Source organism: Cryptomeria japonica, chromosome 3, assembly GCF_030272615.1.
Source record: "Cryptomeria japonica chromosome 3, Sugi_1.0, whole genome shotgun sequence".
In the NCBI taxonomy this organism is placed as follows: domain Eukaryota; kingdom Viridiplantae; phylum Streptophyta; class Pinopsida; order Cupressales; family Cupressaceae; genus Cryptomeria; species Cryptomeria japonica.
In genome coordinates this window covers 837,404,799-837,476,887 of record NC_081407.1, presented here as the reverse complement: position 1 = coordinate 837,476,887, position 72,089 = coordinate 837,404,799, and the positions used below count along the sequence as shown (strand labels likewise).

The 72,089-nt window shown below is 34.0% G+C and overlaps 1 protein-coding gene across 1 annotated transcript; it reads right to left on the bottom strand.

Moving 5' to 3' along the window:
• Positions 1 to 17,289: 17,289 nt before the first annotated feature.
• On the bottom strand, positions 17,290 to 32,990 carry LOC131874397 (uncharacterized). Its single transcript, XM_059217750.1, has 4 exons — positions 32,919 to 32,990; positions 17,856 to 18,252; positions 17,451 to 17,503; positions 17,290 to 17,361 (listed from the first exon to the last, which is right to left on the bottom strand). The coding sequence occupies exons 1-4, from the start codon at positions 32,988 to 32,990 to the stop codon at positions 17,290 to 17,292; spliced, it is 594 nt and encodes a 197-aa protein (XP_059073733.1).
• Between the last annotated feature and the right edge of the window lie 39,099 nt (positions 32,991 to 72,089).

Genomic DNA, 72,089 nt, shown 5'->3' with positions numbered 1-72,089 from the left:
ATATTGTAAAATTAAAAATAATATTTAAATAATTTAAAAATATGAAAAAATATTTCTAAATTATTTATTACAATTATAGATTACAAATTACAAATACATATTATTTTATCTCAAATAGATATGTATCCAAAAGGAACTTTAGAAAATAAAAAAATAATATACAAAAATTAAAAAGCACTTAGAATTACTAAATGAATAATAATTTACCTCCAATTAAAAAATGTGACAAAAATATAATATCTAAATGAGATAGAAATGTAAATTCAAATCAAAATTGTGAGTTTACTAGCCATAAAAAAAAATAGTTAAAAGAGAAAAATATTCTTATGCCCTATCAAAATGGTAAAGTCATCCTACAAAACTTTAATTAATTGTAAATAAAAGTGCAAAATAGGGTATATATTGATAATATGACAACATAGACAAATTGGTAGTACAAGATTCACCTCATAACAATGTGATGCAATCAAACAAAGTATTTCAACTTTTCATATTTAGCAAAAGGGACAATGTCAAGAAAGATCTAAAATATTGTCTTTGTGAGATTTTGCCAAGATTAAGAGGCAATGGAAAGCACAAATAAGAGAGAACAAAATAGATGATAGGAATAAACTATATTCTATCAAGAGAAAATACTGGTCAACTGGATCATCAATCGATAAATACAATGAATATGAGCCTTCTTATATAGGCAAGGTTATATGGATATGTGAGTACACAAACATGACATGTGGCTCAATAAGAAACAAGGGTAGGTAGGAAATAGGTGTGGGTAGGTAGGAGAAACAATATAATATTCCACATGAGGTGGATCACCCACTGAATGTCGAGTGTAACAACAAGATAAGATCAACACCATAAAAGGTGAAAATTCTCCTACACACACTATCCCAATGTGGCACAAACACCCAAGTGTACCGAAACTACTATGAAATGCATTTTCTAAGTAAACTTAAGTAAGGTGTAATAATATCCATGATGAATAATTATTTACACCAACACCCCCCTTAAATGCAACTTAGAGGAATGCACTTAAGTCTACAATGCAACTAAGAAATGCAAGATGGTTCCTGGCTACAAGGCCATGTTAGGTACCCATGTACAAATGCAAATGCATGAAAACCAATGCAAGGAAATCTCTCACAAAGCGGGGAAAGAGAGAAACACCCAATGGGAAAAAACCCTCCCCCAAAAGAGAGATAAAAACTAGATACAAAGAACTCTCATAGAAGTATGTGAAGGATAAAACCCCATGTGAGGAAAAAGTCCCCCCCATATGAGAGAAGAAGAAGAGAGACTAGGAAGCCCCCCCTCAATCTGGAATCTGCACCAATGATAGAAGCTCAAAGATGAATGAAGAAACTGCTCCATGAACGTCGAACCACGTTCCTCCCCTTAGGAAGAAACAAAACCAAAGGTGTATCCATGAAGTCTCCCCAACCATGAAGGGAAGATGAAGAAAAAATACTCATGATGAAAGGAATCTCTGAAAACTGCTCAAGTGTCCCCATGTCGATGCTGAAAGGTACCCCCTCCAAAGGTGGTAAACTATGCCACATTGCTGAAAAAGGCACTCCAAGATCTAGTGGAGATGAATGTAGAACAATATCCAAAGACTCATATGTCCCCTCAAAAGATAAAGAGACCTCCTCCAAGTGTTGTACAAAAGTATCCACAATCATGTCAACCTCTAAAGATTGATCATGTAGAGAATGCACAAGAGGATCAGAGTTATCCCTCGCAACAATCAAAGAAGGGTCATCTTCATCAAAGAGAAGATGAATGTCATCAATGGTGTCTCCCAAATCTGCAATGTAGGAGTCCACAAACAAACCTGCAATGTCTGTTAAGTAGGCATCCCAATCAACTGAAGCTGGAAGACATGAAATATCCTGTTGCACTGAATCATAAGAAGGTAAAACTATCGCACTAGCTACATCATCGGGTACAATAGGTGGTGTGATATCAATAGAAGGAGATGAAATACAAGGCTCAAGAATGGGGTCACATGTGAGAATCCCGAAGTTCAAATGCCCAAAGTTCTCCTCAAAATTTGAATCATCAACATAGGAAGAACCAACCTTATCAATAGGACCAAAATCTGAAAAAGAGTACAACCGAGATGCATGATCAACCACCCTAGTTGCAATCATAGCTCCACTCTCCAAGTCTCTAATGATAACTGAATCAAGTGTGAACTCCACAATTTTCCTAGTTGCCCCATGTGTGATTTGATAGATGGAAAGAAGATTATTTGTCAAGTGGGGTACACACAACACATCATTGAAGGAGTTATCCCCATGGCAATAGATCCTTTCCCAATCATATCCTTGTATGTATGATTGCCCATCAAAATTTGCAGCGTGTGGCAAGGCTCAAATGTAGAAAACATAGACTGTGAAGATGCCATATGATGAGAAGCCCCTAAATCTAGAAGCCATCTCCCTGAATCATGACTTGAAGTAGCACAAAGAGCTTGTCCCTTTCCTTTATCTATCCCAAAAGAGTGATCCTTTCCTTTATCCTTGGAAGAAGAAGCCGATGAAGACATTCTATAAGGTAGGTTGATTCTATTCTTCTCAAGAAGATTATACAACTCATCAATATCCTTCTTATAACAATGATGTTCATCATGTCCTAACTTCTTGCAATATCTACAAAAAAGATTGTCCTTATATGATTTCCTCTTAGGTGAGAATGGTGAATCACCTTTTTGTGGAGAGGAAGATTGTGCTCCATCTTGTTGTGGTTTAGACTTAGGTTTCTTTTGATTCTTGCCTTTTCCTTGATTACTTTGATTCCCTTTGTTAGCCACCAAAGCTTGTGACTTTGAAGATTTGAGAATCCCCATCATGGTCAACTTAGATTGCTCAAGTATCAACATCTCCGTGAATGAATCAAATGAGGGAGAAGTGTATAAGGAACCTTGAGCTAACCTATGGGTGTGAAAGCTAGATACAAAGGCTGCATACTCTGAAGGAAGCTTCTCCAACAAGTTATAAACCAATTGAGCATCCTTTTTGTCAATTCCACAATCCTTTAGCTTTGCTCTTAGCTCAGTTGCTTTTATGACATAATCTTGGATTGTATCAAAATCCTTGGGATCCAAAGTTGTGAGTTTATTATCAAGCTTGTAGCCCTTAATCTCATCAACTTGACCATACAATTTCTTAAAAATATCCCAAGCCTTTTTAATTGTTGTATACTTATCAATGTGAAAAATGAGGTCATATGATACATACTTTCTAAGAGTTCCAACTACCATAGAATTCTTAGTAAGCCATTCAATTTGAGAATTAGGATTAGCCTTAGGATCAGGTGGTGCTGTTATAGTTTCATTTACATAATGAATGAGTCCTTTTTCCATTAGTTTACTCCATGCCTTAATCTTCCATGATGCATAATTATGAGGAGTTAAAAGTAGAAATTTAGGAGAACCCATAGCACCAAAATGAAAAAACACAAGATAGAGAGAGGCACAATCACACAAGACACCCCCCCAAAATACTCAATCAAAAAATCCCCCCAAAATGGTGATTTTGGCACTTTATACTTAGTTCGTATACAATGGGCCACTTGCAAAACAAGGCAAAGTGGACTTCTGATTTCAATTTACAACTTCTCAAAATGAGATCTAAGAGACTTCAACAAATACCGCTAGTGATCTAAACTGAGATCCAAGCAAAATGCAAGTACCAAATACGCCAAAAATGGCCAAATACTAGAAGTATAATTTCTACTTAAAATCACTGCAAACAGATGGCATATTATGAAAGTAGATTAAAAAATATGCACTTCAAAAAAAAATGGCACCCGAAAAGGAGTCCATATGGGCCCAAATGAAGCCTCCAAAGTTGTAAAAATTGGGATTTTGTGATTTCTGAAAACCCTGTATCCGAAAATCAGAAAACTTCTACACCACTATACAGATCATGAAATTCTACCCCACAACAAAAAAAATTTCTCGAAAAAACGAGTCCGAATGAGTGAGATATCGCTATTTGAAAAATGCCTGCAAAATTATAATTTCTGGAAAATTTCTGCCACAGCGTTAAACTTCAAATGCCTCTAGATTTGGCCTTTGAAGTCCGATTTGGATTAAACAAAAGGCAAAACTAACTTTATTGGACCTCCTCAATCCAATGGTAACCTCAAATTTGACCCATCAAGCTTCAATAAAAACCTGCAATAGAAAGATCCAAAATGCAAACCCCAAATAGCATCAAATTTCTCTCAATTAGCAAATCAATGACACTCTAATGGCTCTAATACCATGTGAGACATGGACCAGCTCTGATACCATGTGATATTTTGCCAAGATCAAGAGGCAATGGAAAGCACAAATAAGAGAGAACAAAATAGATGATAGGAATAAACTGTATTCTATCAAGAGAAAATACTAATCAACTAGATCATCAATCGATACATACAATGAATATGAGCCTTCTTATATAGGAAAGGCTATATGGATATGTGAGCACACAAATATGACATGTGGCTCAATAAGAAACAAGGGTAGGTAGGAAATAGGTGTGGGTAGGTAGGAGAAACAATATAATATTCCACATGAGGTGGGTCACCCACTGAATGTGGAGTGTAACAACAAGATAAGATCAACACCATAAAAGGTGAAAATTCTCCTACACACACTATCCCAATGTGGCACAAACACCCAAGTGTCTCATACCCAAACTACTATGAAATGCATTTCCTAAGTAAACTTAAGTAAGGTGTAATAATATCCATGATGAATAATTATTTACACCAACACCCCCCCTTAAGTGCAACTTAGGGGAATGCACTTAAGTCTACAATGCAACTAAGCAATGCAAGTGGATCCCTGAAATTATGTAATCAATGTAATAAACATAAGAACTCAATTTTTAGAGAGTGACATGGATGTCAATATAATAATTGTAAATTTTCAATTTTAAAAAAACATTATTTTTATTAATGTTGAAAATTATAAGTGATAATTATTCTTACCAAAATTATGTCAAATAGATTCAAATTAATTTAAAATTTAGTATAACAATTTGATACAAAAATACTTAAGTTTTTATGAAACAACAAAGATATATCTAAATTAGTTATACTAATATTATAAAATTAAAAATAATATTTAAATAATTTAAAAACATGAAAAAATATTTCTAAATTATTTATTACAATTAAAGATTACAAATTACAAATAAATATTATTTTATCTCAAATAGATATTATATTATTTTATCTCAAATAGATATTATTCTTACCAAAATTATGTCAAATAGATTCAAATTAATTTAAAATTTTGTATAACAATTTGATACAAAAATACTTAAGTTTTTATGAAACAACAAAGATATATCTAAATTAGTTATCAGTTAAAAATCATTGTTAAATAATTTAAAAACATGAAAAAATATTTCTAATATTACAATTATAGATTACAAATTACAAATATATATTATTTTATCTCAAATAAATATGTATCCAAAAGAAACTTTAGAAAATTTAAAAATGATATACACAAATTAAAAACACTTAGAATTACTAAATGTTTAATAATTTAACTCCAATTAAAAAATGTGACAACAATATAATATCTAAATGGGATAGAAATGTAAATTGAAATCAAAACTGTGAGTTTACTGCCCATAACAAAAAAAAAATAGTTAAAAGAGAAAAATATCTTATGCCCTATCAAAATAGTAAAGGCATTCTACAAAACTTTAATTAAATTGTAAATAAAAGTGCAAAATAGGGTATATATTGATAGTATGACAACATAGACAAATTAGTGGCACAAGATTCACCTCATAACAATGTGATACCATCAAACAAAGTATTTCAACTTTTCATATTTAGAAACAGGGATAATATGAGGAAACATGTATATATTAATTAAGATCTAAAATATTGTCTTATTTGTTTCTAAAGATGTAAAGAAATTTGATTAAAAACCTAAAAAACTTACAATCTGTTTCAAAAGAATTAAAATTTAGATATTTTTTTTAATTTTGTTTGTGGAAAAATAAGTATCACACATCATGCTATAGATTTAAAAGATAATAATTATCAAATTAACATGATATCAATGAATGTTATTAGCCAATGACTTGTAATTTGACCTCTAATATTTTTCCCATCTTTCTTGTCTTCTTCCTTGCTAATTGTCGACTCCTCCTAAGAAACATTATAACAAAAAAAGCTAAAACAAGAATAAAATTAGCGCCAAAAGAAAGTGAAATTGAAAGGAAATGACTTTAAGTACTTCCTCCTTTGAATATAGATTGTGGCAACTCAAAATCAGCCATGTAAATGAAGACACACTCACTATTTGATGCATCATGAATATTGAACGAATCACCAAACCACATTCCACAATTGGGGATTGTAGAATTAGTGAGGATGAAGAGATGGATTGAGTAGATGGGCTATGAAGTTGATACACAAATTTTAGATGCTTATGCAAAGATGTTGATTGATGAACCTGTTGATGAAGCTGAGAAACCCTGTGGTACTACTAAGAAGAAGACAAAAGAGGTTGAAACAGAGTTCAACCGGAAGAAGAGAGAGAAGCAGGAAGGAAAGGCAAGTAAGTTTGTAGTAAAGGTTTCACAAGACATCAAATCATTGATTGATGTTGTCCTACAGAGAGGAAGAAAGAGAAAGGAACTAGAAGTATTCATTGAGGCCTATTGGAGGAGAATGTGCATATGAAGATGACACACCTCTAGCTTTCAAAAGGGTAATAAGGAAGAAAAATAAAGAAACCAAGGTAGAGGCTAAAAATAAACCGGTTAGGAAAGTTACATTCAAGTTACCGGCACAAAACAAAGCACCAAAAGTAACACCTTCAGTCCCATCCGGTACTGGAAGGAGAAAGAAGAAGGATGACTTTGATCTAGAAATTGAATCTGGTAATGTATATATCATTCCACCAAAGACTTGTGCAAGGTTAGTTAATGAGATTACTAAGGATGGTATGTTAAATAATATACAATTTTATTATAAACATTTAGAGGATGATGAACAAAGAGAGGTGGAGGAAGAAGTATTGTTATATTTGGATATTTATAAGAAAGCCTTGATAGAAATTGAAAACCAAATACTAGCAGAATTGTATGATATGTTAGATGCTAGGAGACTATCAGCAATACAAGAGGAAAAGAATATAAATATACAAGAGTTGTTATATGTTTGTGTTTCTATTGCTCTAAAGGAGATGGATAGGACACTTGAGGTAGCAGATAGGAAAATGTTTAACAACAAACATAGAATAATTAGTCTTATGTTAGGAAGAGTAAATGAGATAAAAGGAGACCAACAAGGCATGGGTTAAGTTATTTGAAGAGAACCATGGTTTTTTAACTTCACCGGAATAAAAAATAGATACTGCAAACATCTCGGTTGAAGGAACATGAAAGAGTATTTTGGGTACTTCACCCTCAATTTTGAAAAACATTAAGATAATGGAAATTAAGCCTCCGGTAGATACAAATGCATATACAAATGTTGAGATACCGATAGATATAGAAATCACAAAGGTTGATAATGTATAGGATACTAATGTTGAGGGCAACAGTCCTCCGGATACAGATGCATAGGTTGAGGTTACAGTCCCTAGGGAGGAACCGACGATTACTGAGACTGCACCAAGTGGCAAAGCCACTGGTGCAAGTGAGGAAGCTATAAAGGTTAAAACATCAGAGGAGAAGAAAGGGGAATCCAACAGGGAATGGGTAGTGAGTCCATCATTGTTGTCAATTGACACCTCATAGGTTGAAAAGAAAAACATAACTGAGATGAGCTCTACTGAACTCTTGATGATGGTTGCACAAAAAATGATGAAGGTGGGATCTATGGATAAAGGGATTATTGATCAGTCTATCACCTTTTTGCATAGACTAGTCTCAAAGTGCAAGCTTGACAGAGAAGCTAGCCCATCTAGCAAGCTTAAGACAATTACAGAGCACATTTCAAAGGGTTTTCAATCCTTGCAGTAGATTTCAAACCGGAAAGCTCTAGAGAGGTTCACACAGGCAAAAAGATCTACATTTGATCAAGTGATTGAGTCTGAGAGGAAGAAGATTGATGAAAATTTTGAAATTGATAGAGAATTCTTTAAAGAAGTGTATAAATATTTACAAAGTATAATGTAACACAGATGTTCTTAAATTTAATTTGGATAAGAAGATTAATAAATCTCGGGAGAAAATTCCAAGTATAGCCAATTATTTTGATGGATTGACTTCATTAACTACATCCATTGATGGTCAAATTTTGGTTTTGGAAGCCCAAATTTCTATTGTTGAGAAAGAAAAAGATAAAATCATAAGAAGAGCCAGAATTCTTAGAGGTTTGGTGAGTCCCCAGTTGGATTCACTCAGTCTACATAAGGAGTGTATAGATATGGTTGGTAAGCCCACACTGACAGAGTTAAATGAGAAAGAGTAATTTGCCCATATGCTAAATGGACTTGTATCTATTTTGGGCACTTTAAAATTTAGTTGGGATAATTATCTTAAGCTATTGGAGAAGGCATATCAGGATATTTTCAAATATATTAAGATCTAGTAAGGTATTTTTCGGATATTCATTGTACAACCTTTTCATTCTTTGTCCCGGTTTTGGATTTTTGGTATTCTTTTTAGAATTTTTTATGGCATTGATGTCAAAGGGGGAATGATATAGATATGAAAAAGAAAAAGAGAGTTGTATACATTAGGGGGAGATATGGAACTATGGAAGTATGGAGTATTTTGTATTGATGAATATTCAGCTCAGGGGGAGCAGGTTCAGGATGAAACCAACAGATGAAACCTTGACCATTTTTCACAAGACTTTTGCCATCAATGCCAAAGGGGGAGAGTTTTGTCAATTGACACTCAATTGGTTGGTTTCACTATGTTGTCATTGATGGAAACATGGTATCTTGTTTCGGCTTCATGTTTTTGTTCAGCTGTGTATCGGCACGCACTTCGTGTAGACACTTCATCGACACCGGCACCGACAAGATGGAAGGATTGCTTTGGTTACTGACAATGTAGGCCGACATGGTTTAGAATCAGGTTATTGGTATTGGAGGTTGACATATTTTGGATCTGACATCGACAATTGCTTTTGATATTTATGTATTTATGTTATCTAGCCGACATGTATATTGACATTGTAATTATCTTTGTAAGCCGAGATAAGGAATGATAAATTGTATAGGGTATATGGGTTAGTTGGATTATATCATTTTGATATATGTAGATGATGATAAGGATGCTAATATGGATGGATAACCGATGCAAAATATATGAGAGAGATTATGTATGAAAGGATATTTTGTAAAGGTTTATTTCGGTAAAGGGTTTAGGGTTTTAGACTGGAACAAATAGAGCTTAATTGAAACTATATTTTGGGATAGAAGATCCTATCCTAGCAATTCACTCATTTCTCTAGATTGTACTCTGGATTTATATGTAGTCAATGAGGCTCCTTTTGTGATTGAGTAGTGTGCTCTAGGCTATAAGCCTTCCAGCCTTCCTCCAAGTGCAAGCCCCTATATTTTCTAATATCTCTTCATATGGCCAGTGGATTGATATTGTGGGTCATAAATCCCACTGTGGTTTTTCCTCTTTGAGGTTTTCCATGTATAATGTGATACTATCACACAAAGTATTTGTACTTTTCATATTTAGAAAAAGGGATAATGTGAAGAAACATGTATATATATTATTTAAGATAAAATTTTGTGCTATTTGATTTGAAAAATGTTAATCAATTAGGTTATGTGGATGAATCAAACATTGAAATATGTTGAGCTAATTTATGATGAGCCTATTCCTATCATGTGTCATAATGCCAGTGCTAAATTTTTTTCAAAGAATCTAATAATGCATTTAAGGACCAGACACATTTTTATTCGACGTCACTTATTAAGGGAGAAAGTTGTAGAAAGGGAAGTCAAATTTGAGTATGTAACTACTAGGGATCACATTGTAGAGATATTAACTAAAGCTCTCTCAAAGGAAACCTTTGAATATATCAAACAAAAGCTAGGGGTTATTTCCCTTCCATCTTCCAGTTAAGATGTATGAAAGGATGCATCTATCTAGCGGAAGAATTTAAACATATATCCCTCTCTCTGAATTATACTAGTTGTTGAACTTAGAGGAAGTATAGGATAGTTCATATTAAAAGAGAAGTAGTGTAGAAGAATCTAAGATTAGAATAAATTGAATATATGTACTCTTTATCTTTGATGTCAAAGGAGGAGAGATACTATGGAAGAGATACTAATGAAAGGGGAAAATAACTTTGCATTATGTTTTGTTGACATCAATAAAAAAAGGAAAGAGAGATATTGATAAAAGGGGAGAAAAATAAAAACATGGAAACAGAGAAAATTGCATTATGTAGTGTTTCTAGCATTGACAAAAGGGGATATTTTTAGCAACATGTGTTGTCATTGATGTCAACATAAACTTTGATAATGTATGCTGTCCTTGATTTTTATGGTCATTGATGATATGATGATTGGTTCAGCAGAACATTATTGTAATTGTTAAGGAAGTGATTGATGGTAGTCATGTCAGTTAATGATTGGTGTTGTAATGGTTTAGGAATTATTTGTTTGTAATAGTGGTTTGACTAACACATGTGACTATATGTATGGTTGAGTTAATTATTGAAGATGTGATTATGATATTGTCATAATTTTCTTGTATGAAGAGGTTGATCATGAGAGCAATAGATGGATAGTGATTGTAGATGTTTTGTGGATGTCCACCTCCTTGGTGTTTGATATCCAAATTGAGTTGAGTATATTGATACTACTGGTAGTACTAACGATCGTAATGGTATGTTGATTTTCAAATATTAACATGAGGATTAGATGCATGCAAATAGAATGATGATGATGTATTAAATAAGAGTGTATTATTTTTGGGATAGTTTAGTCTATAGAAGCCTATTGGAGTAAGTTGATATAATAAGTATGTATTGATATGGTCCTAGAATAATGCTTTAGATTCCTAAGCATTTGTAGATATGGTCTCATGGATTTGGATATAATGTTTATATTCTATGCACATTGCCCTCCTATATTTTTAGGTCCTTGGTGTTCTATCTAATGTGGTTAGTAATTATTGGCTAACATTTTGGTTCTCTGCCAAAACTGGTCCTTGAAATGCTCCATATTTATCTTTATTAAAATGTATAGAGTTGTGTCTTGGAATACATATTTTCAATGATTTTTTTGTGTCTCAATTTAATTATCAAATGGTTTTGTGTTCAGCTAGTATTGATATTGTGCTCTATGTTTGACTCGCTTTTTGGAATAAAGAATTTTGTATCAGTTATGTTGTGCAAGAATGATTTTGGTATTAAGAAGTGAAGGAAGGATTTAAAAAATATTTCTATATGTTCATTGAACATTTTGGTGTGCTCTGCATAATGCTATAAGGCCTATTCATTGATGTATGGCGATAGAAATATGTTTTTCAAGGTAATTGTTTCAATTTCCTGACTAGTGTTATTCCTTGGGGTGTGGTGAATCCTTGGATGTATTCACTTCTTTATAATTTTTTATTGCATTGATTTTGGTCCTACCTTCATGTGTGGGGATGCACATTGGATTTTTTCATCTAGAAGATATATTTTAAGACAACTTGTGGCGTGTTGTTTGGTGTATCTACATATTACATTTTTTCTTATCTTGGGTGGATAACTGATATCATTTTAATTATTCCAACCTACATGGAGAGAAGTGTTTAAATATTTTAGGTCCTCTCCATCTCTTGGATTGGACCACTTTCACCGCAGTTGTGTTTGGGTGGCCAATTCGATAGGATCTATTCTTGTTTTTTGTTATAGTATATCCAATTGATGATTGTGATGAAGATAGTATGTATAAAAGATCAAATTGATGTTGAAGCTGTGTGAGCGTGAGTGTGTGGGAATGTAGATATGTGTGTGTATTAATTTGTGTGTTGTGCCTACATGATTATATAATTTCTAGAAGTTAGTTGTGACAAGTTTAGTGTGTGGTGATTATTGTGGAGTGGGTTTCTTGAGATAGAGTTTCAAGGATAACTTCATGTTTTGTAGATTGTCAAAGAGATTATTTTTGAATGCATACTTCTTGTTAATTCATATATTCATTGTATCCTACTTTGGAGAATTGATCTTGATAATTTAAGATTTGTATCTTTTGCTACTAATATGTGTTGTAGCTTACAAGTCCTTTAGGTAGTAATGTGCTTTATTGGAATTAAGCCTAAAACTATATTGTAATAATTTCATATCTTGTGAGTTAACTCTCACAACGCTTTTTTCCTATTTAGCTTTTCCACATAAATCCAGTATTCTTTTGTGCATGTTGTTTCATCGTTATATATTTCATTTTTACTAATAAGAATAAAGGCTAAAGAGTTTCTGGAAAAACTAATAAAGTTTAAGTGTTATTTTTGGACTAATTCACCCCCCCTCTCAATCCTAAGGTGTGTTTAACAATTCAAAATAATGTAAGGAGTCATAAAACATAGAAGAACACAAACCTCTCCCATAGAGAAAATCACCTAGGACATCAGTAAGAAACCCATCTTGCACAACTCTTACCAAATAAAATACAAGTCAGATGAGACCAATACTCCAAGAAAACACAAGTGACCCAACCATAAAAGCCCTTTCCACAAGAATAAGCACTGCATCATAAAAAATACTCAACTCAAGTCTTACTAAATCTCCAATCCATCTATAAAAAAGACCAAAAGAAACCTCCACAACCCCATATAGAGGTAGTGGAGAAAAAATAGGGAATGAAGGGCCAAAGGCCCCCACCCATCAAACCCAACAAGGAATTGAAAAAATGGAGCAAAGGTAGCCAACCCAAAAACAAAGGGAGCTTTTATAACATAAGAATTCATAGAAGAAACATATCCAAAACCATGAGATTTGTAGGTGCCCAACACCAAAATGAAAAGCAGAGAATGTTGAACCCTAAGAAAGGAGAAGATGCCAAATGACACATCTAGCAAAGTACCCACTGAGGCTAGAGAGACCGAAGGAAACAACACCAAAAAATTAGACTCCATGCAAATTGAAATCTTTCTTCTCAACAAAGAAAAAACATGAACATAAACCAGACCAAATAAGATGACCCACCTAAACCATGTTTTAGAAATAGCTGAGGAGTCAACACAAAAGAGAAACCCACAAAAAATAAGAGGTCCCTAAGAAATGGCAAGAACACCATTCTCAGTGTTATCCTTAGTGCAAAAACCAACACTTGCCACAAAATAAAGGATGACCAAAAGCCATGTTTAAGATGAGATTGTCTCTACATCAACCAATTACCTTAGTAACACTCTCTCCCTCAAAAAAGTGGAGATAAACAGTAAAGGAAGAAGGAAAGCTCTTAGCCATGACCTTGCTAGAACCAAAAAGGAAACACCCACAAAATAGAAGTAAGAACTACCTGTGGCATCGACAAGACCATATTTGTTTTCACCCAAGCCACCATTTTCCTCTCAAAGCCCTTGCTAAGCCTCCATTCAAAACCTTAGCTCCTCCCCCCTTCACTCCACACACCATTTGGAAGAATGATTGTTTATCTTATGAAATGATCTTTGTTGCTAATGTTTGAATTTGATGTAAAAAAATACAAGTCTTCAAACTTTTACTATAAAAAAGTTAATGAAAAATTAATATTTTTATTTTTATTGTTTAAAATAAAAATAATTATAATAATTTTGTCTTTGGTTAAAATTTAATATTACTTTCTAAACACGATTAGATATTGTGGAGTAATTAGGATTTAATTTGCATAATTATAGAAAGAAGTAATTGGAAACAACTTACCAAAATAATCTAATTAAATTAACAAACAATGTTGAGCATAAGCAACATTTTAACACAAATATGAGTTGATGAATATGTAGACCCATGTAATAAATTAAAGCTTGTAACACAAATATGAGTTGATGAATATGTAGACCCATGTAATAATTTAAAGCTCTCAACTTTTTGTAAGGAGAAGAAGATGAGTATCAGTTTAACAAGTGTCACATAGTGGCAAGTATGAGATTGTATTACAAATAGTAAGATATATTATAATATTCTATATATTTCTAAGAGTTGTAAAACATTTAGATTAAATTAAAATTTTAAATTTGTTTAATAAATTATTTAATTAAATTTATAATTAATTTAGAGATAAGATTAGGGTTAAGTTATGGTTATCTTTAAAATTGGTGTTAGGTAAGTCTTAGGTTAAATTTTTTAAATTATTTGAAACATAATGTTATTATTTATATAAATTCCCTTCTCTAGCTAACTCATTTTGATGTTGAATCATAAAATATGATCACTAAAAATTGATAAAATAATTAAATTAAAACAATCTAAAATTTGATCACTAAATTGAAATAAAATCATCAAGAAACTTTAAAGGAATTTAAGACTACTATTTATGATTAAATTTACTATTCTAGGATAAAGCTTGGGGTAAGGATTAGGGTTGATAATTGAATCCTAATTTACCATAATTTTTTAATAGTAATTATAATTAAAAAAATATACCTAACCATAATTAAACAATAGCCCTAGCTTACCCCTAAAATTATAATAGTAATTTCTTGAAGCTTATTTCACCTTATTCACCTCTTTTCACTTAAAAATTTATTAATTAAATAATAAACCTAACTTAACCCTAAATTATAATCATAATATCTAAATTATGTAAAATTATTAATCAATTATTTATTTTAATTATTATATTATATTAATATTATCACCGAAACTTTGTATATATTTATTAATATAATATTTTTATTTATTATTTAATTATTATAAAAATTAAAACTATATTTTTAATTTATTGCATAAAATTAAAATAAGATTCTTAATTTATATATTTTTATATAAATCTTCAAAAGATTTAAATGTAAATTCTAAATAATTTGTTAAATAGTTTTCTTAGATAGTTCAAGTTAAATATTTGTTTGGTGGATGTGTAAAATAAATTTATTAAGAAAATTTAAACATACTAATACCTAAAAACTTACCTAAAAAAAATCATGGAAATAGTGGATCCCTGAAATTATGTAATCAATGTAATAAACATAAGAACTCAATTTTAGCGAGTGACATGGATGTCAATATAATAATTATAAACTTTCAATTTTTAAAAAACATTGTTTTTATTAATGTTGAAAATTATAAGTGATAATTATTCTTACCAAAACTATGTCAAATAGATTCAAATTAATTTAAAATTTAGTATAACAATTTGATACAAAAATACTTAAGGTTTTATGAAACAACGAAGATATATCTAAATTAGTTATACTAATATTATAAAATTAAAAATAATATTTAAATAATTTAAAAACATGAAAAAATATTTCTAAATTATTTATTACAATTAAAAATTACAAATTACAAATACATATTATTTTATCTCAAATAGATATGTATCCAAAAGGAACTTTAGAAAATAAAGAAATGATATAAAAAAATTAAAAAACACTTAGAATTACTAAATATTTAATAATTTACCTCCAATTAAAAAATGTGACAAAAATATAATATCTAAATGAGATAGAAATGTAAATTCAAATCAAAACTGTGAGTTTACTGGCCATAAAAAAAAAAAAAAAAGTTAAAAGAGAAAAATATTCTTATGCCCTATCAAAATAGTAAAGGCATTCTACAAAACTTTAATTTATTGTAAATAAAAGTGCAAAATAGGGTATATATTGATAGTATAACAACATTGACAAATTAGTGGCACAAGATTCACCTCATAACATTGTGATACCATCAAACAAAGTATTTCAACTTTTCATATTTAGCAAAAGGGATAATATGAGGAAACATGTATATTTTAATTAAGATCTAAAATATTGTCTTATTTGTTTCAAAAGATGTAAAGAAATTTGATTAAAAACCTAAAAAACTTACAATCTGTTTCAAAAGAATTAAAATTTAGAATTTGAACTCTAATATTTTTCCCATCTTTCTTTGTCTTCTTCCTTAGCTAATTGTCGACTCCCCCTCTGAAGAAACATTATAACAAAAAAAGTCAAAACAAGAATAAAATTAGAACCAAAAGAAAGTGAAATTGAAAGGAAATGACTTTAGGTACTTCCTCCTTTGAATATAGATTGTGGCAACTCAAAATCAGCCATGCAAATGAAGACACACTCACTATTTGATGCATCATGAATATTGAACGAATCACCAAACGACATTCCACAATTCGGGATTGTAGAATTAGTGAGGTTGAAGGTTGTCTCCTCTCTAAAGGAAGGACTACTACGAATGTATTTGCCTAACAAATATTCATTTGAATAAAAAATAAAGGGAAATATTTCATAGGAAAAAATAAGATGAATTGGAACATTTTTTTGACACAATGGAAAGTCATGAATTGCAATGGTTAGTTTCACTACCGATAAATATTAAGATAAAAGAAAATTCAAATTTTATTGTCTTTATTTACGGTTATACCTAATTCTATTAAATAACTATTTACTAAAATTATTTAAATATTGATATAATTATCATTTTATATAAGCTTTATATAGAAGATAAAAAAATAATATTAAATTTACTCTATAGTTTTTCTCCTATAAAGAGAAATTATTGATTAAATATTTTAAATAAGATATTTAAAAAATAAAATTATTTGATGCTACTAAAATTGAACATCATTCTTGAAGTTTAATTGAACAGAATTTTTTTTTTTTAACTGTAATACATACCCAAACAAAAAAAAGGTCAACGACAGAGTAATGAATGTAACCTTAAAAGATAGCTATTTCCCAAAACCCTTGAAAGATAGCTATTTGTCCCCTTTCGTTTATCCAACAGTAACCTTAATCTCGATAACTTCAAATTCCCACAGAAATAACAAGAAAACTTACGTCTTACAATTTCTCCATTTCAATTTCAAGGCAATTAAAACCGATTTTAGAGTACTCTATTTTTTATGCATCAGATATGAAAAATGGGGTTGTTCACTACATGAGGAATAGAAAGCTAAACAGAAGTTCCGTTTGTATTACTTGGCGCATACGCTAAACAGTATATGCTAATCACATACAAAGCAATCAGGAATAAGATGCTTTCTCCTGACACCGAGTAAGTCCGAAATTTTGTAGAACAAAACCTAATTCCTTACTGGAGATCAATGGCATTTTTTAGACCATCATAGCAAAATAAGCCATTGAAAACTACAGAGTAGCAGCTCCTGGCCTATAATAAACCTTATTCATATGAATTTACAAAGGATGAGGGTTGTTTCCTAGCCTATAATAAACGGCCTCTATCAGGATGCAGAGGAAAAAGTTCCAAAGTTCTCTGCGCTTCTTCTTCTTCTCCCTGGACATAAGTGGACAAAGTTATAAGTTAGTAATGCAATGAGTTTCTTATCAAATAAGAAAAATTGTTAAAGGAATCCAGTTACTTACCTCTACATTAACCCTGTTTTCCAACTGGTTTGATTGTGCAGAGCAATCAGAATCTGAAAAACATATTTCTATATCAATAGAATGATTTGGAAAGGAAATCTTACCAATAATACATAGACTTACCAATAATACATAGAGCTACAAAAATAAATCTAAGCAAACTTTATTAGGTATAAAATTTAAAGCTAGAGGATTCTTCAGACTGATTACCCTAGCCTGGGCCTAGCTTTTATGCTAAACAGTAAACAGTCTTATCAAATTCATGGGCTGATAAGATAATTTATGTATTCTATTCAGTGATCTATCTTAGATAAATGAGAACTAACACAGAGATTATTTACTTGCAAACCCCAATTCCAGATTTAAAAACAATACTTTTGATTACCAGACATGGATTATCTAAACCTTGTATATAACTTCTGTATATAACTTCTGTAACAATATATAAAAGTATATCAGTAAGAAGATCACATTCATATGGCTTCTGATTGTTGTTTTCTGCGTTTCTCTCGAGTACCTTCATTGCGAAACCAATAATATACATTTTTGGCTTCCGCTTTCCCATAAAGCTGTGTAGATGAGAGGTAATTTCATCTATCTGGGCTTCACACGGTGGTTTTCTTGTTCCAGAAGCCCACATAGACTCTAATATCTGCTTTTGCTCCAAGCTTGGCTTCCATTTTCTGCTTTCCACCACACTTGAATATTGAAGTAGCTCCCTTTGCCTTGTACTCTCCTCTACACTCAATGGAAGAATTACCCTGGGCACTACAGCAAAGAATGGACGACCGTCATTGTAATGCTGTAAAAGGGGAAAAAAATACTCAAAATTGAAAGAATAATTTACTGACCTTCAGACTTTCCCCGATCCATTGAGAGCTTTCCACTGGAATAACTCTGCAACAGAAAATTTATCTATGGGGTCCTAGATAACAAACCTTCACCTTCTAAGCCGTTCAAACAAGTGAACCCTATACTATAGATGAAAAGGCGTTGGAGAAATTGGACATGGTCAGATGAAATAAATAGACAGACGGTCGCATGGAACTTCTACGAGGATGATTAACCGACCCCCAAAAAAAGTGTTTTTTATCAGTCCATTTTTTCTAAATTCAAATAGATAACCTCCATCGTGTGAGAGGACATATTTGTAGGTATCTAGACAAATTTGTGACCATGGATTTGTGACTCATATCCATCCTAGTAATTTATAGGAACATGTCATGCAAATTTGTACAGAGTCATTTTCCTTTCATTTGACTAAAAGTTTGATGACTAACTAATAAATACCTTAGGTTTTTTTTTTTTTTTTAGCTGATTTGTCAAGATAGTACACTTTGATTGTGTTTAATATCAGATTATGTTCTAAACTAGGATACTATTTCTATTTGCATGAATGCAAACTTGATGTCACCTTCAACCTTAATTGGTTTCAATAAGTTGTTGGGCCCTAGGTCCTCTTCTACATAGGTCAACTCTGACTCCACCAAGGAAAACACCTTACCGGTTGACCTAAATCCCCCCAAAGCGAAAGGAAAAAATGTCACCTTTCCTCAACTTCCTAAGGATTCCCTTATCTCAGTTTTGGAAGATGACTCTAATTCACAAAGCTCTTTCTGCCTCAACTTCTAGAGCTCCCCAAATCTTCATGGCTCTTTGTGCACTTTCCTCCAAGAGATTGCCATACCCTTCCTCTCATAATGAGAAAGCCTCAGATGAATACCTAGATTTGTTGCTTATTCTCCCTCCAAACCAGCTCTAGTGAATCCTTTTCATTCAACTTTGAGATAAATTAGAGGAGATTTGTAAAGCACGTAACCTCCTAACTAAGATTTCAAAATTGAAAACATCCTAGTTGTGTATGACTAAGAAGAAACTCATCTCCTTGAAACCATCATTTTAAAAAACATTCTAGATTGTCTAAATGATTCTATGAATGAGGATATCTAGGATGGAGTGATGAATATAATGACAACTTCTGAAAACTAGGAGAGGGTATATAAAGAAGTTCAAAATATTAGATATCTATGGAACAAAGGAAAAAATTGGAATATGAGGTCAACTAGTTGAAGGATTATAAATAGAAATTATTTGAAAACACAAGAATTTATTATGTATTGTAAGGAATCTATTAAGAACACAACCACTACAATCCATGTTTTCCAATAAGCTAGAAAAGGGAAAACAAAATTGAATGTTTCAAGAAGCTAACTTTTAGCCTAATCATAGATGTCATCAATCTAGTTCAAAAATGCATTTAGCTACTCGAAGGACAAACCCTAATCTAATCCTCCCTAATTTATTGTGTTTGGTTCAAATATATTTCCAAGGGAGGTGACTTTTGAAGAAAAGTGATGCAAGAGCATCTCGGGAAGCCACAGATTGGACCTAAAGGTGGAAGCATGTGAAGCTTTTCTAAATATTCTAGAGCTTGTGGAGCATTTCACATGGTGAATATAAAGAAGCACAACAAAAAATGGGTTCATACCCATCTGCATCCAGTCTAGGCCTCTTTAAGCATCTACAACTAACATAGTTTCATTTTACTATTTTCTTTGTAATAAGCCCTTGGCAGCCTATGAACCTACATGTGGGGCTAATGGGTAGACTATGATTATCATCTGATGATCTCTAAAAATGTAAGTATTTTACATTAATCAATTAAACCGTTTCTTGTGTCTCACATTATATTCTCTACTAGATGTTTTTGGTGTTTCATTTGGCTACAAGGCTAGACAGTCCATTCTAGAACCTCCAACCCTAATTGCATCAATGGGTACTAGATAAAAATTCAAATCCTTCAGAGGTACAAATTCAAAAGTCCACTGGTATGGATATACTAGAGGTAGGCTGTAGGTGTTGCCAATCGATCACTTCAATTGAAGGCAATTCCAACTCTAAACCAAATCACTAAATTGAGGCTATCACACCTAGTTTAGGGGAAAGTTTCCACCAAGAACGATGACAGTGATGGCTAGTGTTATGAGAAGAGTGGAAGAGACAATGAACATAATGAGAGGCATGAATAATGGACTATATACCATGGAAGAATATAAAAGAAAGGGTATAAGCCCAAGACTAAGGAGGAAAGTGATGATGAGGAGCCAATGGTACAAGGTCAAGATGAAGATAGCCAAGAATAAGAAGAGTTGGATTACATCAAAATTATGAAGCTAATAATTAGGATAATAAAGAGGGCAAGGATTGAGATCCCTAGCTATTCTAGAACCTTGAACCCATGGAATTTTATTGATTGGATATATGATATGGATGAGGAATTTGAATTTGAGGAGATTGAATGTTTGAGCAAGTTAGCTATGCTAAAACTAAGTTGAAGGGGCATGTTTTTATTTGGTTGAAGGAAGTACTACTATAAAGGAAGCAGAGAAAGGAGTTGATCATAAAGTAGGAGAGGATGGTTGTGAAATTGAAAGGACAATTCATACCCATGGATTATGAGTTAGAACTACTAAAGAAGCTTCAAAACATTCAACAAAGGAGAGAATACCATAAAGGAATATACTGAGGAGTTCCACAAGATGATCATTACGATTGGATATACTGACGCTAAGAGATAGAAGGTGGTTTGATAAATTAAGGGCCTTAGAGCCAACATTTAAGAGGTATTAAACCTAGTTCAGATGACTGCCATGGAGGAAGCCTAACAATTTGCACTAAAGGTCAAAGAAAAGATATCTAGGAGAGTAGAAAGGATGTCAAAAATAAAAAACCAAAGAGATATAGAGAGATGAACACAACACCGTAAGAAGAGACCTTATACCAAGAAAAGCATAGGAAGGGGCCCTTTTTGGGAGAATGAACAAAGGCCCAAAGAAAAATCATACCATGACTAAAGGGAAGGAGAGGACTATTTCCATGATAATGGGTGCTAGAGGACTAAGAAGAGATTTGAGTAGGGATCATTTTGGGGAAGCTATTTTTAGTGGAGGTAAATTGGACATCATGCCTTTGAATGTAATCAAGAAAGCACTAGGAAACCAAGAGATTTCAGAGCCATAAATATTTACACTGAGGAAGAATGGGATAGATGATTTGGATCCATAATATAATTGGAAATGAAGAATCATGAGTCATGAGGAGTGCCCTATTGTAGAAGGAATTCAAAGATGAACCAACACAAAGGAGAAGTTTTTTCTAGACAAGATGTAAGTTGAGATGCAAGTGTTGTAAGGTTATTATCGATAGAGATAATATCAAACATTTGGTCTCAAACGAGATGGAAAAGAAGATTAAACAAAATAGGATTGAGAACCCAACTCTATAGAAGATTAATTACATGTAGAATGATCATAAAATTATTATGAGTGATCAATTCCTTGTTAGTCTTCACATTAGTTCCTACAAAGATGAAGTGTCATGTGATATCATGCAAATTGATGCTTACCATTTGTTACTAGGGAGACATTGGTAGTATGATAGAATGGTCATACATGATGCAATAAATAATGCCTACAAAATAACTAGGAATGTGAATAAGAATATCGTAATTCCATTGGAAGAAGAGCTAAAAGAAATAGTATGTGAAAATACAACAATCTATTTCGTGGATTGGAGGAAGTTCTTGGATAGATTAAATCATGAGAATACCTCTTTTCCATTTATTACAAGAAAATGTAACAACAAAAATATTGTGAAACATCATCAAAAGAGCGGTGGGAATATCACAAGATAAGGTTCTATATAGGTTTCTCAAAGAGTACCAAGACCTTATACCCAATAATATTCTAAAGGGATTGTTGCCAGTTCAAAGTATCAACCATCACACTGACTTTATATTATAGGCAAGGTTTCCTAATAAAGCAGCACACTAGATGACACAATATGAGGATGCATAAGTGAGTAGACAAATACATGATTTGTTAGAGAAAGGATTGATCTGGAAAATCTTGAGCTCATGCATAATACCTATTGTCTAACTAGAAAAGAAACATGGAGAGTGGAGGATGTGTACTTACCCAAGAGCCATAAAAAAGATCACCATTAAGTATTGGTTCCCTTTGCCAAGAAAGGATGACATAATTAAGTAATTGAAAGGTGCAAAGTACTTCACAAATATTGATCTTAAGAGTGGATATCGTTACATTAGGATCTAGGATGGTGCTGAGTGGAAGACTACATTCGAGAGCAATAAAGGATTGTATAAGTGGTTGGTCATTCCTTTTGGACTCATTAATACATCAAGTGCATTCATATGCCTAATGAATTAAGTACTCAAGGATTTTAAACATAATCTTCTCTTTTTTTTATATCGATGACATTCTAATTTTTAGGAAGACAAAGGAAGAGCATATCTGACACATCAAACAAGTGTTTGAGGGAAGAAAAGCTATTGATGAGCATCAATAAAAGAAATTTCATGAAGATAGAACTAGTTTATTTAGGACTTTTTATCTTTCTAGAGGGATTGAAAATTAGGAATTTAGAGAAGGAGAGAGAAATTGTGGAATGGCCTATATTGATGAACATTTGAGGGGTACAATATTTTCATGGTTTAGCCAAATTTTACTAGAAGTTAATTAAAACTTTTACCACTATTTTCTCACCAATGACAAAGATAGTGAGGGGAGAACAAGAGGTATTCAAGTGAACATTTAGGATATAGAGAAGATTTAAATTACTGGAGAAAAAGGTGATGGAGCACCTGGTACTAGACTTACCAGATTTCAACAAGGTATTTTAGGTGGATTATGATGCTAGTGGTAATGCTATTAGAGTAATCCCCTTAGCAAAGAAGGGAGGAAAATTACTTATTCTAGTGAGAAGTTGAATGATTCCCAAAGAAGTGTAATGGTGAAAAATTAGGGTTTCTACCCCCAAAAGGATGAAAACCACTAGTTTTGTGGCTTAATGACCATTAAATTTAAAAGAGGGTTGAATACAATAGATTCAGTCACAAACTAGAAATGATAAGGACTGAAAAAACTGATTGGATTCAAGGGGTGGATTTATTTGCCCTCTTATCTGAGTTGAGTTGTTTAAATTAGGGTAAAATGTTGATAATGAAGATAAAAAAACATAAAGAGTGACATATATATGTAGGACTAAGACACACACTTGGATCTAACAATTATAAGAAAATTCCATTTTGATCCTCGAAAGAGCTCCAAAATGTCAAGACCATAGCAAAATTAAGCCTAGTCCTCCAAACTTTTCACTTTCCTCTCAACAAATAATGTTGATTCTGAAGATCGCAACTCTGTACCTATTTCCTACACATAGAGAGAAAGTGGAATAGGTTTGGAATAGGCATTTGTGTTGGCATTATAACAGACAAGAAGAAGGTTGGCATTCCAATTACAATGAGAGATTGTTGGCATTTCAATAACGATATTGAGAAGGTTGTTGATGACTATGGATATAACTGATTAAGGATGATTACTGTCTTAATATTATTATTTTGTCATTAATGTCAAGAAATTGATTTTCTAATTCAGTATGATGTTGCCATATCTTAAGAAGTATGATATGATGAGTATAAAGATGTTGGTAAAAGACACAGAAAGAATATGATGAATAAGGGGATAAGTTATTCAATGGGCAACTATTACCAAGTTAGACAATAATGAGATCATGATGTTTAGATTGTTTTGATATCCTACATATGCTATTGTTTGAAAGGTTAATACTATACTATGTTACCGAGCAAAGAACCTAGTCGGTAAACCCTAAGGAACCTAGTCGGTAAACCCTAAGGTTATCACTCTCGGTTAATGAAGGCAGAATGTCTACTGAGTGAAGTTTAGTATTTACTGAGTTACAACCGAGCTATAACAGAATACATTAAATGTTTACATGTGATATTTAATGAAGGAAGCTGATGAGCTGGAGTGGATTAAATGATTGGTAAGCCGTGTATGAAGATTGGTAAAGAATCTATGGTAAAGAAAGATTGGCAGGAAGATCTACAGCTCAGATTGAACCGCAATACCCTAACACAAGTTCCAAGGTGAAAATGCAAGTTCCAAGGTGGGGTAAAACATTTTCAGATCGAAGGATACACTGAACCTGGACAAGATTGAATATCTAATGGCTATGATTGATCATGGGAAATGTGATCAAGGAGATTAAGTGGTTGGAAGATTGTTTATAAATAGGAAATTATTGATAAACAATGCATGTGGGTAAGTGTATGCACAGGGATGCTACATAGTGATTACCAAGCACATAAGCTTGAAGACCTATTTTGATAACAGAGTATAGAGCCCAGCAGAGGGACAAGATAAGTCCTATGAATTGATTGTATTGAGCAAATAAGAATCTACTTCAACATTTTTAGATGTGAAGTTGCAGACATATTTTTATTACTGTTATTTTGAGAAGTAGCAGAAAATCTCTTAACCGAGTGGACTTAACAGTCTTATTTGTAAAATCCTCTAGCAAGGTGACATTCTTATTGAGTGCTTGAAATCCTTTAACAAGGTCACTTCTAACAAGGTGAAGATCCTAACAGATCTAAGGGAAATCCCTTAACCGGGTCACATCTAGCAATGTGTTTGTAATCTTTAACAGGATTTGCTTTTAATCGAGCATAATCTAGAAGAGTATATTTCTTAGTGGGTCCGAAATCCCATAGTGGTTTTTCCCTATTTGGGTTTCCATGTTAAATCTAGTGTTATATGTTTGTGATCTTATCTATTTATGGGTCTACATGCATTACTATTTTTTCTGATAAGGTTACCGAAGTTGAATCTGTTATTTTTATTGAAGATTAAGTTTGAATGATTCACCCCCCCTAGCTCTCATATTGTTAGCTTGGCATCTGTACTAATCATATTTAGTATTAGAACTATCAATTGGTATCGAAGCTTTGGACTCTGGAAGAAAAGGTTAAAGGTACTTGAGTTAAAGATCCAAAAGATGTATAAGAGGGATGCACTGAAGTTGAATAAGTCAAGTTTCTCTACATGGTAGAAAAGGATGAAGCTACATCTATCAGGAAATGGAGAATATGTTGTCTATTATCTGGAGAATGATTTCATCACACCGAGCACCTATCCATTGACAATGGAACAGATAAAGGCAAAGCAAGAACATATTCAAGCAATGATTGAAATAACAACTGCATTGACCAACTCAAAGTTTAATGATCTAGAAGGATGTACTGATGCAAAGGCAATGTGGACAAAGCTCATATTTGTGTATGGTGGAGATGAACATGTTCAAAGAGAAAAAGTGGATAGTCTAAGAGGACAACTTGAATCTATGAGGATGAATGAAGGTGAGAACATAACCCAGTATAGTACAAGACTAAAGGAGATTGTAAATCAAATCAAAGGAGCAGGAGGAACTATTGAAGAAAAGGATGTAACAAGTAAGATGCTGAGAACCCTTCTACCTGCCTATGCAATCCGAGTCTCTACAATCAATGAATTGAGGTTTGTACCCAATATGCCAGTTTCTTTAGATGCTACTATTGGTAAGATACATGCATTTGAGTTAAGTAACTTTGATAACAGTGGGTCATCAGTAAATAAAGTTGAATCTGCATTCAATTCTTTCAATATTGATGAAACTGATGATAACAATGATAGAAAGTATAAGTACTCTGAAGGGAATCACAGTGGAGCAAGTGAAAGATTTCGCAAAAACATGGAGGAGGTACACAAACTGTATGAGGAAATCAGAAAGCAAGAAGAGTTTGAAGCACTATTAGCCAGAAGGCTACCGAGAGGAAAAGGTAAGTATAAAGGAAAGCTACCTTTAAAATGTTTCAATTGTGATAAGATAGGACATATGGCCTCTAACTATCCTGACAAAGAATCTAGTGAAAAGAGAAATTACCGAGATGACAGACAAAAAGATAATCATTACAGAGGACACCGAGACTTTAGGAGAAGAGATAAAAAGACATGCCTAATAGATGATGAGGAATCTAATGATGATACATCAGATGAAACTGATACAGAGGAAGTTGTTTATGTGGCTATCAAAGATGGATCAGATGAAGAAAGGTATGAAGAAAAAGCTTTAATATCTCATATAAATAATAATGATTCTTGGATCATAGATAGTGGTTTCTCACATCACATGATAGGTGATAAACACAAGTTTATTAAATTAGATGATTATGATGGAGGCTATGTAAGATTTGGTAATGATGCACCATGTCTAGTAAGAGGTAAAGGATCCATAACACTTCTTGACAATGCAAAATGTAATGATGTTTATTGGGCTGAAGGTTTGAAATACAATTTGTTGAGTGTAGCATAGCTAAACAACACAGGTTACTGAATAGAGTTTGAAAAATGAATTGTCAAAGTTCATGACAAGCATGGAAAGTTAGCTGCTACCGGGACACAAACAAGAGGTAATACATTTCATCTTGACTCAACTTGGAATAAATGTTTATATGCAAGGATAGATGATACCTGGTTATGGCATAAAAGGTTTTGTCATGTTAATTTTGATAATCTGATCAAATTAAGTAAGAAGCACCGAGTAAGAGGTCTACCGAGTCTTGAAAAACCTGAGAATGCTATGTGCTGAGGATGCCAGATGGGTAAGATGACAAGATCAAGCTTTATAAGTAAGTCCTACACTTCTAAGGGAATTTTAGATCTTGTGCATACTGATCTTTGTGGTCCTATGAAAGTTCAGAGTTATTATGGTGATAAATATTTCATATTATTTGTGGATGATTACTCAAGGATGATGTCAGTAATGTTTTTAAAAGAAAAATCAGAAGCTTTTCAAATGTTTAAATGGTACAAGGCTAGAGTTGAAAATGAAACAGGAAGACAATTGAAATGTCTCAGATTAGATAGAGGAGGAGAGTTTACCTCTGATGAGTTCAACTTATTTTGCAGTGATCATGGTATAAAAAGACAAATCTCTGCACCGAGAACTCCACAACAGAATGGGATAGCTGAGAGAAGGAACAGATCTATTGTGAATTGTGCCAGAACCTTGATGATTGAAAAGAAAGTTCCACAAACATTTTGGAGAGAAGTAATAAGCACAGCAGGTTACATCCTGAACCAAGTACAACGGAAGAAAGGAACTTTGAAGACACCTTATGAAATCTGGTATGACAAGAAACCTAATGTAAGTTATTTTAAAATATTTGGGAGTAGATGCTATGTTCACAAAGATGATAGAAATGGTAAGTTTGATCAGAAAAGTGAAGAAGGAACATTTCTAGGTTATTCTTCTAGAAGCAAAGCATTTAAATGTCTGATCAAATCATCTAACAAAATAGTAGAAAGTGCAAATGTGAAAATTGATGAATTTGTAGAAAGAAATGATGAAGGAAACTCCAAAGAACAAGAAGATTATGAAGGATTTGTCTATGTTCAATCGAGAAGTCCTACCGAGAAGACTGCTAAAGAAAATGAAGAGAATATCCAGTTACCAAGTGATGAAGAAGATCATACAGAGCCTATCGAGCTTGTATTAGCCAAGTATGTCAGAAGGAATCATGCACCAAGTCAGATTATAGAAGATAAGAATGATCCAATGATGACAAGGAACAAACTGAGATAGAACACATGTCTAATATCTGAATTTGAACTGAGAATAGTGAAAGAGGCATTTAATAGTAAAGATTGGATAAATGCTATGACAAAAGAGATTGATCAAATCAAGAAGAATGACACATGGACACTGGTCCTAAGACTGAAGGACAAAAATGTAATCGGTACAAAGTGGATCTTCAGAAACAAGCTAAATGAAAAAGGTGAGGTCATTCGAAATAAAGGAAGACTAGTTTGCAAAGGTTATTCCCAAGAAGAAGGGATTGATTATGGTGAGACTTTTGCACCTGTGGCAAGACTTGAAGGAGTAAGAACATTGTTGGCATATGTTGCTTACAAGAATTTCAAGGTATATCAAATGGATGTCAAATCTGCATTTCTGAATGGTATATTAGAAGAAGAAGTTTTCATTGAAAAACCTAAAGGATTTGTTAAAGGAGAAAATAATGATCAGGTATGTAAATTGAACAAAGCTTTATATGGTCTAAAACAAGCACCTAGAGCATGGTATGAGAGATTGCACTCATATTTGATCAAAATTGGTTTTATAAGAACAAGTGAAAACAACAATATGTACATGAAGAATGATGAAAATGGAATACTGATCTCAACCATATTTGTTGATGATATTATCTTTAGTGGAAATGACTCTCTATGCAAGAACTTTGGAAATAAAATGAGTAAATAATTTGAGATGTCATTAATCAGGGAGATAAAATATTTTATAGGTCTACAGATACTGCAAATGAAATATAAGATTTTCGTTACCCAATCTAAGTACATAAAAGAAATCTTGAAGAAATTTGGAATGGAGGATTCAAAACCAGTAAGTACTTCTATGACTACCAACTATAAACTATCAAAGAATGATGAATCTGCATCTATTGATGAGACACTTTACCGATCTATGATTGGAAAGTTGTAGTATGTTGTTCACAGTAGGCCAGATATAGCACATGCAGTAGGTATTGTTGCAAGATTTTCTGCAGATCCTAAGGAAACACACATGACGGAAATCAAAAGAATTTTCAGATACTTAAAAGGCACTGAAGATTATGGCTTAGTATATCGGAAAGGAAATGTTTTTGATTTAAAAGTTTATACTGACGTTGATTGGGCAGGCAACATTGATGATAGGAAAAGCACAAGTGGAGGAGCTTTCTTTTTAGGAGAAAGACTAGTGAGTTGGCTTAGCAAGAAACAAGGATGTGTTTCTCAGTCAATAGCAGAAGCTGAATATGTTGCTGTAGCACTAAATTGCACCAATATAGCATGGATCAAACAACTGTTGGAAGGTATAAATGAGCAAGTTACCGAGCCAGTAACTATATTCTATGATAACACTAGTGCCATTAACATTTCAAAGAATCCTGTTATGCACTCTAAGACAAAGCACATCTCTATCAAATAACATTATCTTAGAGAAGAAGTTCAAGGGAAGAAAGTGGTTTTGGAGTATGTTAGCACAAAGGAACAAATTGCAGACATCTTCACCAAGCCACTGCCAAAGGACACTTTTGAGATTCTCAGAAGTTAGTTAGGGGTCCTACCCCTATCTTCCATTCACTGACCGAGTTCAATGAAAGCATCAATTCGATGACTCTACAGAATATCTTTTAGGAGTTTATGCTGATTTACACACTTTAGGAGATTTTCTAAAGGTGTGCAGGAAACAATAAATAGCAAACAGGAATTGAAGTCAAAATGCTCTGACCGAGACTAAATTGATACATAACAGCATGGAATTCACTTCTCAGAGGAAGAAATTATGTTTTTTAGTTCTTTTCATTTTTGGCATTGTTGTCAAAGGGGGAGAAGACTAATGTATGGGGAAGAAGTCTATTGACCGAAGGAGAAGACTACATTTCAGAACCGGGAGAAGACTAATGACAGAGGGAGAGAGCATTTTAGAATTTCACAGTAATCTGAATCCGAATCAATCAAGTCAAATCAATTGGTTTTGCCATGAATGCCAAAGGGGGAGATTGTTGGTAGTATAACAGACAAGAAGGTTGGCATTCCAATTACAATGAGAGGTTGTTGGCATTTCAATAAGGTTATTGAGAAGGTTGTTGATGACTATGGATATAAGTGATTAAGGATGATTACTGTCTTAATATTATTATTTTGTCATTGATGTCAAGAAATTGATTTTCTAATTCAGTATGATGTTGCCATATCTTAAGAAGTATGATTTGATGAGTATAAAGATGTCGGTAAAAGACACAGAAAGAATATGATGAATAAGGGGATAAGTTATTCAATGGGCAACTATTACCGAGTTAGACAATGATGAGATCATGATGTTTAGATTGTTTTGATATCCTACATATGCTATTGTTTGAAAGGTTAATACTATACTATGTTACCAGGCAAAGAACCTAGTCGGTAAACCCTAAGGAACCTAGTCGGTAAACCCCAAGGAACCTAGTCGGTAAACCCTATGGTTATCGCTATCGGTTAATGAAGGCAGAATGGCTACCGAGTGAAGTTTGGTATTTACTAAGTTACAACTGAGCTATAACATAATGCATTAAATGTTTACATGTGATATTTAATGAAGGAAGCTAATGAGCTGGAGTAGATTAAATGATTGGTAAGCCATGTATGAAGATTGTTAAAGAATCTATGGTAAAGAAAGATCGGTAGGAAGATCTATAGCTCAAATTGAACCGCAATACCCTAACACAAGTTCCAAGGTGGGGTAAAACATTTTCAGATCGAAGGATGCATTGAACCTAGACAAGATTGAAGATCTGATAGCTATGACTGATCATGGGAAATGTGATCAAGGAGATTAAGCGGTTGGAAGATTGTTTATAAATAGGAAACTGTTGAGAAACAATGCATGTGGGCATGTGTATGCATAGGAATGCTACATAGTGATTACCGAGCATAGAAGCTTGAAGACCTGTTTTGATAACAGAGTATAGAGCCCTGCAGAAGGACAAGATAAGTCCTATGAATTGATTGTATTGAGCAAATAAGAATCTGCTTCAACATTTTTAGATGTGAAGTTGCAGATATACTTTTATTACTATTATTTTGAGAAGTAGCAGAAAATCTCTTAACCGAGTGGACTTAACAGTCTTATTTGTAAAATCCTCTAGCAAGGTGACATTCCTATTGAGTGTTTGAAATCCTTTAACAAGGTCACTTCTAACAAGGCGAAGATCCTAATGGATCTGAGGGAAATCCCTTAACCGGGTCACATCTAGCAATGTGTTTTTAATCTTTAACAGGATTTTCTTTTAACTGAGCATACTCTAGAAGAGTATATTTCTTAGTGGGTCCAAAATCCCACAGTGGTTTTTCCCAATTTGGATTTCCACATTAAATCTGGTGTTATATGTTTGTAATCTTATCTATTTATGGGTCTGCATGCATTATTGTTTTTTCTAATAAGGTTATCGAGGTTGAATCTGTTGTTTTTATTGAATATTAAGTTTGAATGATTCACGCCCCCCCTCTCATATTGTTAGCTTGGCATTTGTACTAATCATATTTAGTATCAGAACTATCAGTTTGCCTAATTCAAACCCTGGTTTTAGAATTAACCATGAAATAGACATTAAAAAATAATTGATTTGTTGTAATTGAATATTGTCCTTTTGAGGGAGATGCTAAATAAGGGCTAAAAACCAAATGATATACCTCCTTGTCAATTTTTCTTTGTCTCCACACGGGATTAGGCTTTCATAAAGTTTTTGACAAAATGGGATGTGAATGTCCACTTCAATGCTTTAATATTTACTTTGTTGCTGCTCCATGGCCTGAAGGAAGAATGATTACTTGCTTAATTTCTTGAATGCCTGAATGAATAATTGATTTTATGTGTGTATAATGTATACTTTCTTATCAAAATGAGAGAGGAAATCCTCCTTTTATACTTGCTTGTCGAAAAAATTGCTAATTTTCTGACATGAGCCATGACGGAGATAAGTTTCTTGCTCAGATTTCAAAAGGAAAAAAGGGTTTTAAGAGGGACCCAATTATGAAGGACCAAAGCATGTCACTCTAGTCCTACCCCAATTTAGGGCTAGGACAAGGTGCCTAGTGTATGCAAAAATGTTGGTGTAAATAATTATTCATCTTGGATATTATTACACTATACTTAAGTTTGCTTAGGAAATGCATTTCATAGTAGTTTGAGTATGAGAAACTTGGGTGTTTGTGCCACATTGGGATAGTGTGTGTAGGAGAATTTCCACCTTTTATGGTGTGATCTTATTAATACTCTATCATATCCACTTATTGTGGAGTGATAATTCCAACTTCGGTGGGTGATCCACCTCATGTGGAATATTTTATTGTTTCTCTACCTACCTCACCTATTTCCTACCTACCCTTGTTTCTTATTGAGCCACATGTCATTTTTATGTGCTCACATATCCATATAGCCTTGCCTATATATAAGAAGGCTCATATTCATTGTATGAACAACTGTTGATCATTTATCTATTGATGAGAATACAGTTTACTCTTGTCCTATATTTTGTCTCTCTATTTTGTACATTTTATTGAGCTCTTGATCTTGGAAAAATCTCACATGGTATTGAAGCCATTAGAGCATCATTGATTCATCCTTCAGAGGCATTTTTGTGATGTCAAGAGGCGAATTTGATCAACAACATGTTTTGGAGGCGTCCTAGACCAGATCCAACCTCGCCATTGCATTTGGGTGGCCATTTCCATGAAATTTAACTATAAGGTTGACCTATTTTGTCTGCCCTGTGACCCACCATATTGCAGGTCCTGCGACTCACTTTCAGCCCCTGCCAGCACGTGCTTCACCATGTCACCTGCTCTGCTGCTAACCCATACACTAACCGAGCCCAACGTGGTCTACTAGCGACCTATACTCACCAATCTGCACCCTATTGCATGCTACGTTGACCACCTCAGCGACTGCACCTACTGGCTCCCTCTGTCGATCGAGCCCAACCCCTATGACTCCTCCTGGCACCTACACCACCGTACCCTGCACGCCGGCATTTATCTCCAGTCGAGCCTCAACAACTGGCACCCGGTCCCTCTCGTAGGCCATGCTGTAGCTCTGGCTTCTATGTGGACCCCATCGGCATCAGAAACCTTCGTCATTGCTCTAGGAAAGACTGTGACACGTGGCACCCTTTGGTTTGGGAAACTTTAACACCTTGGCAGACCCACTCAATGCACAGTTGGCATCCACCCAATTTCCCAGTCATTGTACGACATACACATTAATTGCCACCTTGTTTGCCACCTCATTGAATGTACACTTCCCAGTGACTGCCACATTAGCAGGTCCGTATGACCAGTCAATTGACACGTCATCTTTTTCAGTGAGTCACATATCGCCACGCCAGCAAGTCTGTATAGTATGGACGCCTAATCAGTAAGGGAGGCAAAGTTTTGGTGATGACAATATGATCATCAAATTTGGATGCACAATATTCTGACATGATCATTTTTTAAAAAAATTTGCAAGCCCCTCTCATTGAGCTTTTTGATTTTGTAGTACAACTTCAAATGGCCATATCTTGCTCATTTTTGCTCAGTTTTTGGTGTAATTTTTTTTGAAATGGTCTAGAATTTTGTGTACTTTTTTGTGGTGGTATTATTTTATGATTTTGATAGACAAAAGTTTCAGAGATCTCATTTTTTGCTGATTGTACATGTCCAATCCTCATTGCTTTAACTTCTAGGACTTCGTTTGGGCTCATGTGAACTCCTTTTCACGTGCCATTTTTTTTTTAGTGCATTATTTTTTGTCTACTATCATAATATGCTATCAGTTTGTAGAAATTCTGGGTATAAATTATACTTTCAAAATTTGGTCTCTTTTGGCCAATTTGGCACTTGTATTGCATAGATCTATCTTGCTAGTCTTTTTCTTTGTAGTTCTCAGCGTACTAGGGCAGTTGTAAAACAAAATCAGAAGTACACCTTTCCATTCTTTAAAAGTGGCCTATTGTACATGCACTACATATAAAGTGCCAAAATCATCATTTTTGGGGGGTACTTTGATTGATTCAAATTGGGGGGGTGTCTCTTGTACTTTTGTGCTCTTGTGTTCCTTCCTTTTTTTCTTATATAGGTTCTTATAAGTTTCCTCTCTCAATGCCTCATAATTATGGTACTTGGAAAATTGATGTATGGAGTAAACTTATGGAAAAAGGACTAACTCATTATATTGATGGAACTATTGTTGCTCCCGCTGATCCTAAGGCTGATCCTATTGGTCACTTGGATTAGCTCAATAAAAGTATCATGGCAATTGGTACCTTAAGAAAGTATGTATCAAAGGATCTCATTTTTCATATTGAGAAATGTACACTAATCAAGGATGCTTGACAAAAGTTTCAAGACTTGTATGGTCAAGTTGATGAAATTAGAGGATATCAGATTGGTAGTGATCTCACTATGTTAGATCCCAATAAATTTGATACTATACAAGATTATGTCACTAAGGCAAAAGAGTTAAGGGAACAACTCACGGATTGTGGCATTGATAAGAAGGATACTCAATTGATCTTCAATTTGATGGGAAAGCTTCCACCAGAATATGCAGCATTTGTTTCTAGTTTTTAAACCCATAAGATGACAATGGATTCAAGCTACACAATGCCTACATTTGATGCTTTCGCCAAAATGTTGATGATGCAACAAACTAAGTTGATAAGCATGGGCATTCTTAAGACTTCTAAGTCTCAAGCATTAGTGGCAAATCAAGGAAACAAAGGAAATCAAGGAAAGGGAAATTCAAACAAGAAGAAATGGCAATCAAATCCTAAGGACAAAGCATCACCTTCTCCACAACAAGGAGATTCATCCTCTTCCAAGAGGGACAATTCACCTGAGAGGAAGAGACCTACTTGTGCCTATTGTAAAAAGTTTGGTCATGAGGAGTGTCATTGCCATTCTAAGGAGATTGATGAGCACAAACACATCCTCAAAAAGCATAACATTGATTTACCTAATGTCTACAAGAAGGATGATTCATCAACTTCCACTTCCACACATTCAAAAGGAAAAGGGAAAGCATTCATGGCTTCTACAAGTGGGAAGACTCACTCTTTTGGGACAAGAACATGAAAAGCTCTTTGTGCTATGTCCAATCATGATTTAGGGAGATGGCTTCTAGATTCAGGGGCTTCTCATCATATGGTATCTTTGCAATCTATGTTCTCTTCATTTGAGCCTTGCACCATGCCACAAATTTTGATGGGCAATCATACATACATGGATGTGATTCAGAAAGGATCTATTGTCATTGGGGATAACTCCTTCAATGATGTGTTGTGTGTACCCCACTTGACAAACAATCTTCTTTCCATCTATCAACTCACACATGGCACAACTAAGAGAATTGTGGAGTTCACACCTAAGTCAGTTTTCATTAGAGACTTGGAGACTAGAGATATCATTGCGACTGGGGTGGTTGATCATGCATCTCGGTTATACTCCTTTTCAAATTTTGTTGATGATAATGATTTCACATATTATGAATCTTCACATGATGATCACACTTCTTGTGATGGCTCATATTTTGAGGAGAACTTTGGGTACTTGAACTTGGGAATTCTCACATGTGACCCCATTCTTGAGCCTTATGTTTCATCTCCTCCTATTGATATCACATCACCTAGTACACCTGATGATGTGGATAGTGTGAATGTTTTTCCTTCTTGTGATTCAGTGCAACAGGATATTTCATGTCTTCTAGCTTCAGATTCCTGGGATGATTACTTGACAGACATTGTAAGTTTGTTTGTGTAATCCTACATTGCAGATTTGGGAGATAATTGATGATATTCATCTTCTCTTTGATGAAGATTATCCTTCTACGATTGTGGATACAAATGATGATCATTGTTTCAAGGTTTACATGATTGTGAATACAAATGTACAACATTTTGAGGAGGTCTCTTTATCCTTAGAGGAGACATGTGAGTCTTTGGGACTTGTTCTACTTTCTTCTCCACTAGATCTTGGAGTGCCTTTTTCAACAGTGTGGGGCAGTTTACTACCTTTGGAGGGGGTATCTTTCAGCATTGACATGGAGACACTTGAGCAGTTTTCAGAGATTCCTTTCATCATAAGTTTTTTTCATACATCCTCCCTTCACGATTGGGGATACTTCATGGACCCACCTTTGGTTTTGTTTCTTCCTAAGGGGAGGAATGTTGTTCAATGTTCTTGGAGTAGTTTCTTCATTCATTCTCAAGCTTGTATCATTTGTGCAAACTCTACATTGAGGGGGGGCATCCTAGCTTCTCCTCTTCTCTCCTATAGGGGGGACTTTTTTGTCACATGGGTTTTGTATTCCTCACATGCAACTATGAGAGTTCTCTTGTATAGCTTTCATCTCTCTCTTGAGGGAGGGTTTTTTCCCATTGGGTTTTTCTATCTTTCCCCGCTTTGTGAGAGATTTCATTGCATTGGTTTGATGCATTTGCATTTGTACATGGGTACCTAACATGACCTAGTAGCTGGGACCCATCTTGCATTACTTAGTTGCATTGTAGACTTAAGTGCAATCCCCTAAGTTGCACTTAAGGGGGGATGTTGTTGTAAATAATTATCCATCTTGGATATTATTACACTATACTTAATTTTACTTAGGAAATGCATTTCATAGTAGTTTGGGTATGAGACACTTGGGTGTTTGTACCACATTGGGATAGTGTGTGTAGGAGAATTTCCACCTTTTATGGTGTGATCTTGTTACTACTCTATCATATCCACTTATTATGGAGTGATAATTTTACCTTCGGTGGGTGATCCACCTCATGTGAAATATTTTATTGTTTCACCTACCTACCTCACCTATTTCCTACCTACCCTTGTTTCTTATTGAGCCACATGTCAGTTTGTGTGCTCACCTATCCATATAGCTTTGCCTATATATAAGCAGGCTCGTATTCATTGTATGAATAACTATTGATCATTTATCTATTGATGAGAATATAGTTTATACTTGTCCTATATTTTGTCTCTCTATTTTGTACATTTCATTGAGCTCTTGATCTTGGCAAAATCTCACAAAAATTAAAAAATTCAGTCATACTTGAGTGATATGAGCATAATTGGATCCCAATTAAGCCTAGGGGTGCAAATGCTAAGGCAGGTACCCAAATGCGGTCAAAATTGTATAAGGGTGTAATTTTACGATGCTACATTCAGCCCCCACTTTAGTAGGTGTATGAATAAAGTACAAGTACAAGGTTTCCAATTGAAAAAATTTCACAAAGTCACCAAGAAGGAAAGATACACCAAGACCCTAGTGGACTTTAGGATCTAACAACTTCAATAACAAGATAAAAAGGACATCCTGAGAGAAAATGAAAGAGAGAACCATGACTACAAACTAGAAAGGTTCTCTTAGTTTGACTCATGAAAAGAAAAATACCAAAATTATAGAGAAAAAGACTAAGTTCACTAAGTAACTTAAGTATAAGGATATGCAAAAGAGAGGGATCATTGAGTGCAGTGTTGAAGTAGTCACCAGTGAGGAGGGGCCTCAAAGAGATCATTTTAGATTGATCAGCAAGAGTAAACACAAAGAAACACAAAGATATGATGGAGGCAATGCAGAACAAATTGTATTATAACATGAAAATTTATTATAGCCAACCAGTAACAACTAGGTTATAGCATAAGTGGCTCTCGGGCCTACTAGAACATGCTCAAATATAGAATAGGTCACAATCGGGACCTTGAATGTTAAGATCTATCTTCTACACTTAGTCTAGCTACTTAATTATTTGATTTATTACATTATAATACACAGTTACAATTATATATATGATCCAAAGGATCCGGTCAGCCAAAAAAATGATCAAAACCCAAAGAACAAGACCTATTGTGTAAAATCAACAAGGTCAGCCTCCACCAAGAGATTCCTCTAGAAAAACCAAGGGATGAAATGTAGATCATGAGAAAATGTTGACAACACGCCAAGGAACATTAGAATCAACACCCAAGGCTCCGCAAGATTCAAAAGGGGTTCCGGTAGATCACAAAATAGGTTTAGGGAACTGGTAACAAGAAACTATCCATCAGTAACCAGAAACTATCAAGGAAGCTGATAGCGATAACTTGCTTGAAAAAGATCCAAATGTGAGGTGGTTTGGAAATAAGAAAGATGATCAATTCTTCAAGTGTAATCCAACTCCATAGGATCTGGTGAGCCAAAACCAGTACACATAGAAAGAAAAGCTGAAACTGCAAATAGAAAGAAAAAGAAAAAGGAAAATGTTTTTGGTTGATGCAAGATTGCTATGAACTGGGGATGCTCCTGCATCAAGTGTATGCCCCCATGTTAAATAAATTACGCATGTCGTATGAGGATCAATTTCTTTAAGGTAGGATACACCAAAAAAGACAAGCACATTATCATAATAATATGCCCCCAACAAAGGAAAAATGAAATGATAATGATCAAAGGACATAAAACAGGGAGTGGTTTTTCTTATCTCTGGAATTAGTATGCTTTTTATGATAAATAATATATATCTTGTATATATATAGATATAAATATAGTAATCTCCCAATGAAAGAAAAACCACCATGGAATAAGTGCACAAATGTCTTTTGAGTCAACATAGGAGAGACCAAAACAAATCTCAATGCTTTGCATCATCTTCATGTAGACAACACTAGGGACAACAAATAGAAGAATTAAGAGAATAAATAGGAGAGAGAGAGAGAGAGAGAGAGAGAGAGAGAGAGAGAGAACCTATGAAACAAATGAATCTAATCATGAAAATCATTTGCCTCCCAACCTCGGTCGTCACTATTTTGGCAAGGTGGATGACATGCAAGAGGAGCCACGTTAAGCATTGTAGATGGAGCTATCACAAGTTCCTAAAAAGGACCATGCTCTAATGATGAGTCACTCTGTCTGTTACTCGGAGGTAGGATTAATGATTTTGAAATTTGTTTAGATAAATCATTGACAAAATTAATATATTCATATTCATCATCTGAATTATTAGGAGCAACATTTTCATCATGAACAACATTCTCACCTATTTCATCACCAAGATTAACAAACATATGAGCTCTAATAGGAATATAACTTGAACCATCATTTGTCTTAATCATTTTACATCTTTGAGATTTAGGTTGAACCTCTTGGTTATAAGAAAATTGATAAAATGTTATTATGTCAATAGTTGGTGTCTTTAAAGAAGAAAATATTTGAGAAGCAAGTTCACGAGCCCTAGCACAAGATCTCCATTGGTGTTATCTCACACAATGGTTTCATTTAGTTTTAGTTGATGATTGTGAATGTTTATGTTCAACTGGCATAAAATTCATTTCCTCTTTTAAGGAAGGATGTCGAGGAGAAGGTTTCTTAGGCTGAATAATATGAAAAGCCACACACTCCCCTTTGTAAGATATAGGAGGCATAACCACACCATATAAAGGAATAATAGAAGTTGTTTGAAGGAGACTAGGTCCATCATGAGGAGGAGGAATAGGTCTATCCTTAAGAGGGATAATATGTTTATCTCATGCAGAGAGTGTTGTAGCTAATCCTATTCACCTTCTTGGTTTAATTGTCTATTCAACCCTCTAACTCTGCAAGCCCATAAAATGGTACTTCATTGTGATTTTTCTATCTATAAATCCAAGGTCTGATCCACTTTTGCTTTCCTCTAAGGTATAGCCACTAATCTTTTAAAATGTAACTACCTTTTGAGGATTCCACCTCAATCTCTAACTCCACTCCTAAGGTTCCAATACCCTCTGCAAAGGATCACAAAACACCAATTTGTTCTATGTGTTCAAAATGCATTTACATAATTTCTTTGATGTCTTTTAGGGGTTTGAGAACCTTCAAAACCATTGCCAAGCTTCCTTAACCTCTCTTGGTCTCTACCAATTCCAATTAGACCTAATCCAATTTGCCCTCCTATATGGATTTTCAGGGCTTAGTTTAAAACCTTACCACACAAGGACACAAAAAAATTGTATATTTGAGTACCCTTTTCATATTTTCATACAATATTGAAGAATTTCATCTAGGTTCTCTGTACACATATGAGAACCAAAATTGTCCTATTTTCAAGGGTTACAGGCCTACCGAGTGACTCACAAATTTGTTCTTGAAAAGGTTCACCAGCCAAAACATCTACCAAAGATATTTATGGATTCTTAAAGGGAAATAAAAGGGATTTCCAACCATGTGTCATTTTGTCTTCTACCAATCCACTTGTGCTTTGAAACCACACATCTTCTGCTATCCTAACTCACCAACTTCTAGTTGCGAGTCTAGGGCATCATTGCACAATCAACACAAAGGCCTACAAAACCAAAACACCTACTCTAAACATATGTACAGACCCTAACCTATCATTCCACATGATTACAAGTGGTCCCATCATTGGATGGTCAGGTTAGAGACATTTTTCCCTTAAACCCTACTTTGCAAGGGTTTTGCACCTAGTCACAGAGTATGGATTAGATCATTGCAACTAAACATAGTTGGACTTGCTAATCTACCTTGCTAGAAATAACATTCAACAAAATCTCATGCCCTACAGTGATATTCCTGTGACAAGTCCATACTGGACCCTATAATGCAATGAAACAAAGGAAAACCTGTCAAAACGGTAAAAATGCAAGATTTCTTCTTGCAACAAAAACTTTCTTTTGCATTCCAGATCCTCTAACCCATACAATGAAGTTTTGTTTGGCTTATATGTCCATGATTTAGTTCGTTGAACCAAATTTTCAATGCCAACATCCAAAAATGCAACTTTTGCAAAATGTTACAAAATGTTGCTCAACAACTTTTAAATTTTTTGTCACTTAGGATACAACTTTTCACTCTAGTGCAATCTAAGCATCCCAAAGGCCCTCTAAGCATCCTAAAAGACTTAAATATAATACATTAGACCCCTATTCCATGATGACTCTAATTTAGAGTGCTACACCTGTGATCAACATCAACATTACAACTTCCTAGACTTAAGAACATCCTGAAACATATCAAATCTTGGACAACTTAGCCATCGCTCCACTGAGTCTCAAATGTTTGGTCCATTATTCCAACCTGAAAGATAACACAAAAAAATAAAACAAAACCAAAATTGCTTGCTTGGAGTGATGTGTGCTCTGCACCATACTCCCCTAGGACAAAGAACTCAAGTCCCTTGAGTTAAGAGGTCTGCAAACTCCACTCTATGATGAAGTATATTTGATTCTGACATCCACATAGCATCTGATTCAGGTAAGCCTACCCACTTTACAAGATAATGCTTGTAAACTCCTTTCATTGTCCTCTTTATCACCTTGGTATCCAAGATACTTTCCAACTTTACCAGTTGGCAAGGTGGCAAGCCTCTTACCCAATCTTCATTAGCATGTGGTAAAGTGTCTAACTGATTTGTTTGTGATTCTCCCTTGTATGGATAGAGATCACATACATTAAAAATAGGAGAAATACCCAAGGTGAGAGGGAGTTCAACTTCATATGCGTTTTGTCCATATTTGTGCACCACATTTAGAGGTCCAATATTCTTCATCAATAGATTGGTAGGGTTCCGTTTTGGAAGTCTCTCCTTCCTTAGGTATGCTAGGACCAAATATCCAACCTTAAAATACACATTCCTCCTTGTTTTATCAACATTCATCTTATATTGCTCAGATTTTTTTTGTAAGCTCTGCCTTACCTTATCATGCACTTCTTTGATACCTTCTACAAAATTCTCACCTTGTGCACTCTTAGGTTCCATAGAACTGAGATCTCTGAGCTGTAGTATGCCCCTAGGATGAAATCCATACACTATCTCAAAGGGATTTTTACCTGTGCTTCAGTTAAGTGAGTCATTGTATGCATATTCTGCCTGACTAAGTACCAAATCCCAAGTCTGCCCATGTTGTTTGGGGAGGCATCTTAGTAGATTACCCAATTATCTATTGACTACCTCTATCTATCCATCTGATTGAGGATGATAGGTAGATGAAAATCGTAATCTTGTGCCCAACTTTCTCCAAAGTGTCCTCCAAAAGCGGCTTAGAAACTTCACATCTCTATCACTAACTATGTTGATTGGAAGACCATGAATTCTGACTATCTTTTTGAAGAAGAGGCCTGCAATATAGGCGGCATCATTGGTTCTCTTGCAAGGTATAAAATGTGCCATTTTGATGAATCTATCTACTACTACATACACACTATAAAATCCCCTTGGAGTTCTTGGCAAGCCTAAGACAAAACACATACTCAAACATTCCCAAAGCCTCAAAGGTATGACCATAGGTTGGTATAGACTTGCATTAATTGATGAACCCTTTGCTGATTGATAGGTTTCACATTGTTCTACAAACCTTCTCACTTTTGATTGCAACTTGGGCCAATGGTAAAACATACTAACCTACTCCAAAGTTTTATCTATGCCAAAATGACCTCCTAGACCTCCTTGATGCTTCTCTTGGATAATGTTTTGTCTCATAGAACATTGGGGAATGCAAAGAAGATTTCCTTTGAATAGAAAACCCTCTCCTATCATATATTCTGAGTAAGAGACATGTGAAGTGTTAGAAAAATCAATACAAACAACATATATCTTTGCAAAATCCTTATCATCCTTGTAGAGGTCTTTTAATTCATTCAATCCCACACTTTGCAATTGTATCTCCTGCATGGTCATGACTCTTCTAATTAATTCATCAGATACCTTATTTGCAGTTCCCTTCTTGTGCTTGATTGTGAAGGTATAGGATTGTAGGTATTTCACCCACTTTGGGTGTCTTTGATTCAACTTCTCTTTCCCATTAAGGAAACTAAGGGCATGGTTGTTAGTGACAACTACAAACTCTTTGGGCAGCAAGTAATGATGCCACTTCTTCAATGCTTGCACCATGGAATCAACTCCAAATCATATGTGGAATATCTTTGGTTAGCTTCATTCAATTTCTATGAGAAGAATGCTATTGGATGACCTTGTTGGCTTAAAACTGCCCCTATTGCCCTTTGGCTAGCATCACATTCTACTACAAACAACTGACTGAAATCAAGCAATCTAAGGGCTGGCAACTTAGCTATCTTAGATTTCAACAATGTAAACCCCTTGTTGGCTTCCTCTATCCACTTAAAATGACATTAATCCCTATTTTCATGGTGTTGAGTATAGGAGCACAAAAATGGTTAAAGTTTCTCACAAACTTCCTATAGAAAGATGCCATTCCATGAAAAATCCCAACATCACTTATGCCCCTAGGTATAGGACAATTTATTATTGCTTCTACTTTACTTGGATCCATCTTTAAAAAACCTTGTGAAATAACATAACCAAGGTAAACTAAAGCTGTTTTCAAGAACTCACATTTTTCAAGGTTGATTTTGAGTTGAGCCTCCTTCAAATTCTTCAAGGCCATCTCCACATGCTTAAGGTGTTCCTCCTTAGACTTGCTAAAGACCAAAATGTCATCAAGATACTCTATAACAAGTTTACCAATAAAATCAACTAACACTTCATTCATGAGCCTTTGAAAGGTACTAGGGTGCATTGGTGACACCAAATGGAATCACCAACCACTCATATAGGTCTCCATTGGTTCTAAAGGTTGTCTTCCATTCATCACTAGGTATGATTCTTATCTGATGATAACTAGACTTCAAGTCCACCTTTGTAAAGTAGCTTGCTCCACCTAGATTTTCCAATAGGTCCTCAATCCTTGGCATGGGAAACTGGTACCTTATAGTGGTCTTATTGATTTCTCTTGAGTCAGTGCACATCCTCCATTTTCCTCCTTTTATAGGCACTTATACAGTAGGAAAAATAGATGGACTCAAACTCTTCTTAATAAACCCCTTGTCGAAGAGTTCTTACACTTGTTTGGTGATCTCTTCATTTTGACTAGGTGTCATTTTATAAGAAGCTTTGATACACAAATTTACCCCTAGTATCAAATCTATTCGATGATTTACATCTCTCATTGGAGGCAAAGAATCAAGCATATCATCTCCTATAACTTCTACATATTGTTCTAGTAAACCTTGCACCTCTTGAGGCACTTCAGTCATTGGATCTTCCTTTGCTTCATCTTTAGGCTTTATCATTGTAGTATAGCCCTGATTACCTTGTTGTTTCAATAATTTGAGGAACTCTTTACCACTTAGCAACATAATACTTGATCCTACTTTTTTTTCCTCTTTTGGATCAGGTAATCTTTTCAGTTTGAGTTTATCCACCATTTCAAATGAGACAATATTCTCTATGGAACCTGAATCCACAATCACCTTACAAATTTTCCCATGGGACTTAAAAGTGGTCCTAAATAAACTTTTCCTCTATGTTGGCTCTTGAGCTTGGGGTGTCTTAAGCGTTTTTATTCTCATCATTAAGTTTTCTCCATCTATCACTGGCCCTGCCTTACTAATTGGAGAGGTTTCACTTTGAGTATCCTCCTCTTGCACTAACTAAGTCCTTCTTTCACCCATGTATGAGATTTTTCAACTTGAGGCTTTTCCCGGGCACCTACTCATGGTATGTCCAACTTGATTGGAGTGATAACACCTACCGGTGAAGACCATATTTCCTCTTCCTAAGTTTTCAAACCTGGTCCTAAAATTGTTCCTTCTTCTAAAGGATCCTCTTTGGGAGTCCCCACTTCCTTCTTGGTTTTGAGGTTCTTCATTTCTTGAAGCATTCTACTCTCTACCAAAGGTTCTGCTACCTCTAAAGTTTTTACCACCCCCATGTTTCTAATTTTTCTCACTTCTTCTTCTGATCTTTTCCTCTACCCTTAATGGAAACTGAAGACACATGAACAGTGTCTCGTGTGAGGATTCTTATTTCATCTTGTATGTTTTTCCTAAGTCCATTCATGTACCTGGCCAGTTTCTCCACTTCATTCTCTTGCTTCCTAGACCTCAAACTTAATTTGTGGAATTCCTCAATGTATGCATTGACATCTAGTTCCCTTTGTTTCAAATTTTGTAGTCTCTTATGGATTTCAACTTCATAATCCCCTGGTAGGAATTGATCCTTAAGCCTTATCTTCATATGCTCCCATGAAGTTATCTTTTTCTTGCCTACTTGTGCCCTTTCTTCTTGCATCATGTTCCACCAAACCAATGTTTATCCCCTCAATCTTGACTTGGCCACATTTACTCTTTTCTCCTTTGCTAGCTCCTTATAATCAAAATGATTATTTAATGCCTCTATCCAATCTAGTAGCTCATCTCCATTGAGGTTTCCTCCATATGTGGGTAATCCATCCAAGTTATCTTTGGGGATGGATTTGACTGCATCCAAGAATAGGTTTTGGTCTTGGGGAATTTCTACTGCTAACTGGTCCTCTTCATCTTCCACTTCTTCATCTGTCTCATCTCCCCATTCTGTCTTAACCTTTCCCTTCTCCTTTTTCACATCGCTGGTTCCTTTACTTCCTTCCTGATCCTTCAATCCTTCTATCATCTCTGTCACCATCTGTCAGATGGATTCTAGAGTGATTGCCTTTGGAGGTATTGAACTTGCTGTTGATTCCACATAGTCTAACATACAACAATGTTTCAAAGGGTGGCTCTGATACCACTCTAATGCAGAGAGTCTTGGACCTAATCCTATTCACCTTCTTTCTTTACTTATCTACTCAACCCTCTAACTCCTCAAGCCCATCCAATGGCACTTGATTGGATTTTTTCTATATAGACCTCCAAGGTCTGATCCACTTTGTCTTATCTCCAAGGTATAGCCACTGATCTTTGACAATATAACTACCTTTTGAGGATTCCACCTCAATCTCTAAGTCCACTCTGAAGGCTCCAATACCCTCTGCAAAGGATCACAAAACACCAATTTTTTCTATGTGTTCAAAATGCATTTACATAATGTATTTGATGTCTTTTAGGGATTTGAGCACCTTCAAACCCATTGCCAAGCTTTCTTAACCTCTCTTGGTCTCTACTGGTTCCAAATAGGCCTAATCCAATTAGCCCTCCCATACCGGTTTTGAGGGCTTAGTTTAAAAACATTCCACACAAGGCCACAAACAAATTGCAGATTCGAGTACCCTTTTCAGAGTTTCATACAATATTTCAAATAATTGCATCAGCGTTCTCTGTACACATATGGGAACCAAAACTGTCATATTTTCAAGGTTTCTAGGCCTACCAGGTGACTCACAAATTTGTTCTTGAAAAGGTTCACCAGTCAAAACATCTGCCAAATCTATTTAGGGATTCTTCAAGGGAACTCAAAGGGATTTCCAAACATATGTCATTTTGTCTTCTACCAATCAACTTGTGCTTTGAAACCGAACATCTTTTGTTGTCCTAACTCACCAACTCCTAGTTGTGAGTCTAAGGCATCATTGCACAATCAACACAAAGGCCTGCAAAACCAAAATGTCTGCTCTAAACATATGTGTAGAGCCCAACCTAGCATTACACATGATTATAACTAGTTCCATCATTGGATGCTCTGGTTAGAGCCATTTTGCCCTTAAACCCTACTTTGCAAGGGTTTTGCACCTAGTCATAGAGTATGGATTAGATCTCTGCAACTAAACACAATCAGACTTGCTAATCTACCCTGTTGTAAACAACATTCAACAAACTCTCATTCCCTACAATGAGATTCCTCTGAAAAGTCTGCACTGGACCATACAATGGAATGAAACAAAGGAAAAATTGTCAAAACGGTAAAAAGACAAGATTTCATCTTGCAACAAAAACTTGCTTTTGCATTCCAAATCCTCTAACCCATACAATGAAGTTTTTTTGGCTTATATTCCCATGATTTAGTTGGTTGAACCAGCTTTTCAACACCAACATCTAAAAATGCAACTTTTACATTTTTTGTCACTTAGGATGCAACTTTGCACTCTAGTGCATTGCAAGGCTCCCAAAGGCCCTCTAAGGATCCTAAAAGACTTAAATACAATACATTAGACCCCATTACATGATGACTCTGATTTAGAGTACTACACCTATGATCAACATCAACATTACAACTTCCTAGACTTGAGAACATCCTGAAACATATCGAAGCTTGGACAACTCAACCATGGCTCCACTAAGTCTCAAATGGTTGGTCCATTATTCCAACCTAAATGACAACACAAAAAATTAAAACAAAACTAAAATTGCTTGCTTGGAGTGATGTGTGCTTTGTACTTTTATCCTTAAGAGGAAAATTAGATTTATCCATATGAGGAAGTGGGAGAGTATTTTTAGGAGAAGGAATATGGTCATTTCTTGGAGGAAGACTAAGTGTTGGATTTCAAGGTTTACTCAAGGATAAAATCATGTCATTTTTCCATTTTTGATAGGATTTAAAGAGAGCACCACTTCTAGGTTGAAGAAGTTGGAATTGTTTAGACCAAAAATAGTCAAGACATACATCTCCATTCCTCACCGTAGGTTGATACTACTATTATATGGAGCCTAATCAAACTTGGAGGTTAAAATTTCCCTACTTATATCAGTGCAGTTTCCCCCATTATTTTTCAACGAGGGTTTGGGGTCAGCGCCACGTGAGGCCAAAATGACTTATTATTTTATAAAGGAGTCGGGTGTTATTTTTCTATTGGTTCACATTTTGTAACCCTAATTTTGTAACTGACATAAGTCTTGATAAAAACAATAAGGGTTAAGGTTTTTTGTAGAGAATTTCGTAGCATTTTTGTGGTGGTATTGAGTTCCAAGGGGATTGTTGTTTGTAATCAATTTTGATTTACTGAATAATAATATTGGATTCTCTGTTTGGTGGATGTAGACTGAGATTGGGTGAACCACGTTAAAAATTGTCTTCTCTTTGTTATTTTTTTTGTGTTTTTCATTCCTATGTTAAATATTTATCTTCATATAATTGATATTTTCTACATGCAATTTCTAATAGATACGTGCTATGGTTAACAATGATAATTTTATCATCATGACAAAATTTCAAACACTTATGGGCAGTCGAAGCAATCACTTTCATGGAAGAGAGCCAAGAGTATCCCAACTTCACACGGAATTGATTAAATGTAGGAATGATAGCAAAGACAACATCTATCCCAACTTCACATGAAATTGATTGGATGTAGGAATGATAGAAAATACAACATCTAAGCACTTAGTGCTAACCTCAATAGGAAGTGTGATAGAACCAATAGAAGGAGAAAAGAAGCCATCAAATGTTGGTGAGAAAAGTTGCTTGATTGCTGAGATTGGTGAAAGTTGGTTGTGGCATAGGAGATATGCCTAAGATTGTGAAGCTTACTAATGCAGTATATAAGGAATAACAGATGGAAAGAAAAAACAAAAATCATTTCAGACTAAGTTTTATTCATCTAATGGATTGCTAGATCTTTTTCATACGGACTTATGTGGTCCTACTATAGTGAGAAGCATGGACGGAGACAAATATTTCATGTTGTTTATTGATGACTATTCTAGGATGATGTGTGTTACCTTTCTGAGGAAGAAATCTGAAGTGTTGGAGAAATTGAATTTAGTTAAAGCTAGAGTGGAGACTGAGAGAGGATTGAAGTTGAAGTGCCTAAGATTTGACAGAGGAGGAGAATTTACATCAGGAGAGTTTGACACATTTTGTGAGAGAAATTGAGTTAGAAGACCGTTATCTACTCCCAAAACCCCTCTGTAGAATGGAGTTGTTGAAAGAAAGAATAAAACTATCTTGGATGCTGCAAGGACTATGTTGATTGAAGGAAATGTTACACATAGATTTCAGAGAGAAGTTGTTATCACTATTGTTTACACATTCAACCGGGTACATATTAAAGGTCATTTCGGTAAGATTCCTTATGAGCTATGGTTTGGTCATGTTGCTACAGTTAGATATTTTAGAGTTTTTAGAAGTAAATGTTATATCAAGAGAGATGAGGATATAGGAAAGTTTGATGCAATATGTGATGAAGGAATCTTCTTGGGATATTCTACTAAGGTCAAGGCCTACCGGTGCTATAATAAGAGTTTGAACAAGATGGTTGAAAGTGAAAATGTGAAGGGAGATGAAGGTCTTGGAAAGAAGATCATAGCATGTGGATATGGTGATGATGAAGATATTGTTCCTAAGTTTGTGTAGACTGAGATTTTGAAGCAGATTGATCTAGTGGAGACAGTTAATCTGGGTATTGCTACTACCAGTGGAGAAGTACAAGAGCCTAAGAATCAAAAAAATCAGAAGACTCTGAGGTATGTAAAATTGAATGAGCCATAAAATCAGATGATTGGTGATAAAGGTGTGATGACTAGGAGAAGGATTACTTCTGAAGAGATATGTTTGATTTCAAAGATTGAACCTAAGCATGTAGCAGAAGCATATAAGAATGAAAATTGGATAAAAGCGTAGGAAGAAGACCTAAATTAGATTGAAAGGAACAACACTTGGGAGCTTGTTCTGAGACCTAAAGACAAGAACATGATTGGTACTAAATGGGTATTCTAGAATAAACTAAATGAAGCCAGTGAACTTGTCAGAAACAAAGCAACATTGGTATGTAAAGGGTGTTCTCAGATGGAAGGTATTAACTATGAAGAAAAAAATTCTCCTGTAGCTAGAATTGAAGATGTTAGATTGTTTCTTTCATATGTTGCCTACAAGAGCTTTAAGGTATATCAAATGGATGTCAAGTCAGCCTTTTTGAATGATGATCTTGAAGAGGAAGTCTACATGGAGCAACTAGATGGATTTTTGTTATCAGATGAAGGAGATATGGTATGCAAGTTGAAGAAAGCTCTATATGGACTGAAGTAATCCCCTAGACCTTGGTATGCTAGATTGGATAAGTATTTGGAGAAATTGGGATTTTGTAAAGGTAGTATTGATTGTAATTTACATTATAAGGTTGAGAATGATAACATTTTGATTGTTGAAGTCTTTGGTGATGATATCATTTTTGGCAGTGATGATGATTTGAGTATGAAGTTTGCTGATGATATGAAAATGGAATTTGAGATGTCTATGATAGGTGACATGAAATTATTCTTAGGATTGCAGATTACTCAAACTAGTATATGTATTTTATATTTCTAAATATAAATATGTAAATGAATTATTGAAAAAGTTTGGGTTAGCTAATTCTAAGCCTATTGGAACTCCTATGGTGACTAGATGCAAACTATTTAAGAATGATGAATCTGAGAAAGTTAATCAAAGTTTGTATAGATCTATGATTGGTGGATTACTATACTTAACTTATACTAGATCGGATATTATGCATGATGTTTATCTTTGTGCTACATTTCAAGAAGATCCTAAAGAGACTCATGTTACCATTGTGAAGAGGATTTTTAGATACTTCAAGGGGACTGCTAACTATGGCTTATGGTATTTGAAGGATGATAATTTCCTGCTATATGGCTATACTGATGTTGATTGGGCTAGTGATGTTGATGACCAGAAGAGTACTATCGGTGGAGCATTCTTTTTGGGAAAGAAGTTGATTTCATGGTCCAGTAAGAAACAAGATGTTGTATCTTTTTCTACTACTGAAGCTGAATACATTGCAGCTACTAGTAATTGTACTCAGGTAAATTGGATGAAGTAGATGTTGAAGGATATTAGAGTGATTTATGATGATCCTACTATTATATAGTGTGACAATTCAAGTGCTATTAATATTTCAAAGAATCCAATTTTGCATTCTAAAACAAAGCATGTGTCTATAAAGTATCATTTCTAGAGGGAGAAAGTTAGTGATGAGGAAGTCAGATTGGAATATGTTTTTACAAAGGATCAAATTGCTAATATTTTCACTAAGACTTTTCCTATAGATACATTTATTTATGTAAGAGACAAGATAGGGGTCTCTGCCCGTCCTATTAAAAACTAGATGCATGGAGTTGCATCAATTGGTGAATTTTAGAGCATTATCTTTTCATCCGGATTAATGAGTTGGTGTTGCTACTCAGCTAGAGTAGCTAGTGTGTGATTCAGTTATTTAGTGATTAGTTTATCTGGTATAGAGGAGAGAGCATAATTTGTATTCTATCTTTGGCATTGTTTTCAAAGGGGGAGAGAGTCATGTGAAAAACTACTTTATCTTTGGAGCTTTGTTTGGACGATCTTAGGGGTACTTTTTTGTTTTCTTTGCATTGATTATTTTTCACAGTCCTTTGTTGCCAGCAATGCCAAAGGGAGAGATTGTTGAATATTGCTACTGCTAGGATATGTTCTTATCATTGATGTCAATATATTCCTATGTTACTAAGATCTATTTGGTGTTCTGGTGATTGCATTGTATTGATTTGGATTCCTTGAGGATTTTTGGTTCAATAATGAAGTATCTCCAGTATCTCGCTTCATTCCTTTTAGTGATCTGGAAGTTTACTTGATCATATTGTTTGATCCGATTTGTAGTTTAGTCTTTCAATTTTGTGGTTGGCAAAGTTTGGTATTTGATATGGTGAGCTCCAGTATGATCATATCTTTGGTTGAGGATTTGGGAGAATGATTTGTATTCTCATGCATATCTTCAGTTCAGATGGTTCGTGATTTGATTCTCTGCAAGCTATCTTTCTAGTCTAAATTGTTGTCATTGAGTTTTCTTTTGAGTTAGTGTGTTGATCGATGAAGATTTGAATAAGTGGTGTTGGTGTAGCTATTGTAGATGGTTCTAATATTCTTGTTGGCATTACTTAATCATGTTCTATTTGTCTTGATGGTTTGCATTGATCTTTGGGCACACTCTTGGTGATTTTGCTAATCTGGTGATATTCTTTGTGGTATGTGGTATTCTTCATGGTTATAGCGTGTTGCGGTTGATCTTGGTGAGATTTACAGTGGTGATGTGTCTTTGGAGATTTGATTTAGGTCCATGCTATGTCATATATGTGATTATATTGGTCTAGAGATTGATTTATGTATCGTAGGATGTAATTGTGTAATTGAGAGTTGAGGGTTTGACTGACCTTATAGTCAAGGTTAATGAATTGTATAAATAGGTAATATAGTCATGTAATTTGTGTGTCAATGGTGTGTTTGCATTATCAGAGAGTGGTGTATGTTTGCATAAGTGAATTTATCCTTTGGTGTGGTGTATTGAGTAGAGATGGTTGCATGGCAAACATATGTGCTTAACTAGAACTGCCATCAGGCATTAGCAGATGCTATATTTGTAGTTCATGTAATCAAGATTGTGGTCTGATCATTATTGTAAGGTAGTGAACCTTCCCTGAGGGTTGGAGCCTTCTGGGTCATCTTATTTTGAGCAGTGAGCTCTAGGAAGTGTTCTGAATGCATGTGCATTCCCCATTGTAATATTTACACAAAATACTATAGAGTATCATCTTCCTATGGGTAGGTTCCCACTGTTGTTTTTCCCTTAACTGGATTTTCCAAGTCAAAATCTTGTTGTTATGTTTATCTTTATTCTTTCTGTTGTTGTTTGGATCAAATATTGTGCTTAAATTGTAATCTGACAAAAATTGATTCACCCCCACCTTTCAGTTTTCCTTCCTTGTTGCTACTAACAAATTGGATGAAGATAAATAGACCGAAGATGATGTATTGAATAAGAATGCATTTATTTTGGGACAATATGGTCTCTATAAGCCTAAAAAAAGTCAATATTAAAAGTATGTATTGATGTGTTCCTAGAAGAATGCTTGGCATTCCTCCACATTTGCAAATATGATCTTGTGGATTAGGATATAATTTTTAGACTTTGTGCACATTGCACTCCTATATTTTTATGTCCTTGATGTTCTAGTTGATGTGGTTAGTAATTATTGGCTAACACTTTGGTTCTTTGTCAATAGTGGTCTAGGAAATGCTCCCTATTTCTTTGCATTATTGTTTGTGGTGTTGTGGCTTGGAGGACATGTTATCAATGGTTACTATGTGTCTGAATTCATTTATCATATGGTGTTGTGGTTTGAAAGTAATCATATTATGTTGTGTGTTTGACTAACTTTCTGGTATAAAGAGTTACTTGTGTTGTGCTAGAATGATCTTGGTATGAAGAAGTGAAGGAAGCATTTTAGAACTATTTCTAGATGTTCATTGAGCATATTGGTGTATTATACATAATTCCATAAGTTGTATTTGATGATGCATGTGATTCAAATATCATTTTCAAGGTTATTATTTTTGTTTGTTGATTGGTTTTATTCCTTAGGGTGTGGGTTATCTTGGATGTATCCACTTCTTTATAAAAAAAAATTGCATTGATTTTGGGTCCTATATTGGTGTGTGGAGATGCACATTGGATTTGTTCATCTAGAAGATATGGTTTGGGATACCTTGTGGCATTTTGTTTGGCGTATCTACATATTACCTTTCTTTTTACCTTTGGCGGATAATAGATAGCATTTTAATTGTTCCTACATACTTGGAGAGATGTGTTAAGATTTTTTAGGTCCTCTGCATCTCCTGGATTGGACCGCTTTCACCATAGTTGTGTTTTGGTGGTTCATTTGATAGGACCTATTCTTGTTATTTGTTCTAGTACATCCAATTGATAATTGTGATGAAGATAGTATATATAAGATCAAATTAATGTTGAATTTGTGTTAGAGTGAGCATGTGGGCATGTCGATATGTGTTTGGATCAATTTATGTGCAATGCCTACATGATTATATCATTTCTAGAAGTTAGTTGTGACAAAGTCAATTTGTGGTGATTGTTGTGGAGTTGGTGGCTTGAGATAGAACATCAAGAAAACTTCATGTTTGGAGATTTTTGAAGAGAGTATTGTTGAAGGTATACTTGTTATTGATTCATATATTCATTCTATCCTACTTTGGAGAAGTGATCTTCATAATGCGAGCTTTGTATCTTTCCCCAAGGCTATGTGTTGTAGCTTAGAATTCTTTTAGGTAGTAATGTGATTTCTTGGCAGCGAGCCTAAAACTATATTGTCATCATTTCATATATTGTGAGTTGACTCTCACTATACCTTTTCCTGTTTATGTTTTCCACGTAAATCTAGTATTCTTTTGTGCATGTTGTTTCATTGTTATATGTTTCATTTATTTTGATTAGAATAAAGCTAAAGAGTTCGTGGAATAACTAATAAAGTTTAGCTATTATTTCTAGACTAATACACCTCCCCTCTAAATCCTAAGGTGCATTTAACAACTCAAAAACATGTAAGGAATGAGAAAACATAGAAGAACACAAACCTCTCCCATAGAGAAAATCACCTATATAAGACATCACTAAGAACCCATCTTTCACAACTCTTCCCGAATGAAAAACAAGTTAGATGAGACCAACAATCCAAGGAAACACAAGTGACCCAAGCATAAAAGCCCTTTCCACAAACATAAGCACTACATCTTAGAAAATCCTTAACACAAATACAACTAAATCTCCAATCGATCTATTGAAAAGACCAAAAGAAACCTTGACAACCCCATAGAGAGGTATGGGAGAAAAAATAGGAGAGGAAGGGAAAGAGACCCCCACCCCTCAAACCCAATAAGGAGTAGAAAAAAATGGAGCAAAGGCACTCAACTCAAAAACAAACAGAGCTTTTTTAATATAAGACATCATAGAAAAAACATATCTAGAACCATAAGCTTTGCAGGTGCTCAACACTGAAATGAAAAGAAGAGAACATTGAGCCCTAAGAAAGGAGACAATATCGAATAATGTATCCAACAAAACACCCATTGAGGTCAGACAGACCGAAGGAAACAACACCAAAAAATAGACCCCATGCAAACTAAAGATTTCTTCTCAACAAAACAACACCAAGAACAAAATTTAGACCAAACTAGATGACCCACATAAACCATGTCATAGAAATAGTTGAGGAACCAACAGAAAAGAGGAACCCACAAAAAATAAGAGGTCCCTAAGAAATGGAAAGAACACCATTCTTAGTGTTGCCCTTAGTGCAAAAATTACAACTTGCCATAAAATAAAGGATGACTGAATCTCCCCACCAAAAGCCATGTTTAAGATGAGATAGTCTCTACATCAACAAATAAAACGACCTTAGGAACACTCTCTCCCTCATCAAAACTAAGATGGTTTGTAAAGGCAGAAGGAATGCTCTAAACCAAACCCTTGCCAAAACTAAAAAAGAAACACCCACAAAATAGAAGAAAGAGCTCCCTCTAGCATCCAAAAGACCATTGTTGTTTTCTTCCAAGCCACCATCTTAATCTGAAGCCCTTGCTAACCCTCCATTCAAAAACCTAGATGCCCTTCCCTTCACTCCACACACTATTTGTAAGAATGATTGTTTATCTTATGAAATAAGTTTTGTTTCTAATGTTTGAATTTGATGTTAAAAAATACAAGTCTTCAAAATTTTACAATAAAAAAATTAATGAAAAATTAATATTTCTATTCTTATTGTATAATAATAATAATAATAATAATAATAATAATAATAATAATAATAATAATAATAATAATAATAATAATAATAATAATAACAATAATAACAATAATAATAATAATAATAATAATAATAATAATAATAATAATAATAATAATTATTTTATGTTTGATTAAAATTTAATATTTCTTTCTAAGCACTACAAGATATAGTGGAGTAATTTGGATTTAATAATTAAAAATAAATAAATAAATTGATATAAGATAATTTTATTAAAATATTAATATAATTAAAAATATAACAATTATTAGATATTATGAGAATGTATAAGGACTTGTAACCTAAACATAAAGAAGTAATTTGAAGTATAGCAAGAAGTTATTGGGAACAACTTACCAAAATAATCTACAAATTTATTTTACATTGGGATTCAACTTACTATCCATGAAGGACATAAAAGGGTTTGGTTTGAAAGTGATTCCCTTAATATCATGAATTGTTTGATTAAAAGGATGCCTCCAAGTTGGACTATTAAACATTTAATCTAGGATTCCTTAGTAATGATTTCTAAACTAGATGAAATCCACATAACCCATGTGTTTTAGGAAGTTAATATGCCTACAGTTAACGTGGCCAATTTAGGAGTGGTATATGAGAAAATCAAATGGTGGATGACAGGGGAAATATTCTCAATACACTTATGTGAGCTGACACAAAGGGATGTGGAAAATATTGTCAAATCCCAATGACAGATTATTAAATATGCTTTCATATCAAATGAGTAAATTCATTTCTTGTAATAAGTGGATCCGACGTAGAACTAGGGCTTCCAGAGTGTTCTTGGCCACCTGGTTTTGTGTCTGCTAGTTCATACTTGGGATTAAAATTGTGAACCCGCAAATATGCAAGGGTAATTCTAATATGGGGGGGAGATAAGAAAACAACGGAGTCAACATCGTGTGAAAAGTAGAAACAAAATAAGGAGTTATGGACTGAAATCTCGGATGGTGGTCTTGATCCATACCTAAAAATGTTGCATGGTCAAGACCTTAGGATGACAGATGGGTTTGTGAAGGGGTGGAGTAATGGCATTCTCAGTGCTTACAGTGCTGAATTTAGAGTGGATAAGGCATTTATTGCCAAAATTACTAGTTTGCTAATGGTAGAAAAAAATTTCTACATAGAGTGGAAGGAAATGGAAGAAGACCTATTTGTGTTCTTCGACAAATTAATTGAAAGGGATAGAGTGAGGAAAGTTGTTGATGGGTGTTACAACAAAAAAGATCTCATGAGTCTCTAGACAGAGATTATCCTGAGGTACATCACTTTGGATGGATGTTTGGTTAGTATTTTTTCTTATCACTTCAGTATTTTAAATCATTTTAGGCATGATCAGAAAATTTATTTTCCATTTTATTTTCTTTCCTTGCTGGAGAATAGTCTTTCACATCATGCCAAAAATATTGATAATCCTGTCTTGCATGAGGGTTTGATTCTTCTTATCATGGAATGCGCCAAAGCCCACGAGGTCAAACCATGCCCTACCCATAAAATTGATAACAACACTAAACCCTCAACTAGTCTTGATGTTCAAGTGGTGTTGGACACTAAAATTGATGGGGAATTGGGTGAGATGGCCATGGATTGGAGAGACCTTAAAGTGCTCGGTGACCCTAATTATTGGCACTCGAAGGATAAGACCCCCCCCCCGAAGGCTACCCCTAGTACCAATAGTAGTAGGAAAAGTAAACTTGCAAATAATAAGTTCAAAACCCCTCCCTCCAAACCCCAAGAGATAGGCCCTAAAATATCTAAAAAGAAAAAAGTGGGGAAAGCAATAGAGACAAAAGGAAAAGGGGAAGAAGAAATTAAATTGGATATTCCCCTCAATATGGATCAGGTGGACCCCGAAGATAGAAAAAGTGATGAGGTGGATTTTGATGTGGTCCTTGCTAACTCGACTAATAGTGAAGAGAAATATTTCTGCTAGGTGGTCAGTCAAATTCTTCTCCTAAAATAGAGAATAAAATTATAATCAATACTTTCACAGAGAACCCGATGCTAGACAAAATTGATAAGCTCCTAAAGATGACTCAAAAATTAATAGAAGATGTGAGGGTTATGAAAAATAGAGCATGAAGCTAAAATTATCAATCTGGAGAAGGGGATGTATGAATAAAAGGGAAAACTCAAGGGTTTGGAAGAAATTTGCAAGGAGGCTATGAACAACAGTGTAGAATGTCTTATAAAAGTGAATGAGAAACTTTTGAATGAGAAAATTTCTATTCAGAGAGCTTAACCGCTCACCAGTATACCGGTCTCATCTGCCAAATTGAAAAAGAAGAATCTGGACATAAATCTATAGGGAGTGGATATACAGGTGTCTTCTGGACCTTCTTCTAGGACAAGAAGTAGGAACCAACAGAAAAGTGCCACTAGGTTTGTCATGGAAGTGCTTGAAGAAATAAACAACAATGTAATTCAGAAAAATTCTAAGCTCATGCAAGCTCTTAGTTAGTTTTGTGTTAGTTTTTTGGTAGTTTTGCCTAGGTTTCTTATTTTGGTTAGTTGCCTAATTTTGTTGCCATTTAGCTGTTGTTACTATTATGGTCTACTACTTGTTCATTACTCTTTTTGAATTTGGGTTTTAGGTCCTATAAAACCCATTTTATCTTAATAAAAAATTACCAAATTAATCTAATTAAATTAAAAAACAATATTGAGCATAAGAAATATTGCAATACAAATGTGAGTTGATGAATATGTAGACCCATGTAATAAATTAAAGCTCTCAATTTTTAGTAATGAGAAGAAAATGAGTATCAATTTAGTAAACAAAAGTGCTCAATTTTTACAGAGAGAAGAACATGAACATTAATGTAATAAACATAAGCACTGATTTTTTAGTGATGAGAAGAACATGAGCATCAATGAAATAAACACAACCACTCAATTTTTAGTGACTAGAAGAACATGAGCATCAATGTAATAAACACAAGCACTCAATTTTTAGTGAAGAGAAGAACATGAGTATCAACCTAATAAACATTAATAGCACTCAATTTCTCGACAATGACGTGGATGCCAATATAATAAATACAACTTCACATATTTTAGTAATTGAAACAACATACATATCAATATAATAAATGTAAACTTTCAATTTTTAAAAACATCGTCTTTACTAATGTTGAAAATTACAAGTAATAATTATTCTTACAAAAATTATGTTAAATAGATTCAAATAATTTAAAATTTATTATAACAATTTGATACAAAAATACTTAAGTTGTTTTGAAATAAGAAAGCTATAGCTAAATTAATTATATTGTTATTGTAATATTAAAACTAATATTTAAATATTATAAAATTAAAAAAAATATTTCTAAATTATTTATTACAATTATAGTTTACAAATTATTAATATATATTATTTTATCTCAAATAAATATGTATCCAAAAGCAACTTTAGAAAATATAAAAATGATGTACAAAAATTAAAAACACTTGAATCGCTAAATGTTTAATAATTTAATTCTAGTTAAAATCTCACAAAAATATAATATCTAAATGAGATAGAAATTTAAATTCAAAAACTATGATTTTACAAGTCATAATAAAAAAAATAGTTAAAAGAGAAAAATATTCTTATGTCCCATCAAAGCAGTAAAGACATTCTACAAAACCCTAATTAATTATAAATAAAAATGCCAAATAGAATATATATTTGATAGTATGAGAACATAGACAAATTCATTAAGATAAAATTAAGATAAAATTTTCTATACTATTGTAATGAGTTTTTTGTTTTTCCAATTAACTAGTTATTAAAAAAAAAAAATTTAACCAATCACAAACAAATTTTAACATTTATTTTAATGGACATTCTTTATTCAACTTAAATGAATAAATGAATAGTCACGGCCACTATTTCTAAAAAATTAAACTTTCTTTATTTGCGATATATATTTATAATAATAATTACATAAGTGAAAAAAAATGTTATGTTATAATAAAATAAATTGATTTGTTATTTTTAGTTACGGTTTTCTTTTATTCAATTAATATGTTTAAAACTAATTATACTTTTATACATATTTTATTATATTTAAATGAAAATTAATTTAAAAGATTATTACTATTTTTGTTTAATTAATTTGATTCAATAAAATTATTATCTATCAACACAATTGTTATTTATTATTAATTTTAATTATTCTTAATATTTAATTTTTTATATAATTTTATTTATACATTTTTCTTTATTATATTTTAATTTTTAAAGTAGATTTAAATCAAGAACTATTTTAATTATTTAACTTTATTTTTTGAAATTAAAAAATTTATTAGGATATCTTTAATTTATATTATTTTTTCTAGTAAAATTTTAATTATTATGAAATAATTATGTTTAATTTTGTTATCTTAATTATTATAATTTTTAAAATATAATCACTATTAAAATTAAATCATAATTATTATTAGAACTATACTAAAACCAAGGCAAGTACTAGCCACTATGTTGCACTTGTTTGTTTTAAAAAATGTAAAGCAATTTGATAAAAAATCTTACAATCTGTTCCAAAAGAATGAAAATTTGGTAATTGTCAAATTAACATGATCTCAATAAATCCAAATTAAAAGAGAGAAATGAGAAATAGAGTAACTGTAGATGAAAGTACCACATAAACAAACATGAATGTTATTAGCCAATGACTAGTAATTTAAACTTTGGTATTTTTCTTATCTTTCTTGTCTTATTCGTTAGCTGATTGTCCACTCCTCCTCCTAAGAAATATTATAACCAGGAAATCCAAAACAAGAATAAAATTAGCACCAACCAAAAAAGTGCAATCAAAAGGAAATGACCTAAAGTACTTCCTCTTTGAATATAAATTGTGACAACTCGAAATCAGCCATGCAACTAAAGAGAAACTCACTATTTGATTATTGAACGAATCGCCAAACCACATTCCACAAATGGGAACTATAGAATTAGTGAGGTTGAAGTTTGTCTCTTGTTTAAGAGAGGAGGACTACTGTGAATGCACTTGCTTGAGAACCATTCATTTGAATCGACAATAAAGGGAAATATTTCATAGGAAAATATAAGATGAATTGAAACATTTTTTAACACAATGAAAAGTCATGGATTGCAATGGTTAGTTTCACTACTGATAAATATTATAAGATGAAAGAAAATTTCAATTTAATTGTCTTTATTCAGAATTATACCTAGTTCTATTAAACAACTATTTATTAAACTTATTTAAATATAAGATATAATAATCATTTTATATAAGCTTTACCTACAAGATAAAACTAATACTAATTAGTTGTGGTTAACAAGTTTAATCACTTGTTAAGGAAGGAGCCTTGCCTATAGTTGAGCTAATAAATAAGCTTTGTAAAGGGACATATAGATAATGTGAATACTCGTTATCTGAAAAGAAAAAAGATTGTAAAACATTTCTTAAAAAATTATTAATGTTACTATTAAAAAATTAAATTTAAATTTTTTCTTATTGATAAAATATTTTAAATAGGATATTTAAAAAGTAAAAATACATACCCCGAAAAAAAATTGTCAACGACAGGAGTAATGATTGTAATCCCGATAAAGTTAACCTGGCCAGCAAAAAATATTAAAATTAATTACAATCATTCACATTCCTTTCACGCTGTGTTGGACAGACTTTGTTCCTTCCCTATAAATAAATTACATTCACATTCCACTATAAAAATGCAATTTCCCACAATCCTTGAAAGATGCCTATTTATCCCCTTTCGTTTGAACGAAAAAGGGGGTTATTCACTACATGAGGAATTGAAAGCTAAACAGAAGTTCCGTTTGTATTACTTGGCGCATACGCTAAACAGTATGCTTATCACATACAAAACAATCAGGAATAAGATGCTTTCTCCTGAAACCGAACAAGTCCGAAATTTTGTTGAACAAAACCTAATACCTTAAAGCAGATCAATGGCATTTTTTAGACCGTCATAGCAAAATAAGCCATTGATCACTAGAGTAACAGTTCCTGGCCTATAATAAACATAATTCCTATGCATTTAGAAAGGATGAGGGTTGTTTCCTACTCTATAATAAACCGCCTCTATCAGGATGCAGAGGAAAAAGTTCCAAAGTTCTCTGCGCTGCTTCTTCTTCTCCCTGGACATAAGTGGACAAAGTTATAAGTTAGTAATGCAATGAGTTTCTTATCAAATAAGAAAAATTGTTAAAGGAATCCAGTTACTTACCTCTACATTAACCCTGTTTTCCAACTGGTTTGATTGTGCAGAGCAATCAAAATCTGAAAAACATATTTCTATATCAATAGAATGATTTGGGGAAAAACATCTTACCAATAATAAATAGAGCTACAAAAAAAAATCTAAAGAAACTTCATTAGGTATAAAATTTAAAGCTAGAGGATTCTTCAGACTGATTGCCCTAGCCTGGGCCTAGCTTTTAACGAACTCATGGGCTGATAAGATAGTTTATGTATTCTATTCTATATTTCACATCGTCATTCAGTGATCTATCATTAGATAAATAAGAACTAACACAGAGATTATTTAGTTGCAAACCCCAGTTCCAGATTTAAAAACAATACTTTTGACTACCAGACATGGATTATCTAAACATTCCAATTTTATTAATAACTTGTATATAACTTCTGTAACAATATATAAAAGTATATCAGTAAGAAGATCACATACTTATGGCTTCTGATTGTTGTTTTCTGCGTTTCTCTCGAGTACCCTCATTGCGAAACCAATAATATACATTTTTGGCTTCCGCTTTCCCATAAAGCTGTGTAGATGAGAGGTAATTTCATCTATCTGGGCTTCACACGGTGGTTTTCTTGTTCCAGAAGCCCACATAGACTTTAATATCTGCTTTTGCTCCAAGCTTGGCTTCCATTTTCTGCTTTCCTCTACACTCAATGGAAGAATATTGAAGTAGCTCCCTTTGCCTTGTACTCTCCTCTACACTCAATGGAAGAATTACCCTGGGCACTACAGCAAAAAGTGGAAGACCGTCATTGTAATGCTGTAAAAGGGGAATAAATACTCAAAATTGAAGGAATAATTTACTTACCTGCAGACTTTCCCCGATCCATTGAGAGCTTTCCACTGGAACAACCCTGCAACAGAAAATTTATCTATGGAGTCCTAGATAACAAACCTTCACCTTCTAAGCCGTTCAAACAAGTGAACCCTGTACTATAGATGAAAAGGCGTTGGAGAAAATGGACATGGCCAGATGAAATAAATAGGTAGACGGTCACATGGAACTTCTACGTGGATGATTAACCGACCCCAAAATCGATACCAATAGTGGATACCATTGCATTAGGATCTAGGATGGTGTTGAGTGGAAGACTACATTCGAGACCAATGAAAGATTGTATAACTAGTTGGTCATTCCTTTTGGACTCATTAATACATCAAGTTCATTCATATGCCTAATGAATGAAGTACTGATGGATTTTATACGTAAGCTTCCCATTTTTTATCTCGATGACATTCTAATTTTTAGGAAGACAAAGGAAGAGCATATCCGACACATCAAACGAGTGTTTGAGGGAAGAAAAGTTATTGATCAAGATCAAGAAATGCAATTTCACGAAGATAGAACTAGTTTATTTACGATTTTTTATCTTTGTGGAGGGATTGAAAATTAATGATTTAGAGAAGGAGAGAAAAAATATGGAATGGCCTATACTGATGAACATGTGAGAGAAATTATAGAATGGCCTATAGTGATGAACATTTGAGGGGAGACCAAAAGGTGTTCAAGTGAACATTCTGATTATAGAGAAGCTTTGAATTACTAGAGAAAAAGGTGATGGAGCACCTAGTACTAGACTTATCGGATTTCAACAACGTATTTTAGGTGGATTGTGATGCCAGTGGTAATGCTATTAGAGAAAACTCCTTAGCCAAGAAGAGATGAAAATTGGTTATTTTAGTGATGGAGTGGTAATGCTATTAGAGAAAACTCCTTAGCCAAGAAGAGAGGAAAATTGGTTATTTTAGTGAGAAGTTGAATTTTGCCCAAAGGAGTGTAATGGTGAAAAATTACGGTTTCCACCCCAAAAAGGATGAAAACTGCTAGTTTTATTGCTTAATGACCATTACATTTAAAAGAGGGTTGAATACAATAGATTTAGTCACAAACTAGAAATGATAAGGACTGAAAATATTGATTGGATTCAAGGGGTGGATTTGTTTGCTCTCTTTTGTGAGTTGAGTTGCTGAAACTAGGGTAAAATATTGAAAATGAAGATAAAAACACAGAATTAGTGAGATATAGATGTACGACTGAGACACACACCTGGATCTGACAAATATAAGTATCAAGATACACAAAAGAGAGGGATCATTGAGTGGAGTATATGCTGTAGGAAATTGACAGTCATTGGATTCATATGTTGTCACTGATGGCAAAAAGATTCTATTGAAGGCATATATCGGCAAATACTGACATTGGAGGAATATACTGGCAAATACCAGCATTGGAGTAATGAGGTTCATCACCGGCATTGGCACTGACATCCAGCACTTTAGTGAAGCCAACATCAGTCTAGGATCCGAAAGGTTTTATGTGTAAAATGATTTTGTAATTATTGTATACAGTCGACATTGAATATCTTTTGTATTATAAGCCGACATAAGGCATATTGTTTGTAGAGGGTATACAAGTAAGTTTGCTAGGTCATTTTGAAATTTGACACGGTAGTAGAATGAATTGATGCAAAGGATATGTATGTAGATCATTTGTATGTGAAACTAATATCATGTCATGATCATTAGATGGTTTGTAAAGAATTCTTGGAGGAAAGGAGATACCTCTATAGAGCAAAGCTATAACCGGGACTCTTTTTGGCTTTGCAGATGCATTTTGTGAGTTCACCATTACTGGTTTATCTCAGCGGAAGCTTGTAGTCAGTGAGACTCTTTTGTGTTCAGTAGTGTGCCTTCCTGCATGTGCAGACCCCCACGCTATGTAGTATCTTTCATATGGCTAGTGAATTGATATTGTGGGTCACAAATCCCACCATGGTTTTTCCTCTTTGAGATTTTCCACTTATTAAATTTTGTGTGTTATGGTGTTCATTCATTTGGCTGGTTTATTTACTTCTTGTTATATGTTTCTTCATTTACTGGTTTATATGTGTATGTTATAAAAGGTTAAAATATTGTTTTACCGACAAAACACTGATTCACCCCCCCTCTCAATTGTCTTGGATTCATTGTATTCTAACAATTGGTATCAGAGCTTGGTACCTTGGAGGAAGTTTAACAGCTTGAGGAAGATCCTAAAACCGGAATCATTGAACATGGCTATGGAGAAACAACTTGAGATGGCACTTGAGGATTATGATGTTGAAAGGTTGAAGAACTTGAAGCTACAAGATGAATTGAATTCTGCTAATGAATTCATTCTTGCTCTGCAAGAAAGGTTATCATCAGGTCAAGCTAGGAGGAAGAAACTTTAGCAAAACCAGCATGATGAAGATAAAAATGCACTTAAGGAACAATGTTAGAAACTGAGTCAAGAAAAAATGCTCATGAAGAATGAAATGAAAGACCTGACTATGAGGATGTCAAAAGATATTGAGGACAAAAATAAGAGTGAAGAAAATCTTATTGTATCTCTAAACAACAAATTTCAAGAATGTGGCAGATTGGCTCATGAGAATGGTCTATTGAGAACTAATTTGGTACAATCCTGCAATAATAAACAAGAGCTAGAGAGACAAATAATAACTCTGAGAGATGATCTGACTACTACAAGTGATTATAAAGAAAAATTTAGGATTAGTGCTGCATAGTTGGATGATTTATTGAAAAGACAAACACAGAGTGAATATTCTAGAGGACTTCAATTTGTACAAGGCGAAAGCTCTGGTATTGCAAATGAAGATCAGACAACCGGTATGCAGAACTCATTAGACCAGAGGAAACCGGTAAGGCAATCTAATGCTTATAAATTCAATGGAAGATTCTTTGTTTGTAATAAATTTGAGCATATGGCTAAACAATGTAGAAATAGAGTAAATCAAAACTACAATTCAGTTCTCAATCAATACATAAATTGCAACAAATATGGTCAAAAGTCAAAAGATTGCAAAAAGAATGTTAAATGTCATGCATGTGGAAATTTTGGACATTTGGCTAATCGATGTAGGTCAAGGAATGACACTAGATATGTTAAGGCAATTCAAAAGAACAATGTTACATGTTATGCATGCAACAAAATAGGTCATATTGCTAAGTATTGTAGAAGCAAGACTACACCAGTTAGCAATGATAACACAAATGAGAAAGGAAAGCAGAAGGTAGATGAAATATTACAAGATCACACCAAGAGATGGATAAGAAATTCTAAAGAACCAAGTGGAGATGCAACAACACTGGTAACTACACCAGTAACTCCACTGGTAGAACATAGCATTCCTACACCGATAGGAAATTCAATTGGTAACTGAGGCATACGCCTTAGGGGTTGGAAAATTTATTGCAAATCTAGCATATTCCCCAGAAGAGATGTGGAGAGTTGTATTGATCATTGATGGAGATTTATCTGGCATAAATCTATGAAATTGACATCCGGTAGGGTGCATCGCTAAGCATTTCTGGTAGTGGAGGATTAGGGTTTACTCGCTGATAAAAAGGGAAAATGGACTCATTTTCACTCACCCAACACTTGAGCAAACAAGAAAGAAGTAAAGGTGAATCACAGGTGATCAAGAGCAAGTAAAGGCATTTTGAAAGGATTTCCAGTAGTTATCTAAGAAGTGATCAAAATATTCAAACCGACGATCGTTATCTAGGTATTTCTTTGAAATGACATCCAGATCATCATCTGCTCCTACTTTCATTTTGAAACCCACTATTTTTGAGGTTAAGGAAAAGCTTAGACCTATTTTCAAGGAAGTTCCTCAAATTGCAATGGAGGAAGACTCTACTGGAGCATTTCAACGGTTCCTGATGGTGTAGTTTATGTGGAATATGTCATAACTTATATTCACTACATCTTGGAGGATTTAGGCACTGATGAAATCAAGGGAATGTATTAATTTGTGATACTAGGCAGCTCTGAAACAATCAAGCCAGAATATCAAATCATTGAAGACCTAGGGTTAACCGAAATCCCGTATATACTGGAATTAAAGGATGAAATGATTAGATATGTTCTAAGAAGGGTCCATAATGAATTCATCTAGTTGAACCAGCCTCACATGATCACCAAAAAAGCAATTTAGGCGGTCACCAGCTTACCTAAAGTTGGACTGGAACCAAGGAAGAAGATCTCCAACACTGAGGTTGAAAAGCTTACCGACGCAATCCATGATGGAAGGTCGATGAGGGTCATCACCATCAAAGATATAGATGTGAAATTTTCCAGCATGATCATCGCCTACAATTTAACACAATAAAGTCGATTGAACTCTATTGCCAGTTCCTGTATCCATGCGGCATATCAAATGATAAAGAATTATGGAAAGTATGATTTGTGTGGTTCTATAAATAAGGATGAAATGAAAAGATGTATAAAAGTTGCACATAGAACAATCTTTCGCAGCAAACCCCGACAAATAAGCTTAATGATGGGTAGAGTCAATGAAATAATAAATGATTTCCTTACTTCTCAAGAAGAATTTGCTAAGGCAACAACTCCCACCATTCTGGACAAATCTAAAGGGAAAGGAATTTTGGGAGGTTCTGATCAAATTTTGAATGAATCGGTAGATAAACCTAAAATTGATGAGAGTTTATAGGCTAAATTGGTAGAGACAACATTTTTATAGTCTAAGCAAGGTAATATAGGTACTGTACAAGATACTGATAATATTGTGGATAATACTTCATCAGTAGTAACAGATACTGCACCAAGTGGCAAAGCCACCGGTGCAAAAGAGGATGAGGAAAGAGATACATCAGGAGAGGATAAGGAAAATGAGACTGATAAGACACCCAGTACCATACCGACAGTTGATTCCCCAACAAATCTTTTGGCAATTGACACTTCTCAAGTGGAGAATAAATCAATCACAGAGATGAGTCCCACAGAGCTAATGATGATAGCTACTCAAAAGTTAATGAAGAACGGATCTATAGACAAAGGAATAATAGATTAGTCAATAATAGTTTTGCACAGATTGATTCCTGATTGTATGATTGAAAATTAAGCAAGCCCTTCCGGCAAGCTTAAGGCATTGACAGAGCACATATCTAAAAACTTTCAATCATTACAGTAGATTTCCGACTAGCAAGCACTTGAAAGATTTACTTTGGCTAAGAAAGCCGCTTTTGACTAGATTATTGAGACAGAAAAAAGGAAGGTTGAAGAGAAACTTATACTTATTGAAAATTATTTGAAAAAATTTACTAACATCTATAAGGTTTGTTGTAATATAGAGACTCTTACAAAAAATGTAGTTAAGAGGATAAAGGAGTTACAAGAAAAGATTGCTAATATTGCAAATTCTTTTTATGGAATAACTTCACTTACAACATCCATTGATGGACAAATTTTCACTTTTGAGAACCAATTTTTTATTTTGAAAAGGAAAGAGACAAGATTATTCGGAGAACAAGGAGTCTCAGAGGTACGGTGAGTCCAAGATTGGATTCACTTGGTGTACATAAGAGGGAATGCATGGATCTTCTTGGAAAGCTCACACCAGTAGAAGTAATTGAGAAAGAAACACTAGTGCATTTACTGAGTGGACTTGTATCCATGTCTGAAACATTTAAAACCTACTAGGATACCTATATACAGTTACTAGAGAAAGCTTACCCAAAAATCTTGAATTTGGTCAAGCTCCGGTAAAGTAATTTCAAACTATTCTTTCAATTCTTTCACCTATGCCAAAGGGGGAGTATATGTATGTGAAAAATAGGTATATGTATATAATCCTAGGGAGAGGATATCAAACAGAGAGTATATTACAAACATAGTCAATCAACTTAGGGGGAGCATGTTTCAATTGAATCGCCAGGGAATCCATTTTTCACGTGAGTGTTGCCATTAATGCCAAAGGGGGAGATTATTGGAAATTGACACTCATTGGGTTCATACATTGTCATTTATGGCAACGAGAATCTATTGAAGGCATATACCAGTAGAAACTAGCATTGGAGGCATACACTAGTAGATACCGACATTGGAGTAATTAGGGTCATCACCAGCACAGGCACCGACATCCAGCACCTCAGTGAAGCCGACATTTGTCTGGGATCTGAAAGGTTTTATGTGTAAAATCATTTTTTAATTATTTTATAGAGTCAACATTGAATATCTTTTGTATTGTAAGCCAACATAAGACATATTGTTTGTAGAGGGTATATAAGTTAGTTTGTTAGGTCATTTTGATATACGACAAGGTAGTTGAATAAAGTGATGCAAAGGATATGTATGCAGATCATTTGTATGTGAAACTAATATCATGCCATGATCAGTAGATGGTTTGTAAATAATTCTTGGAGGAACGGAGATACCAGTAAAAAGGGTTCAGGACTTATGAACTGATACAGAAAAGATCTATAACCGAGACTCTTTTTGGCTTTGCAGATGCATTTTGTGAGTTCACCATTACTATTTTATCTCAATAGAGTCTTGTACTCAGTGAGACTCTTTTTTCTTGAGTAGTGTGCTCTAGGCAGTGTGCCTTCCTGCATGTGTAGGCCCCCATGCTATGTAATATCTTTCATATGGCCAATGAATTGATATTGTGGGTCACAAATCCCACCATGGTTTTTCCTCTTTGAGGTTTTCCATGTATTAAATTTTTTGTGTTATGGTGTTCATTCATGTGGCTGGTTTATTTAATTAATGTTATATTTTTCTTCACTTACTGGTTTATATGTATATGTTATAAAATATTAAAATATTGTTTTTCCTGCAAAACACTGAGTTACCCCCCCTCTTAGTGTTCTTGGATTCATTGTATTCCAACATATACCCCCATGTTAAAGCAATTGTGTATTTCGTATCAGGAGCAACTTATTTAAGGTAGGCTACACCCAAAAAGATAAGCACATTATCAAAATAATATGTCCCCCAAGAAAGAACAAATCAAAGGATAATGATCACAAGACATAAAATGCAGAGTGGTCTCTTTTAACTCTGGGGTCAGTATGATTTTTATGATAAATAATGTATATCTTGTATATATATATAGATAAAAATATCCTCATCCCACAAAGAAAGCAAAACCACCATGGAAGAAGTGCACACATGTCTTTTGAGTCAACATGGGAGAGACCAAAAGAGATATCAGTGCTTTGCATCATCTTCAAGTAGAAAACACTAGGGACAAGAAATACAAGAATTAAGAGATAAATAGGAGAGAGAGAGAGAGAATCTATGACATGAATGAATCTAATCATGCAAATGATCTACCTCCTAGCCTTCGTCATCACTATTTTTGGGAAGTTGGACGACATGAAAGAGGAGCCATGTCAAGCACTATAGATGGAGCTATCACAAGTTCCAAACAAGGATCATGCTCTAATGATGAGTCACTTTGTCTGTTACTTGGATCTAGTATTAATGTTTTTTAAATTCATTTAGATAAATCGTTATCAATATTAATATATTCATATTCATCATCTGAATTATTAGCATCAATATTTTCATCATGAACAATATTCTCACCTATTTCATCATCAAGATTAACAAAATAGGAGCTCTAAGAGGAATATAACTTGAACCATCATTTGTCTTAATTATTTTACATCTTGGAGATTTAGGTTGAACCTCTTGATTAGAAGGTTGAGAAAATGTTATTATGTCAACAGTTGGTGTCTTTAGAGAAGAAATTGTTTGAGAAACAAGTTGGCGAGCCCTAGCATGACATCTCCATGGATATTCTCTTGCACAATTGTTTTGTTTAGTTTTAGTTGATGGTTGTGAAGGTTTAGGTTCAACTGGCATAAAATTTATTTCTTATTTTAAGGAAGGATGCATAGGAGAAGGTTTCTTAGGTAGAATAATAGGAGATGTTGGGCACTTCCCTTTGTAAGATGTAGTTGGTGGAACCACACCATATAAAGTAATAATAGAAGGTTTTGGAAGGATACCGGGTCCATCACGAGGAGGATGAATAGGTCCATCCTTAGGAGGAATAATATCTTTATCCTTAGGAGGAAAACTAGGTTTATCCATAGGAGGAAGTGGGAGAGTATGCTTAGGATAAGGAATAAGGTTATTCCTAGGAGGAAGACTAAGTGTTGGATTTCTAGGTTTACTCAAGAATAAAATCATGTTATTTTTTCATTTTTTATAGGATTTAAAGAGAGCACCACTTCTAGGTTGAAGAGGTTGGAATTGTTTGGACCAAATATAGTGAAGACAAACATCTCCATTCCTCACTGTAGGTTTATACTATTGTTAGATGGAGCCTAATCAAACTTGAATGATAAATTTTCCCTACTTCTATCACTACGGTTTACCACCATATTTTTCGATGGTGGTTTGGAGGTAGTGTCCCTTGCGGGGTCTAGGGGCAGCACCCCGCGAGGCCAAAAAGACTTATTATTTAATAAAGGCTTAGGGTGTTTTTTTTCTATTGGATGACATGTTCTAAAACTAATTTTGTAACAGACATAAGTCTTTATATAAAGGCTAAGGGTTAGTGTTTTCTATACATAATTTTGTAGCATTTTTGCAGCGGTATTGAGTTGCAAGGGGATTGTTGGTTGTAATCAGTTTTGATTTATTGAATAACAATATTGGACTCTTTGTTTGGTGGATGTAGCCTGAGATTGGGTGAACCGCATTAAAAATTGTCTCCTCTTTGTTAATATTTCTGTATTTTTCTTTCTTGTGTTTAATATTTATTTGCATATAATTGATATTTTCTACATGTAATTTCTAATAGATATATGCTATGGTTAACAATGATAATTTTATCATCATGATGAAATTTCAAACACTTATGGGCAATATAAGCAATCGCTTTCATGGAAGAGAGCCAAGGATGTCCCAACTTCACACAAAATTGATTAGATGTAGGAATGATAGCAAAGACAACATCTATCCAAACTTCACACAAAATTGATTGGATGTAGGGAATGATAGAAAATACACCATCTAAGTGCTAACCTCAATAGGAAGTGTGATGGAACCAATAGCAGGACAAGAGAAGCCATCAAATATTTTAATCACCACATCAGATTTATGATATGTTACTTGATGCAATTGTAATATATAAATAAATTCTTCAATTATAACATTAACTATACAAGCTGGATCAATGAGCACCCCTCAAGGGGGTATGTCTTTCACTCTAGTAGTGATATATAATGGGCCAAAGACCGCTTTAAAAGTTTCACTAAGATCAATTGCAATTCATAAGTCCTTAGGAGGTTCATTTTTTATCAATAAGGCTCACTAAATTATTAGACTCAAGGCCAAGATCAGTAGGAGAGAAAGAAAGACGATCAGTCTCAATCTTATTAGTGGAATGGGAAGGTAAAGGATCAGTAAAAATTTGAAGATTTTGATTAGGAGGAGCTACATATTTATTTCCTTTATCATTCACACCAGCCACAGATATGATATTGTTATCAATCAAGTCTTGAATCTTACTCTTCAAGGAATAACACTTTTCATTGTTGTGACCAAGTTGATGATGATATTGGCAAAAATATTTTGAATCAAAGTAAGGTGAAAAATTCTTTGATGGATCAAGTGGTTTTAAGGGGGAAGCTTCAATACATTTCTTTGTAACAATTGCATCATAATACTATGCAAAGATTCATTAAGAGGATGAATTTTTTTCTAAAGTATTTGGACAAAGGAGACACACCTATTGTTGTGGTTTCTACTTGAGTGTTGTTTTCATTGAACTTTATGAATCACTTATTCGGTTTGAA

What these genes read in the sequence shown, in the direction of transcription:
- LOC131874397 (XM_059217750.1), bottom strand. Translation starts at nt 32,990, where the DNA reads ATGGCCTACGAGAGGGACCGGGTGCCAGTTGTTGAGGCTCGACTGGAG. An exon ending in ATGCCGGCGTGCAGGGTACG is followed by an intron (nt 18,253 to 32,918) that starts GTGGTGTAGGTG and finishes CCCCTTTTACAG; the next exon opens with CATTACAATGACGGTCGTCC. An exon ending in AAAACAGGGTTAATGTAGAG is followed by an intron (nt 17,362 to 17,450) that starts GTAAGTAACTGG and finishes ACTTATGTCCAG; the next exon opens with GGAGAAGAAGAAGAAGCGCA.